This window comes from Chelonia mydas, chromosome 14 (genome assembly GCF_015237465.2).
Source record: "Chelonia mydas isolate rCheMyd1 chromosome 14, rCheMyd1.pri.v2, whole genome shotgun sequence".
In the NCBI taxonomy this organism is placed as follows: domain Eukaryota; kingdom Metazoa; phylum Chordata; order Testudines; family Cheloniidae; genus Chelonia; species Chelonia mydas.
In genome coordinates, this window is record NC_051254.2 from 28126929 (window position 1) to 28197700 (window position 70772).

The following is a 70772-nucleotide window of genomic DNA, read 5'->3' on the forward strand; positions in this document are numbered from 1 at the left end:
CCAGCACCATCATTTCCACCCCGCAGCTGCTCATGTCTGAGTGGTGGATTCACCCTCCAGACCCCCAGGATGGAGGCTTGCTGTCCTCTCTAGTGAATTCCAGTGCCAACCTCGCTCCTTGTAGAGTGAGCTCCTGCCACTTCCCCATCAGTGCCCCTGACAACTGTTCAACCTCCAACCCACCTGGGGACACTGCTCAAGTTCGTAGAACCCTCTCTTCCACCCCTACCTCCATCCCCACCCAGGTAGGGAAGGGAGGGGGCTCTAGAAGGGTGGCGGGGGGGCGGGAGGGATTCTGGCAGCAGTGAAGTGGGATGGGGAGAGCTTGAGACCTTTCCCCAAGATACCCCAGTGACAAAAGCTGAAGCCACAGGATGGCAGCCCTGGGGAACGGGACAGGTCAGCAGCCCCTGCCGACTGAATCCTCCCAATCTCTCGAGAGCGGGTCCAGCCCTACCAGCAGCAAGACCAGCTTCCCACACCCATGTGCCTCAGCCCTTCCTGCTCAGTCGCCAGCACCAGTCAGTCCTTGGCCTCCCAGGCTGCCAGGGAAGGGAGCAACTCTCGATGGTGGCTCAGGTGACATGGACACTAGGCCATGGGGAAATGGGTGCAGCTCTGTGGGGCAGGAAAGGTTCCCAGAGGGCACTTAGGGGACTCTCCTGTCCTTCCCAGGAGTGATAGCAGAGCACCACATCCTAAGAAGAGAAGTCCATGAAGTCCAGAAGTCCCCACTAGGCTCCTTGCTACCAGGCCAGCGAATGGCGAGAGGATGAGGAGGCCCTGGGCCCCACCTCAAGCTCCTGAGTCGATTGCAGCTGCTTACCGTGTCCCCCATCAGTTGCTGGGCTTCCCCTAGGAGGGAGTAGACGAACACCAGCCCAGCCTGGCTGGCACGCAGCAGGGGGTCGTGGATGGCCAGCACTGCTGTCTGCACGAAGGATCTTCTCTGCTCGACAGAGAAGAATTTTCCAAAGACCTAAAACCAAGAGGACATGAGGCTCGAGCAGATTGCCCAGAGCCAGCCTCCAAGTCCTGGCAGTACAATGGCGTCTCGTGCTCCAAAGAGTGGGGAAGAGAGCTGCTGTGGCCAAGGCAGTTCATTCCCCAGGAGGCTTTCAGGGTCCCAGGGCTCAGGGAAGCCCCTTTATTAAAAGGTCGTAGATGCTGAGGGACCAAAGCCTCCAGTGGCTCTTTCGGGAAGGCAATGGCAGGGGCCAGGATGGGCTGGAAATGGATCTCTAATGTGTGTGAGCAGGCCCACTCTGCTGTGCAGGGCACAGAGACCACAGGGGACCCTGTGTTGCTTCCAGCAGAGAGATCTCCTGCACCTCAGCGGCTAGAGGAGTGTGCGTGTGTTGTTACGGGGGGAGGGGGTTTGGAGCTGACAGACCAAAGGTCTCTTCCCCCAGCTAAGTGATTTCTCTAGTTGCTGGCTATGGCCTCTGCAGCTCCTTGGTTTCTTCACAGGGAATCCAACCTGCAGCCTGACAAGAACAAGGAGACTCATGGCCCAGTCCCAGTGTGGGACCTTTAGCACCAGCGTGTCCCACTGGTTGCTGGATGAGGAACTCTGAGCTGGAAATAAGGAGTGGGCTCTTTTCCTGTCTCCAGGAGGCATCCACTGCAGGGAACCCACCCAGCCCCACTCCCTGAGCTGTGTCATGCCCTGGCACAGTGCCCTTACCTCCCCCACTCAGGCTGTATTCTTGTAGGCCAACAGCCTGCTGTCCTGGTGCCAGTCATAGCACCAGAGATCTTCCGCCTCATGTATGGTCAGGCCTGGAAGAGAGAGAGAGACTTTTCTCCTCATTCTGGTTGCAGTTTCTGTGTCCTTCCAATCCCATTGGTGGCTGCACAGTGGAGTGGAGAAGAACAGAGGCAGAGAGAGACTTGTCCTCCAGCTGGGGTCAGTTTGAGAGAAATGGTCTGGGGTCCCATTTTCCACCTGTGGTCACTCTCAGTCCCCTATTGGGTTCCGTGTCCCAGCTGGGTTCCTTACCGCTCTGTTGGAGCAGCAGTTGGTAGAGCCGGTAAGTCCCCTCCCTGGCCTGCCGGCTGATGTCCTTGTCTGGCTCGCTGACAAATAGAGCCAGTTGGGCCACATGGTGACCCATCCAAGGGAACTCGGCTGAGATCTAATGGAAGGGAGAGGAGAGGGGACTCCATCAGCATTTTCCTGTCAGCTCCCTGTCCCCCCTGGGCCAGAGGGCTCCTTCCCCTTAGCCCCTCTGCAGGAGATGCTGGGGGAGAGGAGCTTGAGATCGACCCTTCATTTGCTCTGCTGCCAAGGGAGCCCGGAGCTGCTTTGGGATGCCAAGCAGGGGCTGGAGCTTGGTCCCCTTAACGGCCCAGGGACAACACTGAACCAGGACAAGAAGAACTTGACTCCAGCCTAGCTCAGTCCTGCTCTGACTCTGCCTCCCCATGAAGAACCCTCCTAAGCCACAGCCCCGGCAGCAGCAGATCCTGCAGCCCACTGGAGCCAGCCCGCCTCCGCCTGGAGCCAGCAAGCTGGGCTCGGAGCTCACTTACGTCAAACTCAGGGAGGGTGACTGTGTATCTCAGCAGGGCTGTGCTGCTCCTGATAGCCCTGGCTCGCTCCTGCGACACCCTGGACACGACCCACAAGTTGACATGCTGTGGGGAAAGGAGGCAGGTCAGACTCAGTGGCCAGGTGCACCTGCTTTGCAAATGAGCCCCACGCCCCCAGCCCCAGGGGCCTGAGACATTCTGCGCAGGGGGAATAGCTGAGTCATTGATGGCAGAGCTTTAGAAGGGGATTCTTTCCCCCAGGACGCAGCTTGTACCCTGCAGGTCACAACTTCTCAGCGTCTCTCTAGATTGGGACAATGTTCGGGGTCGGGACTGGTCCCATCCTCCCAGAACAGTTCACCAGAAAGGAGACTGAACCCTCGGCCCTTCCCTGCTACAAAAATCCTTGTGGGGATGTAGGGAGTGACTGAGAGCACGGTCCGCCCAGGAATTTCAGAGCAGATCAGAGGGAAGGGCTTATTCCCTGGGCTTCTCCTGTTTCTCTAGGAAGGAGCGTGTGCCTCTTCTCTGAGAACCGTCTCCCAAATCTCATGGGGTGTGTGTGTTGGAGGGGTGGGGGAAGGGTGGGTTTTCAGACTCTCACTCCCCAAGACAGCCAGGAGCCCTGTGCTTAGTGCTCAGCAGAACCAGGCAGAGCTCTGGCTTGGAGTCCCAGCTCCTTCCTCTGTCCCTCAAGAAGGAAGGACCTGACACTGCATTGTACTGACCTCCCCAACCAAGGACGGCCCACTGGGGACCCAGCTGGGAGGACAGAGTAGAAAATGGATCTTCCAGTCTCTCCTTACCAGTCCCCCAAAGAGTTACGGTCAAATGGGGCTCACCTCCAAGATGAAGTGGAGCCTGTCTGTGTCTGGGGACTCTGCCAGCAGGTTCCCCAGCATGGCATCCAGGACCTCTGGGATGACTTTGTGCAGAGCCTGCAAAGCATGGGTCAGAGTTAGGGAACCTGGGCCTACACCTGCCACAGGATGGGAAGAGGGGTCTCTGGGAAGCACTGGGGAGACTCCCAAACACATCTCCTGGCCTCTCTCCTTCACATCCCACTGCAGGCAATTCACAAGAATTGATGACCCCTGGACCTTTGATCCATGAGCTTAGCAGGTCTCTGCAGAGGGTCTTGTAGGCAGAAGAGTAGGAAACAGCCAAGTTGCTATGGATGGAAGCTGGGCTTCTGGGCAATACACAGCTTATGAAAGAAAGAAAGAAATCTCCTAGGGAGGGGTAATCTCTTCCCTGCTGGAGGGAAGGATCCAACCCTGCAGCTTGTTCCATCTCCGCTACCCCACCCCTAAATCTGGAGCTCCAGCGAATCAAGGGAGCAAGGACCAAGGACCACTCTGGAAGAGGAGGAGGATGGAGGAGGAGGAGGTACCTGGATGCCGGTGGTGTCCTTCTCCGTGCCCAGGGTGAAGACGGAGTGAAGGGCAGCTCGCAAGAGGTGGGTCTCTAGGGCTGGCTCCAGGGCAGGTTTCATGGTGCTGGCAAGAGAGAGGAGCCAGTATTAGACTGTGCAGTATGGGGGTGGGACTGTCGCCAACACGGACACCAAGCCACAGGGATAGAGGCACAGGCTGGCGAGAATGGAAACTGAGGCACTTAGCTAGGGAATGACAAGGCCAAGGCGTCCCAGACAGACAGTGGCAGGACAGGAATAGCTCCTGTTCCCTGGAGCCTGCTGCCCTTCCTGTATCTGAGCCCGGGAGTGAGCCCCTCCCCAAGGCCCCTGTCATGTTATGGGAGTGAAAAGAAGAGCCCCGCCAGGAGAGAGTGACCCTTCCCACCCCACCATCTCTGCCAGAGGCGCCACTCTTCGGAGGTGACCTGGGAGGGATAGTGATGGTGACTCCCAGCCTTGGGCCTGAGCAGCACTGGGATGAGGGTAGCCGGTGCGGTGGGGGGGTGGGGCTGCCTCTGTACCAGAGGTTACCCACTGCAGCCAGGGAGTGGGCGAGGATGGCGCTGGGTGACGAGTCATCGGGAAGCTCCTCGATGAGCTCCTGTGAGACGCGAAGGAGACAAAGGAGCATGTGAGATTCAGGCCCGACTGACACCTCCCAGGGAGGAGATGACACAGCCAGTGCCCCACATGGCCAGCAGGATCCCCCACCACGTCCCGCTCCTCCCATTCCTTCCTGCCCATCAGACTTGTCCCCCTTCCCGGATTCCTGCAAAGCTCACTCCCAGTCCCCTTCTCTCCTCCTCCCTCTCAAAACTGCCCCCATTCAGCCCCATCCCGATGACCGAGCTGGGACCATGTGATTCCTTGGCCCCCACTCTCAGCTGCCCTCCAGCCCCACAATTCCCCCCCTGCTCACTACTGACCAATCTCACTATTTCTCCCTTCTCTTCTCCCAAGTCTTCAGCCCCAGGAATCCTTGTCCTCTGCTGCCCCTCCAACACCACCCAGCCCCCACCCATGAGCCCGGCCATACCCCTGCCAATCCCATGTCTCTCTCCTCCCTCCAGCTGCCATATGGCATGTCTCACTCACCACAATCCTCTTCACGACAGCCGCCTTGCAGCAGCATGGCTCCAGCGTGTCCTCCCCTCTCTCCCGTGCAGCCAGACATGCGGGGTAGATGGCCTGAAGGAACAGGAGCTGCTGCCCCTCATCCTGTACCCACCGGGAGAGGGGTATAGTGAGAGAGAACCTGTTAGCTAGGGACCTTTCTGCCCCACCCAAACCAGCTCCAGGGCTCAGGCCTCAATGGGGGATTGTGGGGACCCGTCTATTATCCAAATTCCCCACCACTCCTACACAAGCAGGATCAGGAAGTGGGACAGTGCCTGTGGGGGGAGACGACCTCGGCTGTTGTGGGACAAACACCCCCATCTTGGGGGTCCCACATCATGGATGTAAAAGGGCCCCATTAGGGGTGGTGGATCATGAGGGACAAGACCCTTGGCAGGGGGTGGGGATGCTGGGAAGGGACAGGGCAATCTTGCTTCCAGCCCAGGTGGGGAACATTTGTACCTTATCTCTGCACTGGAGCTGCTCTCGGATGACCTTGAGAGCAGCTTCATCTTTGGCCATGTGCACCCCTTCCTCCTGCTCCGAATCCAGGAGGGTCCCTGCACCAGGGAGGGAAGGACAGGGGCGTGGTTGGCAGAGCAGGATTCAAGATCCCCCTTCCCACCTCAGGCACGCAGGGCGGATCGGGCCCCAAACCTCCCTCTCAGGGATGCCTTCAGCCCCCAACAGCTTCAGAAGCCCAGAGCAGAGCCCCCCCTCCCCTGCCCAGGACTCCAGGGGAGGTGCCTGTTCCCCCCGCCCGGAGCAGCAAGGACCAACGTGGCAGCAGCTCTTCACGCCCCCACCCCCAGGTCCCCGTGCGGAAGGGGCAGCTGTGTGACGGCTGCTGCTCTCAGTGGGGTTCGCGTGGCTCAGGCCAGACACCTGGGCTGGGGACCCCCCCCCCCCATATCACTGGGAGAGCGTCTGGGCCCAGGGTGTTCACATCCCCGTCCTCACCCCTCCCGGAGCCCAGCCTGGCTCCTCACCTGGGACAAAGCAGTGGCCTCCATCGGCCTGGCTGCTGCCAGAGGCCCAGGTGCTCCCGCTGTCCCCTGCTGAGCTGCCGGTGCTGGGACAGGGACCTTCCCCCCCCGGCCGGCGGGGGCTGGAAGGTCCTCAGTGAGCGGGCAGGGTGATGCCTCCTGATGGGAATGAGGGCTGGGCTCCTGGGGCTGCTGCTGCCCACAGAACAAGCCCCAGAGCCACCCTGCCCGGCGCCCGTCCTGGGCTGGGTCCTGTCTGCAAAACCGCAGCCTGGGCCAGCTCCATTGGGGCCTGGTCGGGGCCTCTCCCAGCTCGGCGCCTGCGCCGGGAGCCGGGTTCCTTTTCCAGAAGGCCGGGCACTTGCGCCGTCCGGCCTGGACGGGAGCTGCTTCCCCGCCAGCAGGGACGCAGGGGTTGCTCTGCCCCTTGGGAAGATGGCAGCTGCTTCCCTCAGGCTCTGGGGCCACCTGCAGAGCCTTCCTCCGGACCATCCGCAGGAGCCTGGCCATCCTGGAACCGAGCGGGGAGCAGGGGCGAGTCTGGGCTCAAGGCAGCCTTTCACTCATGGGCCTTTTCCGTCCCTCCTCCTCCCTGCTCCAACCACAGCAGCCCCCTCTGCCCCTACAGGAGTGCAGGGAGTGCCATCTACACACACGGGCAGGAGTTCATTGCATGATCTGCTCCCAACGTTCCCCCTCGTAATCCCTGCTGCTGCAATAGCCAGGAAGTCTCATTCTTTTCAAGCAATGGGGTAAGTCCCAAAGACCATCGGTTACTCTGGACAAGCAGCCCCCTCCTGTCGTCCCAGGCCACTCTCCCACCCAGGCTAGAGAAGGAAGAGAACCCAGGAGTCCGGACTTCTCCTGGGAAACCATTCCCCACGTCAAAGTCACAAAGACCCTAGGCACAGGAAGACCAGGGCCCTCCTCGTTCCCCATTGATTTCCAGGCTCAGCACCTCACAGGGTCTGGCCCAGCTCAGAGACTCTCAGCCTGGGGAACAGTGTCCCACAAGGGAAGGGCTGGGAGCCCCATTGCTGGAACCTTTCCAAACACACTAGAGATGGATTTGGAGAAGACCCTGCCTGGCCTAAGAGGGAGGGGCTCTTGGGGGCTGTTTGCAAATGAAATCCCCCTTTGGAGATAGTCTCTCCCTGTTTCTGCCTCTCCCCAGACAGACAGGGGAAGCCACCGAGGAACCCGAATGCCACTCACTTGCTCTCAGTGATGGGATGACGGATAGCGGATGTTCAGGGTCAGCAGACGTCCCTCGCCCTCCTCCTCACTCTCCAAGCCCAAGGCAGGCTGGAGAGGGTGGTGACCTCAGGAGTTACCCTGCCCAGCCAGCAGGCAGGGTGATGACACAAGGGCAATCGACTGGCTGTGAAAACAAGAGTCTGTCTTATTGCCAAGGGACGGAGAAACTCAGCCAGCAGCAGGGGGGTGCAGAACACTGCCCTAGGGCGGAGGTGACAGCGCCTCCAGGATCCTGACATCCCAGCACTTTACAGACCTTCCTGGAGCCTCCCAAAACCACTGGGCTGTAGCGATGGGACCCCAACCCTACTGACGGCAAACGGGCCTCAGCTACCAGCTCAGGGTCACACTGAGTGTCAGAGCCATGGATGGACCCCTTCACTAACCACTGCCGCGCACTCCCTCCCACAGCTGGCAATTGCAACCAGGCCCTAATGTCTGGTCCCCCTGCCTTTGAGAGGGAGTCTCACTCCTGCTTCCATTGCTGCCTCTTGATCTGTGGGACTTTGGGCAAGTTGCTCCCCCTCTCTATGGCTCTCTGGGACTCACATCCCTGAATGGCCTTTAAAAAAGACAATGGTTAAAGTTTGGCCCCAAATAGTTCTTGTTTCTCAAGACTAGCCATTTTAGCAAAGTTTAGAATTCTTGACATTCAACACCTGGAAAAATCCCTTTCTCCTTCGCAGACGGCCTTAACATCCCTTATCTCACCCAGGCTCACTGCTGCCTGGAGTTAGAGAATTGACCCTGTTCCCATTGGACCTACCCAAGGTGTCACACAGCAAAGCGGTGACGGAGCCAGAAAGAGAAGACAACAGTCCTGACTCCTGTTCGAACTAACAGACAACAACCCCCCCAGAGGCAGGGATAAAGCCCAGGAAATAAGGTATGAACATTTTCATGGAAACCGTTTTCTGTCAGAAAATCCATTCAGACTAAACCACTTTGTTTCTTGAAATCATAAGAAGTAGGAGGAAAATTCTTTGCAAAAATATTTGTTTGCAAAACAAGAGCATCTCCTGTTTGTCACAGTGCATTCAACTGTCTCATCGTACACAAAGGGGAGACACCATGATCTAGAAAATTAGATGAGATGCTTCAGTCTGAGCTAAGTAGTTGCTGCTCTTCACAATTTCAAAAGAATAAAATACAAATCCAATCGAATATTAGGTCATAATCTGCTATGGCTCAATGTGATAGGACACCCCCTAGTCTGCACTGCTCCGAGTGACACTCTTCAGTGGATCACCAGCATCCATCCATGGCGAGGTAGGTGGGAGAGGATTGTTATTCGTTCTTGACAGAAGGAGAAACGAAGGCTGAGAAAGGAGCAGGGACTTGTCTTAGCTGATGCAGCCAGTCAGTAGCAGAGTTGCTCTCAAATGAGCTACAGACCAACAATTGTTCCTAGTAATTATTCAGCAAGTATTTCAGAAGAATTGGAATGTTCGAGAGGATCATGAACTGCTCTGAGACAATGAATGGAGAGCAGCATCCACATTGGTCAAACATCTAACTGGTTGTGACTTATTTGCTTGGTCATAAAAGAGAACAACAAAGACCAGAGTTTCCTCCCTGTCAATAGCCCCCTCCTCAGCCAATCAAGGTTGAGACTTTGAGGGGTGGGAGGCTAAGGGTTCTCATCAAATAGCCCAAAGAATGGCCCTGGTCACCACCGAGGGGATCACTCTCAGAGCACTATTCCAGTCTCACCTCTTTGTGAGGGCCTCCCACAACCCCCCCACCCGGCCCGCGGTCCACACACAGAGCTTCTGGTGGTGGGAGGAGAGCAGAGGAAAAGGAAAAAGGAAGCAAGAAGAGAAAGGTAGGAGGGACAGAGGAAAAGGGAAAACAAAAAGGAGAAACCCCAATGTCCCCAGTAATTCTAAGGGACAAAGTCCTAGGTCGGAAATAAAATACTGCCCCCACAATCTAATGTTTTCCTTTCCTAAAAATCAGCCGGCACCTCATGGATCAGACTGAACAGGCCTCTCCGAGGCCCTTACCTTCTATACAGGGATGTCTGTTTTCGAGCAAAACCACTAAAAGAAAAGGAGAAAACTCTGAAGAGGGTCCTCCTTGCGCTCACGAATGTGAAAGTGAATGCTCTCTCAGTCCTCCAGGAGAGACCTCGAGAAGGAGACGTGCTGAAGCAAAGCCACAGGGATCTCTGAGGTAGCCCCTGTCCTGCACCCCTGTCCTGCCTGGCTGATGTCAAGATGTCTCTGTGAGATCATCGCCTCCCCACCACCTTTGTCCAATAGGCTGAGGTCCTGCCAAAGGTCCTTGTGATGTCACTGCCACACCCACCCCTCCCTTGCAGTGCTGATGTCCTGCCCCTGTCCAGCCACATTGGATGTTTCAGCTGCTTCCCCTGGATCACCCCACTCAATGACTCTTCCTTGTGGGGTGACACCGACTGCACAGTAGAACACAGAGGTTCTTCCCCAGGCCGCAATTAGGTTTTCACAAGTTAGTTGACTTTATGGCCAGAAGGAACCGTTAGAGCATTTAATCTCATCCCCTGCGTATCCTAAGGCCTCCTGTATGTCAGAAGAGCTGGGCTTTTCTTTTACGCAAACTTTTTCCAGAAAGGCATCTAGTCTTTATTCGAAGAGATCAAGAGATGGAGAAGCCATCATTTCTCTTGGTACTTTGTGCCAATGACGAACCACCCCCTTAGAAATCTGGGTCTTATTGTCATTATACTTTTTCTGATTTCTGCTTCCATCCATGGGGTCTTGTCATGCCTTTCTCTGCGACATAAAAGAGCCCTTTTATACTCAACATTTTCTCTCCAGGAAGTCAAGCAACTCACCTCTCATTCTTCTTTTGTATTTACTAAACAGATTGAGGTTTTTCAATGTCTCATTATAGGGCATCATCCCCATCACTCAGTTATGAATCTTTTCTCTACGCTCTCCAATTGTTTTAACATAATATTCAAAATGTGGACACAAGAACTGGATTCAACATTCCAACATCAGTCTCACCAATGCTCTTTCACTTCCCTTTCCATCCTCACTACTCTATCCAGCCAAGAATGGCTTTAACCTTTTTTAACACAGTTTCACATTGACAGCTCATGTTGAGCAGCTCGTCCACTATGGCCCCAAAATCCTTTTCAGGGTCACTGCTTTCCAGCGGATTGTCCCCAATTCTGTAGGGTGCCGCCTGACTCCTTTGTTACTGGAAGTATGGGGTTGCATTTGGCTTTATTAAAACCTAATTATTTAGTAAGTATTTGAGAAGAACTAGCCCATTAGAGAGAGAATTGTGAATTACTCAAAGACAATGAATGGAGAAAAGCGGCAAGAGCAATCAAATACATGTTTGGTTACAGCCTATTTCCTTGGTCTTAAAAGAGGGTAACAAGGAACTGAGCCTCCTCCCTCACAATAGCCCCAAGCTCCCCCAATCAGCATTGAGACTCTGAGAAACAGAAAGCTGAGAGTTCTCACCAGATGTCCCGGGTCACCACTGGAGGGAGTCACTCGTAGAGCACCATTCCAGCCACATGTCTTTGGGACGGCCTCCCGCAATGAGAGTTGGAGTGCAACCCCCCCCCCCGCCCCCCCTCCGTCACCAACTCCAGACGCACAGACAGGTCCTGGTGCTGAAAGGAAAGCAGGGGAAAAGGACAAAGATGCAAGAGAAGACGAGAAAGGAGGGAGAGACAGGAAAAGGGAAAACAAAAAGGAAAAACCCCAATGTCCCCAGTAATTTTAAGGGACAAAGTCCTAGGTCGGAAATAAAATACTGCCCCCACAATCTAATGTTTTCCTTTCCTAAAAATCAGCCGGCACCTGATGGATCAGACTGAGCAGGTTCCAAACCTCTCCGAGGCTCTTACCTTCTATACAGGGACGTCTGTTTTCGAGCAAAACCACTACAAGAAAAGGAGAAAACTCCGAAGAGGGTTCTCCTTGTGCTCACGAATGTGAAAGTGAATGCTCTCTCAGTCCTCCAGGAGAGACCTTGAGAAGGAGACTTGCTGAAGCAAAGCCACAGGGATCTCCGAGGTGGCCCCTGTCCTGCACCCCTGTCCTGCCTGGCTGATGTCAAGATCTCTCTGTGAGATCATCGCCTCCCCACCACCTTTGTCCAATAGGCTGAGGTCCTGCCAAAGGCCCTTGTCATGTCACTGCCACACCCACCCCTCCCCTGCAGTGCTGATGTCCTGCCCCTGTCCAGCCACATTGGATGTTTGAGCTGCTTTCCCTGGATCACCCCACGCAATGAGCTTTCATTGTGGGCTCAAACCGACTACACAGTAAAACATCAGAGGCTTCTCCCCATGCTACCCTCAGTTTTTCATAAATGAGCAGACTTTATGGACAGAAGAGACAATTAGAGCATATCATCCGACCCCCTGCATATCACATGCTTTCTGTAGAGCATAGGAGCTAGTTTTTGACTACACACGTTCCAGAAAGCCATCTAGTCTTCATTAGAAGACATCAAGAAGTGGGGAATTCCCACCACTTCCCTTTCTAGTTTGTTCCTTTGGTGATTCATCCTCACTGTTGAATATGTGTGCCCTCTTTCGAATACGAATTGGTCTCTTTTGAGTTTCCAGCCACTGGGTCTTGTTATGCTTTTCTCTGCTAGATTAATGAGCCCTTTAATACCAGATATTTTCTCTCCATGAAGTCACTTCAACCCTTCAATGACATCACCTCCCGATCTTTTTTATCATCTAAACAGGCTGAGCTCTTTCAATAGCTCATTCACAGGCATTTTTCTCCAGCCCTCAAAACGTTTCGTTGCTTTTTGCTGCCCCATCTCCAATATTTCAAAATCTTTTTTCAAAGATGGACGCCAAAACTGGATGCAGGATTCCATGATCAGTCTTCCTCATGGTGTGTCACCTCCCTCTGCGCCTCACTGCTCTTTTCATACATCTAATGATGGCTTTAGCCCTGTTCACCACAGCATCACCCTGGGTGCTCATGTTGAATGGCTTGCCCAGCATGGCCCCGAAATCCTCTTCACAGTCAGTGCTTTCCTGGATACACTTCCCCACTCTGTAGGTGTGGCCTGCATGCTTTGTTGCTAGCTATAGGACCCTTCCTTTGGTTATTTTCAAACTTGTTTTCTTTGAATGGGTCCAGCTTCTCAAGGGATCCGATTTCTCTGTGTCACTGCCCTGTCCTCATCATTAGTTACCACTCTGCTACTATTTTATCAGCCACCAATGTTAGCAGCAGTGATTTTTTATTTGGGTTGCAGTTCATTGATATTTATTTTCAAGAATTAGTCCTTGAGAGCCTCTTCATATCCCTAGTGCCTGGAACCTGCTCCACACAGCACAGTGAGAAAAGGCCGCCCGGCCCAGCTGTGCCATAGGGGCTAAGCACAGAACAACCTTAGGAGCTTGTGTCATCCATAGCTTCTGAACAACATGTGGGGGTCATCAGCTTACAAATACATTCTAGACCGGTAGCGTAGACAGGCCCCAAATGTATCTAAGTGTCCCGCCTTGAAAAAGAAGAGAGAAAAAAACAGAACCTTGATTAGCTTTATTTTGTAGTCGTGGAAACTGAGGCACAGAGAAGCAAAGAGATTCGCTCATGGTCAAAAAGCCAGGAATAGAAAATGGCAGATCTGCTGATAGTCAGTCCTGGGCCCTAGCCGTGTTTGTCCTGGCCTCTCTGCTTCAGCTCCAGCAACAACCCGAGTCGAGGTTTTCTTCGTCTCCATGTCCTTTAACTTCACGTCACTGCAGAAGAAAGATTGTTTCTGACCAGCTGGCTCTAATGCATGGAGATGTCTTTCCAGAAGACGTGCTCTGGCTCAGTCCCATGTCGTAGGTTTTCTGGAGGAAGTGCTCGGTGCCGTTCTAGGGCCTGTGTTACGCAGAAGATGGACAGAATGGTCCTTTCTGACCTTAATTCTTTTCTTTCGCTAGGAGGGTAACGCTGGACATTTTCTCTCATTCACTTTCCTTTGGAATAATTTCAATCCAGTCCAAAGGATTTCCTCTTCCATTGTATCTTCAGCACCTTTCCTAGCAAACAGTTACTGTTCGAGCACAGGTTTCTAGTTTCAGGCTGTCCCAGGGGGAGATGGCCATGAAAGGGGTAGTAGCTCAACTGAACCTATCCCCAGGTGAAGGGAATAAGTGCAGGGGCAGAAGGAGAGGCCCCGAGATAGGACAGATTCTTCTGCTGGGCTAAGAGTATAGTTGGATGTACTTCACTTCACTTCATCGGATGCATTCAATGGAAAATACAGTGAGGAGATTTATATACACACAGAACATGAAAAAATGGGTGTTATCGTACACACTCACTTCAGATGAGCTATTACCAGCGGGGTGGGGGGGGGGGGAGAAAACCTTTTGTAGTGATAATCAAGGTGGGCCATTTCCAGCAGTTAACAAGAACATCTGAGGAACAGTGGGAGGTCGGGGAATAAACATGGGGAAATAGTTTTACTTTGTGTAATGACTCATCCATTCCCAGTCTTTATTCAAGCCTAAATTAATTGTATCCAGTTTGCAAATTAACTCCAAATCAGCAGTCTCTCGTTGGAGTCTGTTTTTGAAGTCTTTTTGTTGTAATATAGCAACTTTTAGGTCAGAGATCGAGTGACCAGAGAGATTGAAGTGTTCTCCGACTGGTTTATGAACGTTATGATTCTCGACATCTGATTTGTGTCCATTTATTGTTTTACGTAGAGACTGTCCGGTTTGGCCAATGTACATGGCAGGGGGCATTGCTGGCACATGATGGCATAGATCACATTGGTAGATGTGCAGGTGAAGGAGCCTCTGACAGTGGCTGATGTGATTAGGCCCTATGATGGTGTCCCCTGAATAGATATGTGGGCACAGTTGGCAACGGGCTTTGTTGCAAGGATAGGTTCCTGGGTTAGTGGTTCTGTTGTGTGGTGTGTGGTTGCTGGTGAGTATTTGCTTCAGGTTAGGGGGCTGTCTGTAGTCAAGGACTGGTCTGTCTCCCAAGATTTGTGAGACTGAAATGGCCCACCTTGATTATCACTACAAAAGGTTTTCTTTCCCCCTTTCCACTCTCCTGCTGGTAATAGCTCATCTGAAGTGAGTGTGTATGATAACACCCATTTTTTCACGTTCTGTGTGTATATAAATCTCCTCACTGTATTTTCCACTGAATGCATCCGATGAAGTGAGCTGTAGCTCACGAAAGCTTATGCTCAACTAAATTGGTTAGTCTCTAAGGTGCCACAAGTCCTCCTTTTCTTTTTGCTTAGATGAATGGGTCTGGAGTTGCCTGGATCACTTTTTTCCCTCTTGCTTTACTATCATCAGACACTAGATGGGGAGGAAGAGCCTCACCAGCTCTATAAAACCAGCTGGGGGAAGGCTGGGAACAACAGATATCAGAATAAGCTAGACCCGGGCTTCTCAAACTTTTGTTTTTGCTGGCCCCACTTTGAAAGTATTTCAGGCTATGACAACCCCAAACCCCCAAACAGTCATAGCAAGTTACTGTACGGACTCATAGAAACATACGCATGGTATTGCCACCCTTACTTCCGGGCTGCTACGGGCGGGGCACTGCCCTCAGAGCTGGGCAGCTGGAGAGGGGCAGCTGTTGTAGCCCTCTTCCCCTCCTGCCCCCCTCTCCTGAGAATATTTTTGTGATCTCTTGACCCCCTCCTCCCCCCACCATAGCCTTGCAACCCCCTTTTGAGTCAGGACTCCCAGTTGGACAAATGCCAAGCTAGACAATCTCAAACCATGAACTAGTTCCCAGGCGTCTCTGGGCCGATTCTCAGAGGAGGCAGCTCCCAGAATCAGGCCCTCGATGGCTCTCCCAGTGCAGCAGGCCCTGGGTGCAGCGATCGGTTTGAAACAGGAACCCCTGCAAGATGCTCTCTACCTTCAGTTCCTGACCCCTCCAGGGGCCGAGTGCATCTCCCCCATCCTCAGGCAGAGCTCAGAGCAGAGTCAGCAGCAGCAGCCCCTCCCCGGCGAGAGCTCCGAGCGAAGGCAGGGGCCTGGCAGAGAGAGCAGAGGGGCACAGGCAGGTCAGCGGAGGGGTGGAAGGTGGATCCCACCCCAGGAGATTTAACAGAGAGAGGAAAGCGGGGCTGTGAGAGCGCAGAACAGAGACACCCCCCAGCAAATCCCCCCACCCCAGACACCGAGATCCCGGCCTGGGAGAGGGGTTCGCTCCCCAACACTTACTCATGACAGCTGCAGCAAGGGGTCCCTGTGGGGCGGGAGGAGCTTCCACCCCGCTCTGGCTGGCTGGATCTGGAAAGAGAGAGAGAGAACAGGGAGAGGAGAGTGAGGTGAGGAGTTGGTGCCCAGGGGTCCCCCTGCCCCGCTCCTAGCTCTGGACCCCCATTGCAGGGGTATCTGTGGGTGTGTTCAGGGAAGGGCCAGGGGCTCTGCTCCACCAGGGCTGAGAGTGTCAGAGCAAAGTAACTGTAACACTGCTGAGTATTTTCAATGTTGCCTCGCCCTGAATGTCACTGATCCCCCAGTTTAGAATGCGTCTCCCCGGCCGCTTCTCTTGCTAATTTGAACCTCAGGGAACACATCAAAGCTCTCTCCTGTCCCCCACAGCTGCTGGGTTTGGGCCACTGCCAGGGCCCTCTACACCGGGGTTAACATCTGGATCCTGGCCAAGCTGGTTCTAGCCCATGTGGCCAACCCCCAGTGACCAAAAATCACAAGTCAGAGCCCCCCAAAACCATCAGATTGGCTTAAACAAGATGAGATTTTGAAAACAACTGTGGGTTCTGTTCTTGATCTCCTGGTGGTGGAGCCTTTAGGGGTCACCTTTTCAAGCTTTTCTCCCCATCCAGGAGGGCTAGAACAAGAAAAACTTCTGACAAAAATGGCCAACCCCGCCAAAATCTTCTACCAGAATCAGAAAAAATTAGTCCAGAATGATTGAAAACAGAACAATTTTTGGTTTTTGAATTTTCCAAGAAGACAGTGAATTTTTTTTATTAAAGCCGACACTTTCCACAAAAGGTTGCCTTGAATCAGACACCCAATTTTTCCGGAAAAAAAAAAATTAATTGAACGATTTCAGTGGTTCTCAAACTTTTGTCCTGGTGACCCTTTCCACACAGCAAGCCTCTGAGTGCAACCCCCTGTTATAAATTATTAAACCACTTTAATATATTTAACACTGTTATAATGGCTGGGGATGAAGCAGGGTTTGGGGGTGGAGGCTGACAGCTCATGACCCCCACATAATAACCTCACGACCCCCAGTTTGAGGACCCCTGGACTACACTGAGCATGCACAGAAAGAGAGCCAGAGGGTTGAAAGGCCGCTGGGATGGACAAGACTTGTGGGGCTCTGAGAGACTGTCCCCCCCCCCGCCACCCCGCAGCAGTATGAACTCAGCTCCAACCAGGGGCAGGAATCTGAAATCAGTTAAACAGCAGAGACTTCATGCAGGCAGAGGTCCGGCTTGCCGGGCACGGACAGCGCTTTCCCTTCCAGAACGTGGGCATCAGCAAAACTCAAGCATCAGAAACCTGGGAATTAGAGGCGAGGGACAGAGAGCCCCCCCGCCCCCCAGCCTGGAGAGGGGGAAGGGACGGGGGACCCCCCCCCAGCCCAGAGAGGGGGAAGGGGAGGGGAGAGGGGGGACAGAGGCCCCCCCCAGCTCGAAGAGGGGGAGGGGGCCCCTTAGGGGGAGCGGTCGCCAAACGACAATGCCCAGCCCATGAGTCGGGGTTCCGGCGGGGGGGGCTCTGGAGGGGGGGGGTTCCAGCCCCTGTCCCCCAGTGTCCCGGAGCTCCCCCAGCAAGCCCGGCGTGGGTTGCACGTTTCTCACCGGCTCAAGACCCTGAGGGGAAAAGGACCCTGCCAGATTTACTTGGGGGTGGGTCTTTTGCTCATGGGTTGTGTTATGAATCCCGTGGGTGTTGTTTCCCCAGCATAATGCCGCATTGTTTCCCTCCTTTATTAAAAGGCTTTTGCTACACTCAGACTCTGTGCTTGCGAGAGGGGAAGTATTGCCTCTTGGAGGCACCCAGGGGTGGTTTGTAATTGTCCCAGGTCTCTGGGTGGGGGCTCGAGCTGGTTTTGTATTGCGTTATTGAAACCCCTCGATACTCAACCTGGCCCTTGTTGCTGCTAACTCTGACGTGCAGAAGGGTTACAGTTACATAGGAATTAGATGCAGTGCTCCTGTCAGCTAATTTCCAACTTATCTGCAAAAAAAACCCTAGATTTTTCAGATGCCTAAGTAGTACCTGTTAAAGTTGCCCCCCCATCTGAAATGGCACCCCAGCACCCCCCCCCCAGCATGTACTGAGAGTTGGTCAGTCCCTGTCCCAACACATAACACCCCCCCCCCATGTATCTCTACTTTTCTCCAGCTCCCTCCATCCTACCCCCATTTTCCCTGCACCCCTGGGTCTCTCCCTGCCCCCTATGGGGCTGTCTCTCCGAGGCCCCATTCCGGAGAGAAGCGTGTGGCAGAGTTGAGAATGAATGGCAAGTGATAGTTACATTCCACAATTTTCCAGAGAAACTTTGTTCCCTTGCATTTGTGGCTGGCTGCTTCTTGGCTCTGTTCCCAGCACTGACGTGCTCCCTGGGCTGCTTTTCTGGCCCCCCTGGCTGGCATGACCCTGTTCCCCAGCTCAGCTTGGACCCTTGCTTTCTCCTTAGCTCGGCCCCTCTCTGACCCAGGCAATTCTGGCTCACACAGAGGATGGGACGCCCCTGGTCTCCTGACTCCCTGATTAACCTGCCCACCCTGTCAATCAGGCTGACCTGGTGCATTGGCCTCTCCCCATTGTTCCTGGGGACTGGCAGTCTCAGGGTCCTGATTTCCCATTGACCCTTCCCCTTCCTTTTGGTACTGGCAGCTAGCTAACCCAAACACCCCCACTGAGTTTTAATAAGTGGACAACAGTCGCCTTACATCAGGGAGACTTGTACCCCCAAAGGGAGCAATGTACCCCCAACTTGGTGTGGACTGCACTCTCAGCAAATTTGCGGATGATACTAAACTGGGAGGAGTGGTAGATACGCTGGAGGGCAGGGATAGGATACAGAGGGACCTAGACAAATTGGAGGATTGGGCCAAAAGAAACCTGATGCGGTTCAATAAGGATAAGTGCAGGGTCCTGCACTTAGGACGGAAGAACCCAATGCACAGCTACAGACTAGGGACCGAATGGCTAGGCAGCAGTTCTGCGGAAAAGGACCTAGGGGTTACAGTGGACGAGAAGCTGGATATGAGTCAGCAGTGTGCCCTTGTTGCCAAGAAGGCCAATGGCATTTTGGGATGTATAAGTAGGGGCATAGCGAGCAGATCGAGGGACGTGATCATTCCTCTCTATTCGACATTGGTGAGGCCTCATCTGGAGTACTGTGTCCAGTTTTGGGCCCCACACTACAAGAAGGACATGGATAAATTGGAGAGAGTCCAGCGAAGGGCAACAAAAATGATTAGGGGTCTGGAACACATGACTTATGAGGAGAGGCTGAGGGAACTGGGATTGTTTAGTCTGCAGAAGAGAAGAATGAGGGGGGATTTGATAGCTGCTTTCAACTACCTGAGAGGTGGTTCCAGAGAGAATGGTTCTAGACTATTCTCAGTGGTAGAAGAGGACAGGACAAGGAGTAATGGTCTCAAGTTGCAGTGGGGGAGGTTTAGGTTGGATATTAGGAAAAACTTTTTCACTAAGAGGGTGGTGAAACACTGGAATGCGTTACCTAGGGAGGTGGTAGAATCTCCTTCCTTGGAAGTTTTTAAGGTCAGGCTTGACAAAGCCTTGGCTGGGATGATTTGATTGGGGATTGGTCCTGCTTTGAGCAGGGGGTTGGACTAGATGACCTCCTGAGGTCCCTTCCAACCCTGATATTCTATGATTCTATGAACTTCCTTAAACTGATGTGGCTCTCAGCCACTGTTGTAAAAGCAGGAGGGTTTATTAGCTGTCTGGAACACAGCGTAGAGAGTCCTTGGTTAGAACACAGAGTTCCGGCATGGTCCATCCGCGTCAACCGAGAGCCCTTTGACCCCTTTGTTGTCCCAGTTCAGGAGAGCGTCCCCGATTCCAGCAGCCCCACACTGAACAACCCCCAACGTGGCTCCTCTTCAGCCCTTTGTTTTTGTTCCTGGGCAAACCTTGTCCCCTGGCCTTCCTCCTCAGCCCTTTGTTCTCCACCTGGTCCCATCCCACTGGCTTCCTGCAGAGGGTGGGCCATCCATGGTCGTTAGTTGCTGGGTGCCAAATGTCTGGGCAATTGGAGTGGCCATTGTCTTCTGGGGGTCTCCATGGGCATGGGGCCCCAGGGCCCAGGCATCTAGGCGTCGGCCACGTCTGTATCTCTGGGTCTCTACAAAGGATAAACAACCTTTTCCCACCACCTACTTAATCATGCAGCACATAGGGGAAACTGAGGCACATAGTATTCATACAAAATAGTACAGAAAATTCCCACTCTGTCACAGTTCCAACCCTCCCCCAGTCTGTGCCCGGGGCAGAGAGGCCCTTCTTTGCCCCTTCTCCCCCCGTCCCACTAGTCTCTGCCCCTGCTCCCACGGCGCTCCAGCCCCAGCGCAGCAAGCTCTATGCTTCTCGTGGAGGTGGATTACCAGAAGCGCTCCAGCCATGGAGTCCGGGCGCTCTACGTGCCTTGCCAGTGTGGACCCCTAAGGAGTTAGGGTGCCTAGGGCTGATTTAATGCACTCTAACGTGCAAGTGTAGACAAGGCCTAAGGCTTTTTCATGCCATGTGCTGTGAAGCTTGTGTTTGGGACAAAGGAAGTACAAGACACATGACAAAAAGAATATTAAAAACAGCTGCATCATCTCAATTTTGTCTTCAATAATCCTGCTTCCTACCTCTGGAGCAACTTCTTTACAAACTGAAGCATTGAACAAAGGACTGAATGACCCATCCAACCTTTGGACGTGTTCCAGAGGGACTCTCAAGCCAGCAAACTCAATTCTGCTAAGAACCTGCTATATGGACTTTGAAGTCTTGTGTGTGTATCTGATTGGAGATTGCTTTACCATTTAACAAGTCTCTCCTTGTGCTTGCCTTTTCTTTTATAATAAACCTTTAGTTTTAGACACTAAAGGATTGTCTGGCAGTGTGGTCTTATGGGGAAGATCCAAATTAATATTGACTTGTTAATGTGACTGGTGGGGATCAGAAGAACATTTTGTATACGTGAGCAGAGTTTCAAATAACTTCACACTTCACTGGACCTAGGTGCTGATTGGGAGATAGAGAACTGGAATGCAACAAAGGGGGCTGTGTGATTTCTTTTTTTTTCAGCTTCTTGCTAACCAGTATGGGGGATCAGGAGCACAGTTTGTGACTGGTTGGTGAGTCTAACTTCAGTGTTAACCACCAGTTATGGAAGAATCTGCTCTCCTTTTGCAACCTGCCCTGACCGTGGCATTTTCACCGTGGGCTGCCCCAGGCGCCTTGGGTCACAAAGTTAAAATGTTCCTGTGACAAAGTGGGAATATTCTTAATGTTTTCTCTGAATACTGTGTGGGTACTTCAGTTTCCCCTATGCAGTTCTTAAGTATCTAGATGGTGGGGAAAAGGTGTATGATTGTTGCAGAGCCCTAGAGGGCAGGTGTGTGCAGGGGTCTGCACAGAAGATGGCTGACACCCTGTCTCCTGGCAACTGATGGCCTGGGACCCTCCTCTGCAAAGGTGCCAACTGAAGGTGTTGGAGAACAAACAGATCAGGTGTCCTCCTGGCCTGGGAAACAGACAAAGGCTGGAGGAGGAGCCATGGGGGCGGGGTGGGAGGGGAGAGGCTGGGGGAGACTGCTGGAGAGAGTTTCAGTTTAGAGCTGGCTGGGGAAATGGAGGGAGGGCCAGTTGGGGCTCTGGCCCCCCTGCCCCCATGGGGAAATGGAGGGAGGGCCAGATGGGGCTCTGGCCTCCCTGCCCCCCAAAGAGAGACCTGACTGAGGGGTCCTCGTCTCTGTAACTACAAGCTCTGTTTTAGACCATGTTCCTGTTGTCTAATAAACCTCCTGTTTTACTGGCTGGCTGAGAGTCACGTCTGACTGTGGAATTGGGGTGCAGGACCCTCTGGCTTCCCCAGGAGCCCTGCCTGTGTGGACTTGCTGTGGGAAGTGCACGGAGGGGCAGAGGATGCTGAATGCTCCGCGGTCAGACCCAGGAAGGTGGAAGCTGTGTGAGCCGCTTGCCCTGGAGACAGTCTGCTCATAGAGAGAAGGCTCCCCCAGAGTCCTGACTGGCTTCGTAGGGAGCAGTTCCAGAGCATCGCCTGGTGACTCCGTGACAGTTCCCTTTGGTTTTTCAGTTTGAAACAACTTTGTCTCAAAGTGCATTTTCCATTATCAATTCTAATATACAATGAAAAAGTCAAAATCAAAATAGAACTCTACAATTTTATTGAAATGAAACATTTCAATTCACCCCAAATTATTCATTTTTGTTTACCATTGCAGGATGGGTTTTTTTCATTCTGATTCAGTACAAAAAATAAAAATGGAATTTCTCACAAAAAGGACATTCTCGTTCCTGACCCGCTCCAGTGCAAAGCACCAATTCCTTCTCCATGTTACTAGACACATCCAGCACACGAGCCACATAGCAACTGTGACGATGTGAAGCAGCAGGGAGGGGGGAGTGTTGACCTGGGAATGTGCCCTGGGGACGGGAGACCTGAGAGCCTGTCACCTGAGCCAGGAGGGGGAGGGGGAGGTAACACCTCTGCCCAGGAATGTGGACAGAGGCTGGAGCAGGGAACCTGCTGGGTGGGTTTAGTTTCAGGTTGGGGCTGGGTGGAGGAACACAGGGAACCCCAGGGCTGGGGTCTAAGCTCCCTGCTCCCCCAGAAGGACTTGACTGAGGGGTCCTGGGTGTACCCACAAGCTCGGTTTTGGACTGTGTTCCTGTTGTCCAATAAACCTTCTGTTTTACTGGCTGGCTGAGAGTCTCAGTGAATCCCAGGAAGAGGGGTGCAGGGCCTGGACTCCCCCACACTCCGTGACAACTGGTGGCAGCGGTGGGATCTACTGCACCCCGTGAACGGCGCTTCCTGCAGTAAGTGACTGGGGAACAGTAAAACGAAGGGGGATTGACGGGGACCAGGTGTGCTGAAGATTCAGAGAGAGACGGTTTCAGGGGGCGGTTAACCCCTGGGAGTGTGTGACCAGAGAGAAGAACTTTTGCAGTAACAGGGTCCCCCGGGGGATTGCAGCGAGCGGTCCCAGGGGCGGAGGAGTCTGCAGCTCGACCCTGGCAAAGAGGTGGTGACCTCAAGAAGGACTGGCACACTAGGGGCTTTTCCTGGAAACCGTGGAAAGCTGCCCGGCCTGCGAGTGGCCAGCAGGGAGATGTACGCTAAACGCCTTAAGAGCGACCTGGTGGAGCTGTGCAGGCAGAGGGGGCTGCGCATCGGGAGGTCCACCAAGGAACAGCTGATTGCCCAGCTGGAGGAGAGGGATCGCTTGGATGACCCGATCCCTGTCCCTGAGGGAAGCCGCCCGGCGGACGCAGCGTGGGCCCTGGGGCCTGACCAGGCTGGGAGGGGTCAGACTGCTGCCCAGGACACCCCGAGACCCTCCCTACCTATGCCTGGGGGAGGGGTTGGGGGAAGCCCAGCGAATACTGAGGGCACCCTGACCCCAGCAGCCAGCAGGGGATCCTCCCGGCGGAGCTCCCCATCCCTGGAGCGGATGCGGCTGGAATGGGAGAGGGAGAGGAAAATGAGGGAGCTGGAGGATCATGAAAAACAACGTCAACATGAGGAGAAACAACGTCAACATGAGCAGGAGGAGAAGGAGAGGGAGCGTCAGGAGAAGGAGAAACAACGTCAACATGAGCAGGAGGAGAAGGAGAAACAACGTCAACATGAGCAGGAGGAGAAGGAGAGGGAGCGTCAGGAGAAGGAGAGGGAGCGTCAGGAGAAGGAGAGGGAGCGTCAGGAGAAGGAGAAACAAAGACAGCATGAACTGGAGCTGGCCAGGCTGAGGAGCAGTGGGGCCCCGGCTGCGGTGAGTGAGGGGGGACCCAAGACTGCAAGGGGCTTTGATAAGTGCCTCCTGGCCCAGCGGAAGGAGGGGGAGGACATAGATAGCTTCCTGACGGCCTTTGAGAATGCCTGCGAGATGCACAGGGTTGACCCTGCAGACAGGCTCCAGTTCCTCACCCCCTTACTGGACCCCAAAGCCGTAGAGGTCTACAGCCGGATGACAGGGGCAGAGGCAGGGGACTACGAACTGTTCAAACAGGCCCTGCTCCGTGAGTTTGGGCTGACCCCCGAGATGTACCGGAGAAGGTTCCGGAGTCAGCGTAAAACGCCTGAGGCCACCTACCTACAACTGGTCAACAGGATGCAGGGATATGCCCGCAAGTGGACAGCGGGGGCCCAAACTAAAGAGGACCTGCTTGACCTAATCATACTGGAGCAACTGTATGAACAGTGCCCTTCCGACCTGAGGCTGTGGCTGGTGGACAAAAAGCTCGCGAACCCACAGCACGCAGGGCAGCTGGCCGACGAGTTTGTGAACAGTCGGTCAGGGGGTAGCCGGGAGGAGTCCCAAAAGAACAGGCCCCCCCCGATGCAGAGAGAGAGTCACCATGGGGCCTCCCAGCGGGGAAATAGGGAGAACCCCCTCCAAAGGGGAGCGCCTGGTGTCGGGCCCCTCCGACCCGCTCGAGGGGACCAACGTGACCTGAGCTGCTATCACTGTGGCCAGAGAGGCCACGTACGGGCCCAGTGCCCCGGGCTCAGGGACAGACTGAGCAGACCCAACCTACCCAGGGTTAACTGGGTAGGGACTCAGCTGGACGAGGGGCAGACGACCCAGGAAAGGGGGGCTACCAGTTTACCACCTGCTCAGGAGGGAAGAGTACCCCCGGCCAGCCCTGCCAGAGGGCTAGAGGCTCTGGACTCAGGGTGCTCGGTTTACAGGGTGGGTGCGGGGCTGTCCCTCCGGAGAGAGTGCCTTGTTCCCCTGGAGGTGGATGGGAGGAAGGTCAATGGATACTGGGATACGGGGGCGGAGGTGACGCTGGCCCGGCCCGAGGTGGTGGCCCCAGATCGGGTGGTGCCCAACACCTACCTGACCCTGACGGGGGTGGGTGGGACCCCATTTAAGGTGCCCGTGGCAAGAGTACACCTGAAATGGGGGGCCAAGGAGGGCCCCAAGGATGTGGGGGTACACCACCATTTGCCCACTGAAGTTTTGATGGGGGGAGACCTAGAGGACTGGCCAAGCGACCCCCAGACCGCTCTGGTTGTGACCCGTAGCCAGAGCCGGCGAGGGGCACTGCGACCTGACCCTGGGGAGGGTACCACACCGGAGGCTCAAGACCTTACTCGGGTGGGGAGGGGGCGCCAAGGGGCACGGCTCAGAGAGGCTGAGGCCTTAGACCTGACCACTGAGGGGGAACTGGGCCCCATCCCTTCCCCAACCACTGAGTTCCAGGCCGAGTTGAGGAAAGATCCCTCCTTGCGGAAGCTCAGGGACCTGGCCGACCTCAGGGTGGTGCAGACCATGAGGAGAGGCTGCCAGGAGAGGTTCCTGTGGGAGAAGGGGTTCCTGTACCGAGAATGGGCTCCCCCAGGGGAAGGGGAGTCCTGTGGGATCAGGAGGCAGCTGGTGGTCCCCCAGAAGTATCGCCGCAAGCTCCTGTACCTGGCCCATGACATCCCCCTCGCAGGGCACCAGGGAATCCGGCGCACCCGGCAGAGGTTGCTACAGAACTTTTACTGGCCCGGGGTCTTTACCACCGTCCGGCAGTATTGCCGATCCTGTGACCCCTGTCAGAGGGTGGGGAAGGCCCGGGACAAGGGGAAAGCGGCCTTGAGACCTTTGCCCATCATAGAGGAGCCTTTCCAGAAGGTGGCCATGGACATCGTGGGGCCTCTCAGCAAGACGACCCGGTCGGGGAAGAAATACATTCTGGTGGTGGTAGATTTCGCCACCCGCTACCCCGAGGCAGTGCCCTTAGCTTCCATTGAAGCAGACACCGTGGCAGATGCGCTCCTGACCATTTTCAGCCGAGTGGGGTTCCCCAGGGAAGTCTTGACAGACCAAGGCTCCAACTTCATGTCGGCCCTGCTCCGGTGCTTGTGGGAGAAATGTGGGGTCCGGCACGACTGGGCCTCAGCGTATCACCCCCAGTCCAATGGGCTGGTGGAGAGGTTTAACGGGACGCTAAAGATGATGCTGAAAACCTTTATGAACCAGCACCCGCAGGATTGGGACAAGTACTTACCTCACCTGCTGTTCGCGTACAGGGAGGTGCCCCAGGAGTCTACCGGATTTTCGCCTTTCGAACTGTTATATGGAAGGAGGGTAAGGGGCCCCCTGGACCTGATGAGAGACGAGTGGGAGGGGAAGGCCACTCCCGATGGAGAGTCAGTGGTGGAGTATGTCCTGATCTTCCGAGAGAGACTGGCTGAACTCATGGGCCTGGCCAGGGAGAATCTGGCCAGAGCCCAGAGGAAGCAGAAGGTCTGGTATGACCGCACGGCGCGGGCCCGTGCCTACGCCACCGGGGATCTGGTGATGGTTCTCATCCCCGTGAGAAAGAACAAACTACAGGCCGCCTGGGAGGGCCCTTTCAAGGTCGTCAAGCAGCTCAATGAGGTAAACTATGTGGTGGAGCTGTCTAACCGGGCGCACCACCGCCGGGTGTACCATGTGAATATGATGAAGCCATATTATGCCAGGGGGAATGTGGTGTTAGCTGTGTGTGGACATTGGGAGGAGCAGGGAGATGACCCTTTAGTAGATCTATTCCCTGGGACCAGAGCTGGTTCCCCCCTGGAAACAATTCCCCTCTCGGATCAGCTCACCCCTGCCCAGCAAGCTGAGGTCAGGGGGGTGCTGCATCCGTACCGACAGCTGTTTTCCAACCAGCCGGGACGCACTAATCTGACTGTCCACCGGGTGCAGACAGGGTCGCACCCGCCGATAAGATGCTCCCCCTTCCGAGTCACAGGGAAAACTGCTCAGGACCTGGAAAGAGAGGTCCGGGACATGCTGGCTTTGGGGGTGATCCAGCCATCGGCCAGCCCTTGGGCCTCGCCGGTGGTGCTGGTCCCCAAAAAGGACGGGTCAGTCCGGTTCTGTGTGGACTATCGGAAGCTCAATGCCATCACTGTATCGGATGCCTACCCCATGCCCAGGCCGGACGAGCTCCTAGACAAGCTGGGAGGAGCTCGGTACCTTACCACCATGGACCTTACAAAGGGCTACTGGCAAGTGCCGCTGGATGCAGATGCCCGGCTGAAATCGGCCTTTATCACCCCTCTGGGGCTCTATGAGTTCCTGACCCTGCCTTTCGGCCTCAAGGGAGCGCCGGCCACCTTCCAGCGCCTGGTGGACCAGCTCCTGAGGGGGATGGAGAGTTTTGCCGTGGCGTATATTGACGACATCTGTGTCTTTAGCCAGACCTGGGAGGACCACGTATCCCAGGTTAGACAAGTGCTGGACCGACTCCAGGGGGCTGGGCTGACTGTCAAAGCGGAGAAGTGCAAGGTGGGGATGGCTGAAGTATCTTACCTGGGCCATCGGGTGGGGAGCGGCCGCCTAAAGCCGGAACCGGCCAAGGTGGAGGTGATCAGAGACTGGCCCGCTCCCCACACCAAAAAGCAGGTCCAAGCCTTTATTGGGATGGCAGGATACTACCGAAGATTTGTGCCCCACTTTAGCGCCATAGCGACCCCCATCACGGAGCTATGCAAGAAGGGGAAGCCAGACAAGGTGGTCTGGACCGAGCAGTGCCAGGAGGCTTTCCGGGCGCTGAAGGAGGCTCTGGTCAGTGGCCCAGTTCTAGCAAACCCAGACTTTGACAAGCCCTTTGTGGTGTTCACCGACGCCTCCGACACGGGACTGGGGGCGGTGTTAATGCAGGAGGATGAAAAGGGGGAGAGACACCCCATCGTGTACCTGAGCAAGAAGTTGCTACCCCGGGAGCAACACTACGCGGCCATTGAGAAGGAGTGCCTGGCCATGGTGTGGGCCCTCAAGAAACTAGAGCCCTATCTCTTCGGGCGACACTTCACCGTCTACACCGACCACTCTCCCCTGACCTGGCTGCACCAGATGAAAGGAGCCAATGCCAAGCTCCTGAGGTGGAGCCTGCTCCTGCAGGATTACGACATGGACGTCGTCCACGTGAAGGGAAGTGCCAACCTGATAGCGGATGCGCTGTCCCGGAGAGGGGGCCCCGAACTTCCCCAGGTCACTGGTCAGAGTGACCCCGCTCAGTTCAGTCTCGAAGGGGGGAGAGATGTGACGATGTGAAGCAGCAGGGAGGGGGGAGTGTTGACCTGGGAATGTGCCCTGGGGACGGGAGACCTGAGAGCCTGTCACCTGAGCCAGGAGGGGGAGGGGGAGGTAACACCTCTGCCCAGGAATGTGGACAGAGGCTGGAGCAGGGAACCTGCTGGGTGGGTTTAGTTTCAGGTTGGGGCTGGGTGGAGGAACACAGGGAACCCCAGGGCTGGGGTCTAAGCTCCCTGCTCCCCCAGAAGGACTTGACTGAGGGGTCCTGGGTGTACCCACAAGCTCGGTTTTGGACTGTGTTCCTGTTGTCCAATAAACCTTCTGTTTTACTGGCTGGCTGAGAGTCTCAGTGAATCCCAGGAAGAGGGGTGCAGGGCCTGGACTCCCCCACACTCCGTGACAACTAAAGCACCAATTCCTTCTCCATGTTACTAGACACATCCAGCACACGAGCCACATAGCAACATCTAAAGACCTGTGACTGAAGTTCCGAGCCCACATCTCTAGCTACTCCTTTGCACCTCCTTCAGTGAGACAGCCATGGAATCCTTTCCAGTAACTACACTGCGTGCAGATCTGGTCACCCCTTAGCAAAAAATATTTATTTGAATTGGAAAACATACAGAAAAAAGCAACAAAAATTGGGCAAAAAAAGTGATTAGGGGTATGGAATGGCTTCCATATGCGGAGCGATTAATAAGACTGGGACTTTTCAGCTTGGAAAAGAGACAGCTAAGGGGGGATATGATAAAGGTCTGTAAAATCATGACTGGCATGGAGAAAGTAAATAAGGAAGTGTTATTTATTCCTTCTGGTAACACAAGAACTCGGAGTCACCCAATGAAAGCAGGTTTAAAACAATCAAAAGGAAGTATTTCTTCACACAACGCACAGTCAATCTGTGGAACTCTTTGCCAGAGGATGCTGTAAAGGTCAAGGCTATAATAGGGTTCAGAAAAGAACTAGATAAGTATGGGGAGAATAGATCCATCAATGGCAATTAGCCAGGATGGGCTCGGATGGTGTCCCTAGCCTCTGTTTGCCAGAAGCTAAGCATAGTTCTTAATGAATTGATTTGGTTCCCCTGTGAAATAAATGGAAAGATTCCTAGTCACTTCAAAGGGTTTTGGATCAATCCCTAAGTGACTTGGTCAGTCACCCAGAGTGAAATTTACTTCACTCCAGCAGCTGGGCTCTCTGTAGATAAAGCACGGGGATTAGGAAGGTGAAACACACTCCCATAGGACCGCAGCATTAGAAGGCTGAATGCAGCCCATTTGCACTTGTTGGCAGTGCTGGGTTCCCGCATCCATGGTGCACTGAGGCCGCTTCCCCCCAGGTTTGGGGTTAAGTCAGGAGGGGGTTGCACTGGCTCTCCAGGGTGTGGGTGGGTTTCACCCAGGGGGGCAGAGCAGGAACCAGCACCCAGGGGATCCTTCGTCCTGTGCTCAGGTCGATACAGCACAATTCCTCCTGAACAGAGCACAGACTCAGCTTACAAGCCCAAGGGACGGGGAGATGGAGAACTCGTTAGGTACTGTACTGCCTGAAAGTGCTAGAAACTCCACAGTAGTTACAGGCTCCCTAGAAGATCAAGTCAGTCCAGAAGTTACCATGTTAGTGAAGGTGTCAGAGTAGCAGCCGTGTTAGTCTGTATCTGCAAAAAGAAAAGGAGTACCTGTGGCACCTTAGAGACGAACAAATTTATTTGAGCATAAGCTTTCGTGAGCTACAGCTCAGCTGTAGCTCACGATGAGCTGTAGCTCACGAAAGCTTATGCTCAAATAAATTTGTTCGTCTCTAAGGTGCCACAAGTACTCCTTTTCTTGTTAGTGCAGTCTTTCACTTTTATCCTGAGCTGTAAATTGTCTCAACTGAGTGTCCGGGTCCATCTGTGCTCAGGATTTTACAGTGAGTGAATGCCCCCTTTGTACTGCAGCTAGTGCGGTGAGTGTGAAAGAGCAAAGATTGAAATCAGAGTTAGCCAGCGTTATCCTATGACAATCCTGGTAGGAAATACCAGCCTTTGTTATAGAAACACTAATGTTTGGATGTTTTTACCATATGTTCTGGTTACGAATGAACAGCTGCACTAGGGGACAGATGGATGTGGGGTGGCAGGAACACAGAATACAACAATTATTTCGATGTAGTTTGGGGAGAAGGTGGAGTCCCTCACACCTGCCCCTCAGGTCCCCTCCGCTCCTCCCTGATTGAATTGGCCTCGTTAGCACTGACCCCCCCCCCCCACTTGGTAAGGAAACTCCCATCCTTTCATGTGCTGTCTATTTATACCTGCCTACTGTATTTTTGAATCCATGCATCTGATGAAGTGGGTCATAACCCAACGGAAGCTTATGCCCAAATAAATTTGTTAGTCACTAAGGTGCCACAAGGACTCCTTGGTTTTTTTGCTGATACAGACTAACATGGATACCACTCTGAAATCTGCTCCTCCTGCAGCTCCAGGGGTTCTTCACACCTCCCCCTCCCATCTCTGGGGCTGCAAGAAGGGAGGGAGCGGGGCTTGCAGAGGTCATAGAGCTCAAAGGTTGGGTAGACAGGAGTCTTCCCGGGTCATAGAGATAAGCCAGAAGGCTGGGTAGATGGGAGTGCTCCAGGTCAGAGGGGCTAGGAGGACTGTGGCTAGAGAACCCTATTTTTCCACTCCCAGTGGGCTGTTCTCCCCGTGTCTCAGTGACACCGTCTGACCCAGGATCCCCAGAGTCCTCCTGGATCAGGGAGGACAGTGGCGAACAGGCTGCACAATGCCTGGGGGGGACAATGAGATCAGCTTCTCTACCTCGCTCAATGAATGCTCTCTGTGGATTGACAGTGCACAGGCTGAGACCCAAAGCCATCTCCAGGGTCACAGAGACGGCGCTGTCTGAGAGTAGAGAGGCTGATCTCAGGGTTCGCAGTGGTATCTTCACCCCCTCCCCCAGTACCAGGTTTACCATGGCTCCCAGCCCACGCTCCAAAGGGGCCCCGGCCCGACCCGCTCTTCTCCGCCTCCGCCCACCCCTGGGGCTTCTGCTGCAGGCCACGCGCCGCTGGCAGCCAAGCTCCCCCCTTGGGGGAGGAGCCGGAGATGAGGTGTGGGCGGGGCCATGGCAAAGGGGGTGGAATCAGGGAGTACCCCCTCCAGCCCCCTGCTGTGAGCCGCTCAGGGCAGGGGGCTGGGAGCACCCCCATGACCCCAGCCCACACCCCCAGCCCCCTGCCCTGACTCCTGCACCCCCCCACATCCCCACCCCCACCCTGAGCACCAAACAGGAGCTCCTGCACCCTCCCCCGACATTCCCATCTGCACCCCTCACACCAAACAAGAGCTGCCCCAGGTAAGCGCTCCACACCCCAACCTCCTGCCCCAATCTGAGCCCCCTCCCTCACCCTAACTCCTGGCCAGACCCTGCATCCCAACCCCAGCCCGCTCCTGCACCCTAACCCCCTCCCAGACCCTGCACCCCAGCCCTGACTCCTGCACCCCCCCCACATACCCAGCCCTCCCACACCCCATGCCCTGACTCCTGCACACACATCCCCATCCCCACACCTCGCACCAAACAGGAGCTCCTGCACTCCCCCGCTCCCCGACATTCCCACCTGCACCCCTCACACCTAATGGGAGCTGCCCCAGGTAAGCGCTCCACACCCCAAGCCTGAGCCACCTCCCTCATTCTAGTTCCTGGCCGGACCCTGCACCCCAATCCCCAGCCTGCTCCTGCACCCTAACTCCATCCCAGATCCTGCACCCTGCGCTCTGATCCCCCTTCTGCACCCTAAGTCCTGGCCAGACCCCACACCCCAATGTTTTTTTACATTTTTTTTTATAAAGGGCTCTTATCCAAAGCGCTTTACACTAGTTAGCTAACGGTACAAACAATATTTGGAAAGATCATAAGTGGTCCGCCGAGGCCCGCAGCGATTTTCAAGTGGTCTGTGGAAAAATAAGTTAGCCTACAAAAACAATCAAGGTACCCCACTTTATTTTCATTGACTTGCTATTACTTTTAGTAGGAGGATGAAGAAAGAAAGAATGTAAAACGGGGGCAGAGGGGAGATAAGAGAGAATGTTCTTTTTCTTGGCGGGGTCCCAAGGAGGAGCCCCCAAAATGAAGCTGAGCACAAGGCCGGGGGGCCCCACTAACTCTAAATCCACCACTGGCTGTCACGCCACCTGGGCTGGGGATACTGTGTCAGCTGATCCCCACAGTCTTCAACCTACCTGGGCACTACAGCAGACATGGCCCTGCCCACTAGCGCCTCTCCACTCCCTAGCCCACCCACCACTTGCTTCCCCACTCCCACCCCCGGTTGACTGAGTGTCCGGTTAGCAGGGCTGGCTGGAAACTAGGAGTCCGGTTATAGGAGTAACCACATTAGCCACCTGATCTCTTAGTTCTCTAACACCTTCAGTTGGCACCTTGCAGGGGAGGGGCCCAGGCCATCAGTTGCCAGGAGACAGGGTGTCAGCCATTCTCTGTGCAGACAGCATCACACCTGCCTAGGGCTCTGCAACAATCACACACCCTTATCCCACCACCTAGATACTTAAGAAATGCATAGGGGAAACTGAGGCACCCACACAGTATTCAGAGAAAACATTAAGAACTTTCCCACTTTGTCACACTGGAGGAGGGGCAGCTCAGTGCAGAGAGAGACAAAGAGAATGGGCTAGAATCAGGGAGAAGGTAGGTACCCGGTCTATGTGGGCAGGGGCGGTGGGGTGGGATCCTGTTTACCTCCTCCCCAGCCCTGCTGTGCTTGCAGTTTACTCCCAGCCCCTCCCTTGCTCCAGGGACCAACCCTAGCTCCCACCCCGCTGTGCTTTTGCCTCCGGCCCCTGCCTTGCTCCAGTCAGCAGGGACCAATCCTCCCCCCATGACCCACTGTGCTCATCTTGCCCCTGGCCCCTGCCTCGCTCCAGCTGGGGACCAATCCTCCCCGCCCCACCCCATGCCCCGCTCTCAGGGTGGATAAAAATCAATGATTGATTTTTTTATTTAAATCGGATTTTTTTGATAAAATGCTTTTTGAGGGAAAAAAAACCTATCTAAAGATAGTTTTAATTAAGATATCTTTGAGCCATAATGTATCTCATCATGGAATAGGGATTATAAATTCTAATTCTATCGTATGAGTACATTATTCATGTAATGTTTAAGAAAAGTTTTGTAAATGAGTTCTAATAGTTCAAGGATTAGGGACCCAAACGTATGGGGTTCCACAAGCTTCTGTATAGATTATTTAGGTTAATCTTTCTATCTACCCAATGGGACTCAGTGCTCAGTCTAGAAGATACCATCAGAGATGCTTAGTTTTGCAGTTCTCAAAGTGTGGATTTGTGTCTCCAGAGGTAACATGCTTGTTAACAGCAAAAATGTTTTAAAATAAATAAATAGTATATAGAGGTGAGAAATAACAGACCTCAACTCTATTGTCCCTCTGCAAATTTGTGTACACAGAGTCAATCCCTTACCACTCTCTAAAAGTGAAAAGTTTAAAAAAGTTCAATGAATAGACGATTGTTGGGGGCGGAATAGATCTGGACCAGGACAAGAAGGCTGGAGATAAATGTGAGAAGTGAGGGATATATGCTTTTTTGTTAAAATATTATATGTTTTCTGTTGAAGAAAAAAATTCAGAATACTTAATGTTGTTCTTTTAGTTAAATAAAATAATTTAAATGTCTGTCTGGTGATGTCCTCCTCCTAATACAGCCTTGCAAGAAAATCCTCCAAATATTAATGATTAACCTGTTGAATGGGAGATAGTTCACCTCCCAGGGACTTCACAAATATCTGCTTCAATTACCTTTGGAAAATGAAATAACCGGACAATCATTCATTGTCTGAGATAGCTGTAAAACTCACCTGAAAAGTTTTCAAAATAAATCGCTGTTTACAAATGTATAGTGCGTGCCTTCTGAAAATGAAACCTGCATCTATCTCTGAGTTGTGAAGAATATGTATTAAGGTTGTAACAACCAACAAGAATGTACTTTTATGTAGAAACCATGATTAAATTGAGTCTTCCTGAGTAGTGATTTAAATCAAATCCACCCTGCACGCTGTGCTCTTGCCCCTGGCCCCTTCATTCCCCAGGGGGCCCCACAAATAGGTTTGGTGCCGGCACAAAAAGTCAAGCCGGCCCTGCCCACCCCATCTCAGGAACACAGTCTAAGCCGGGTGTCTGGGTCCCAGACCTGTAGCCAGGGTCGGATTCTCTCCCTATTGAATGAGGCCGGGGGAAAGTGAAGATTGGGGCCCCATCACCAGCATCGATAAATATCACCTGCCCTCGGTCACAGTCCAGACAAACCCGGATCCTGCTGGGGACCCGGCTCAGGAGCAGGGGGGTCACAGGGGAGGTGAGAGCCCGGAACTGACCCCACCACCGCCTCACAGCCCAGATCCCCTCCTCAGGGCTACAGCTGATCCCTCCCTTCCTCCTCACAGATTCTCTGGCCACCCCCACAGCCCAGAATCGCCCATCCCCCACCTCCACCTCCCAGCAATGTCTCCCTGAGGTGAATCCCTCACAGCCCAGCACACAGGGATCAGAGTCAAATCTTCCAGGGTTTTTGGGCAGATGCTGGCATGTGTCTCCCCATCTCACACTTTTCCCATCCTCAGACAGGATGAGGATGGGATGAGCCGTGTCCGGATCCAGAGTCACATTCACTGGGGAGAGAGAATCAGAGTGTTAGGGGCAGAGCTCAGCCCTGGGGGAGGCTGGAGCCATTTCTCACACTCCCCAGCAGCCCCGTTCTGGTTGGGACAGGCCTGGATCCCAGGGAGCTGCCTCTGTCCTGTGCACCTGAGACTGAGCAGAGATGTCACTGCAGTTCTTCAGCTTGTTTAATAGGAGCCACTTTATTGGTTTCTCATTTCCTTGCAGGGGTCCCCTGCTGGGGCTGCTCCACTCCCAGCATCAGAGACACAGCCAGGAAGGTGTCAAGAAGGTTTTAGCGAGAAAGGAGCAGAGGAGGCAGGTACCAGGCCAGCTATAAACCCCACAGCAGAGGGAAACTATAAACCCCTAATGCAGCCTCCACTCCCAGGCCAGGGAACAGAGAGGAAGGTGCAGCACTGGGGAAGAGCCACTTAACACCAGTGAGTAGGAGGTGGCATTGGGTGGGGGAGCCCCATCCCCAGCCCAGAGAGAAGGGAGGAGCTGACAGCCTCGGAGGGAGAGCGTCTCCCCAATCCAGGAAGCAGTGAGCAGCTCCAATGGGAGAGCCCTGCCCTGCACAGAGGAAAGGCAGGATGTTGGAGAAGAGCGATGGGGAGACCTCTTGCACCAGGGTAGAGCAGAGGGATGTGTCAGCCCTCAGGGCAAAGAGCTCTGTTCAGGTGCTGCTCCGTGCCACTGTTTCTATTCATCTGTTTGGGCATGAACGCAGCATCAAAGTCAGTGTCACGAGTGTTTGTGTGACTTCAGCATGGGATCTCCTCCCTGTTTAATGTGTTTATTTATGGGGCTGTGTGTGTCGTGGGCAGTGTCGGTTTGACTGGTAACTTTAGCTACAATCCCATGAAGATGTTTTCACTGGAATTTTCTCATAATTTAAAGACAATCTCCACCTGCAAACTCACCCTGTCTGTGTGCTCCGAGGGGTTCCCCTCTTGGTGTCTCCAGTGCAGACAGCAGAGTGTCTGGTGGTGGAAAGGAGAAAAGAGACGAGATTTCAGGCTTTCATATTTATAACAGCATCTCCACTCTGAACTCCTAGACAGTTTTCATCATGACAGAGAAACAGACAGAGAGGCCCAGAGACACACTCACATATTTAATATAAACTAATCTGAAACCTTCTCTTTCCTCTCTCATTCAGGTATCTCTCAGCAATGGAACCAACATCCTTGCAGCCTCTCAACCATCCCAAGACACATAATCCATAAAACAGATTTACTTTCTCCTCATCAACCCCTCCCACCCTTCAGATTCCAGCTGGTTTGCTTGCTGCCTTTTGTCGTAACCTAGACCCAGATCATGCAAAGACTTTGGCATAAAAGTAACTTTATCCACTTTGGTCCCTTTGACACTAACAGGATGTTGAGAGTTTGCAAAATCCTGGTTCTAATTGTGAGCTGTTGGGTCTGTTTACTCAGCATTTATACTGACTGACTTGGCTTTGGCCTGATTAGCAGTTTGCTTGACATAAGGGAATTGTTGCCTTAAGTGAACTTCTTATCAAGTGATGTGTTCCTAAGTTACTATGTGGGACAAAGAGGAATTTGGACCACACAATATGCTTAAGGAGAACATACACCCAAAATGTACTGCCCGGAGCGGTAAGCAAAGTCCAAAAATCCCTATGTGGAGGAAAGGGTCAAAGTGAGCTATGCATAATTAGCGGTAACAAACCAATGAGAAAAGAGAATAACATGAATATATCTTGGAGCGCAAAGCCCTGCCAATAAAAAAGCTCATGAGAATTGTGTGAGTTATATAAGATATGAATATTAAATAAGACTCAGAGGTGATTGGAAAAGAACTAATAAATATGTAATTTGGATGTGTATAATATGTCAGACATTGTAAGGGATAGTCAGAGCTTCATAGGAGAAATCCCCTGTGACCCGCCTATGCCCCAGGAGAAGGGAACTGGACAACACTTCTTTCTATATGCGATGGCAAGTAGCAAATATCCCAAGGGCTGGTGATGGGGCAGTAGATTGGGAGGGCTCTGAGTTATAGAGAATTCTTTGCCGGGTGTGTCTGGCTGTTGGGTCTTGCCAAAATGCTCAGTGTCCAACTGACCACCATATTTGGGGTCGGGAAGGAATTTTCCCTGATGTCAGATTGGCAGAGAGCATGGGGGTTTTTCGCCTTCCTCTGCAGTGTGGGGCATGGATCGTTAGCAGATATTAAACTAGAATAAATGGTGCATTCTCTGTATCTTGAAGTTGTTAAACCATGATTTGAGGACTTCAGTAACTCAGCCAAAGGTTAGGGGTCAAGTGTAGGAGTGGGTGGGCGAAGTTCTGAGGACTGCAATGAGCAGGAGGTCAGATTAGATGATCATGATGGTCCCTTCTGGCCTTAAAGTCTATGAGTAATTTCTTACTTTAACAGTAATTATCATTGCAAGGCAGGCTTTTCGTAGAAATAAAGGTATGAATTAATCAACCTGAGTGTCTTGCACCCAAAGCGTGTGGCATTCTCACCCAACAATTAAATAGATCCATCATCTAATTATGAACCAATTGGCCAGAGCCATTCTCCTCCCCCAGTCTCAGAGGCTCATCCCAATTTCCCCTCCTAGATCCCGTCTCGGTACCTTTGAACTACCTCAAAGTCTCCATTACAGCAATAGTTTTCTGGGAGAAACCACTGAGTCTCACTTCCAGTTCAGTAGAAATCTCCACTGCCTGCTGGAACTTCCCCTTCTCACATCTAGACAGAAACATTGTCACATGGTTTTATTTCATGTAGTGACTCATAAGTTCTGACTATTGAGTTGCTGCTCTAATGGGCCTGGAGTTACAATTCATCTACATCTCCCAGCCTTGGAGCAGGTGCAACACAGCGCATGGCCATGAAACATTCCCACTTAAGGTCCCATTAATATTCTTCAGCTCTCGCCTGGAGAGACCAGCTCTGGAGATAAGAAGGGAATTGAGTCTCTATGGCCAATTCACTCCTTGGCCTCCATGCTCTGAGGGACAGGAGGTTCCCATGAGCTGTAGAAATCTGTCCACTAGGAACTACACTGAGACACCAGCTCCCCCTTTCCCAGCTCATTCCATACAGATATCAGGAGGGAAAGTCTCGTGACCACTACTGCCCTGGGCTGAATGGTGACCAGTGCCCCAGCAGTGACAGGCCCATATTCCATCCCCACAATCCTGAGGCAGCCAGTCCCCCAGGGATGTGACATCGCTAAGAAATACTTGAGGTCAGACTTTCCCACTGAATGGAGAACTCCCGAGTCTTCTATAAAAGGGTGAGAACCTGAGGATGAAGTTGGTCAGAGAGATTTGTATTCAAAATATGACCTTTCCTCACACATTTGGCTGCAGAGCCCTGTGGAGATGTGGCTCAGAGCTTGGAGCTGGTTATTCTCAGTATTGTGAAGTGTGAGGGGGAGTGAGGGAGAGCCACGTACCTGCTCAAGATGCTTCTGACATCCTAGAGGAGAGAGAGAAAAGAATCTCAGTCCCATCTGACACACACAGGGGATCCTAGGGAAGGTATTTAGCAAGTACAGGGAAAAGAGCCCCTGCCCTGACCCAGAGCCATGAATTAGCTGAGCTAATCGGGCTTTTCCATCTCTAATATCTCTGTGTCTGTAACTCTGTAAAGAACAATAGTCATTCACACATCAGGAATGCACACACCAAGTTACACCGAGATCTCTGACTGCTGGACCCCATCGCTTATGATTCAGGAGCCCTCCCTCCTCTGTGTGGGGATCTGGGATGTTTCTCATTCAGTCTCACCTGCAGGTATTCACTCGCTGGCTTCTGACCCTTCCCTTCCATCTCACTGATCAGATCACTGAGATGGGAAATCTGCTTGGAAAGCTTACTGACATTTTCATTCTGTATCTTCACAATCTCCTCATCCAGCCTGTCCAGCTGGGCCAGCAGGAGTCGTTCTTGTTCCTCCAGGAACCACCGCAGTTTCTGAAATTCAGACACAATCTTCTGCCTCTTTGTTTCTGTCTGTTTCTAGAATAAATAAGGAAAGGGCTGGTCAGGAACATGGATGAAGCCTGAGGGCCTTTCATACAGTCTTACAAGAGAGAGTTTCTTTACAATCACTAAGACATCGGTGTAGGGATCAGGACATGAGCCATCAGGCCTATTGCTCAGAGCTGCAGTTGGAAGTCAGGAACTACAGCCAAAGTCAGACCTGAGTCAAAGTCAGGATCTCACCAAGGGCTGAGGATGGAGTCAAGACCAGGAGTCATGCCAAAGTCTGAGCCAGAATCAGTGTCTGGAGTCACACGGGGGATCGGGGCTGGAGTCGGAGTCAGGCACCCTCGCGAAGGGTCAAGCTGGAGTCAGATAGCAGTACTGCAGGTCAGACCTGAGTCAGGAACAATGCCAGGGCCAAGCCAGAGTCAGGGGCCAGTCCAGCAGCAGATCAGGAGTTCACTCAGTTGTTTGGACAACTTTCCATGACTCCTGCTGGCGTAATTCATGCATCCAAACATCTGCTCCAATCAGGAGCTTCGTAGGCAGATCTTCTGGTGGGCCAGAGTTCCACTAGCCCCTCCCCTGCTGGCTCTGGAGAGCGGTCGGGTTGTGGTGACCATCTGGGACCTGTGGACTGGGGTTCAAAATCGGGGGTTCAAAATCTTTCACATCGTGGCACTGGACTCTACATTCTCATCACACGGGAGAGGATTTTCTTACAGCTTCCCATTTGGCCCCAATGTCTCTTAAAGGGATGTCTCCATATCTGATGTGGTTTGGACACTGTGTCCGATGGCCTCAGAGGGTACATCTACACAGCAGCCAGCCTCCAAGCCCAGGGCAACACTCAGGCTCTTGCAGCTCACGCTACCGCACCAACAACAGCTGTGTAGACATTGGGCCTCCGGCTGGAGTGCAGCGTGGGAGAAGTTTTGTAAACGTCACAAGGAACAGTACTTACCTCATTAATTAAAACACATCTTAGACGCTGCAGAAGATGCTATTGTCTTTCTCCGGGGAGAGAACATTTGTGGTACACACACACACACAAACACACACACACTTAGAGTATCCCATGATCATGGAGAAACACACACAAGACCACAATCACCAAGGCCACAGAGAAATCGACCAACAAACAACCCTCCCATCTCCGTGTCCCGGCAGGTGAAGAATAACTGGCACCTACCAGATACTCCTGGCCTCTCTTCTCTCCAGCCTCTTTAAATCCCAGCAGCTTTTCTCTCTCTTCCCTCAGAGTCTGCAAATGGGCCTGGATTTTGTCCTGACAAACAGAAATGATTTGGTGAGTTCATTTTGAGGCTGACTATCCGTTTGTAGGGGCCGTTTTTCCACCTAAAACGCAAGATATGTCAGTCTTCCTAGCTAGACTAGGTGGGGGAGGTAACATCTTCTATTGGCCCCACTCCTGTTGGTGAGAGAGGCAAGCCTTCAAGCTTACACAGAGCTCAGCTCTGGGGAACATACTCTTTCCTAGACCTGAGCTCTGTGCAAGCTCGAAGGCTTGTCATTCACCCACAGAAGCTGGCCATGAGCGGATATTACTTCACCTACCTTGTCTTTCTAATATCCCGGGACCAACATGGTTACAACAACACTGTGTACAACAGTGGGTTCTTCTAGATGTAGAACATCAGCAACACCAAGGAAATGAAACTTTATTTGTGGAAAGTGGGAGTGTTTTATATTCAGAGTTGAGTTATTATGTCCACCTTTGCCATCGATTTAAACCGGCAGGAAACTGGTGTCACATGGTGGTAAATCTATAAAGCTGTTTTTGAGCAGATTTAAGAAACAGTGATATCAATCCCAGAAGCCTTCGGGGCAGCCATATAAGCTGGGATGCTCAAAGGAACCCAACTCCATTGGCTTTCAGCCCTGAAGCCTGGGGATTGGACTGGTTGGACAGCACTGATCTAAGGCCTAGGGCAAACCCCATTAGATGTGTTGATTTGTGTTAGGAACAGCTGGGGTTTGCTCTAGTGCTGTCCTAGCCCCTTTCCCTGGCAATGGCCTCTGGGTAGCTACCCCACCGTCCCCAGCAAAGGTCCCGGAAGCGGTGGATTCTGAGAGATTTGCATAAGCTGCAGCATGGGACTAACAGAACCACTCTGGCTAGTCCTTGCCCACATACACAACAGAACAGGTCAGACTGACACCGGTCAGCTCCAGCCTGGGGTTAGTTTTGCTGCAACCCAGTGTAATCCCAATGGTACCTGGCATGGACCTGAGCTGTTTGGAGCCCTTTTGTGTGTGGACTGAAAGTGCTCGGGGTCCACACGGTGTTTAGCCCAGTGATCTGCTTTAGTGCAGGCTGGCAGCATCTGAGTTTAACCCCTCATGGAGCAACATGGAAGTTCAGAATCCCAGTGAGAAACCTCCTCTCGCTGCTGGGCCTGGGGCCTTTATCAAGGAGTCTTTCCCTGCTAATGGGCGCACTTCATCACTGCTCAGTGCTGCTGAGGGGGGCACTGTAGCCTAGTGGTTAGGACGCTGGACTGGGCCTTGGAAAAGCGGGATTTATACCCAGCTCTGCCACTGACCCACTGAGTGATCTTGGACAAGGCACTTCCCCTCACTCTGCCTCGGTTTCCCCTCCCACCCTTTGTCTCTCTTGTCCAGTTAGACTGTAAATGGCTCGGGGCAGGGATTGTCCCGCACTGGGGTTTGTGCAGGGACTCCCACAATCGAGGTCAGCGCTCATCTGGGGTCTGTAGGGGCTGATGGGATGCAAATAACAATAATAAACTCTGTGATAAATCAGTAATAACAGCCACAGCTTGTAACTCCCGCTTCTCCAGCCTGAATGCAGCACTGTCACATAGACCGACTGGCAGCTCTTGTGAGTCAAACCTCACTGATCATTTAACAGCTTCCAGGCTACAGAAAGTTCCCTTAGTTCACTGGCGGGAGCCGGGTTTGAAAAGATTCAGCTGCTTAAAGAAAACTTTCCCACATCAGACAAATTTAAAATCCTCCTCTGTTGCCTTTCTCGTCAGGCTGGAGTCTCATTAATTTGTACAGCCTCTTTCATGCAGTGAAGGCTACACACAGCTGAATAACACAGTTACACCTGTTTCGGGCAACTTGTGATGCCAGTAATCTGTAATTAAAAGCTTAAGTTATTACCCATTAGACTGGACAGCAACTCGGTACCTTGTACTCCTGGGCAGCTTCCTGTATGGGGACCGCCGTGTGAGCGCGGTGAGCCCGGGACTCTCTGCAGATCACACAGATGGGGGTTTGATCCTCTTCACAGAACAGTTTCAGAGCCTCCTGGTGTTCCCCACACACCCCGTCCCCTCTTGCTCCTTTCGCTGCCTGTAAACTCAGCCGTTTGGCGATTTCTGCGACATTTGCCAGCTGCCTGTTGGGCCTGAGGTTTCTCTGTTGCACAGTTTCTCTGCACTGAGGGCAGGAGGCGGCTGTATCGGATCCCACCCAGCACTGGGCGATGCAGGCTCGGCAGAAATTGTGCCCACACTCCAGAGTGACAGGTTCTCTGAAATACTCCAGACAGACGGGACATGTCGCTTCCTCCTGGAGACTTTCCACGGGGTTCTCTGCAGCCATGGCTCCCTCTGGGCAGTGTAACAGGGTAACTTATGTTTCAATTTCCTGAGTTCACACTATGCCTCACCTGCAGCAACAACTGGGTGTTTCCCTTCCTGGAACTGACTCCTGCTGTTGGCTAAGCAGGAATGAGCCCATTGTGAATTTCAGCCCTGGAGGCTTTAGTGAAAAATGTGCCACTAGGGCTTTGGTCCTGCAATCAGTCCTTTAGCTTGTGTGGGACTTGACAGGGGCATCCGTGATGCTGAGCCTGCAGAAGCAGGGGAAAAGATCTTACTCTTTATCAAAAAAGATAAAGGAGAATGTTTGTTTTCATGTTTAGGTTCTTAGACCTTAGCTGGAGAACTCAGGCCAGAAAACATAAACTGTTCCTTTTGTTTTTGAGTGACGAGGTTTCACTCTGGTCATATTCTTGACCTTTTCTACTCTGCCACGTGACCAAGAAGCTTCCCATTTTATTCAAACGGGAGCTGAGATTCTCATGGTATCACAGGATTCTAGGAGCTGGGGATTTAGGAATCGCACCGGGTACTGAAAGACTCGAGTTGAAATCATGAGAATTTGTGACAACCCCAGGGTGATTTGATGTGGAAAAGAAATGGCTCTATTTCTGACTATTGAAGGTCCTTCTCTGCCTCCCATCCCGGTACCATATGTTTAGCCTCACAAGACTGCTGTGAGGTGGGGAAGTGCTGCGACCCCATTTCAAAGAGAGGAACACCCGGCCCAGAGCAGAGAAGTGACTGCCTGAAGCCGTGCAGGAAAACTGTTACAGAGCAGGGAATTGAACCTGGGTCTTCCAAGTGAAGAGTTAAACCACCGGACCAGACCTTCTGTCTGCATTAGGAGCCTGGGAAAGGAGGTGTCATTGTGTATGGAAACCCCCTTTTGGGGCAGGGTGTGGTTGTGATGCTACCACTGTTACAATCTACCCAACTATCCCTAGGCTGAGAGCTGCATGACCAGTGGCCGGGGGAGGTGACTGCCGGGATGGGGGGCCCTGAGCCCTCCCTGCTCCCCCGGGTCCTGGCCCAGGGCCCAGTCAGCAGTGAGTGCGGTCACCCCCCAGTCAGCAGGGGTCCCACCGCAACATGCTGACCTTCCTCGGGTGGGAGATACCACTCGCACCACCTCCCTGGGCCACTTCCTACCGTGTCCCCTGAAGCCGGCGTCCGTATGTCATCGGGGTCTCTGAGCTCTTCAGTGAGGATAGCTCCCTAGTCTTCCGAGTCCACTCCTGGGCAGGATCCTCAGCCACATGTCCTCCCTCCTCGGTGGTCAGCCTTGGATGAGCTGGGCTGCTCCCTTTTATACTGAGGCAGCACTTGGCACATGCCCAGCATGGTCTGAGGGGTGAGACTTCCACCATCCATAGTGTTGGGTTAACTCTTTCTTGGCTAGTGTGGGGTATGCACACCCCGTCACAGGAGGATAAAGACAAAGATACACCCAGGGAAAATACATCAACAAAGTTTGTCTAATAAACCTCTCACTGACCCTCCCACAATCACTGGGCCAGCCCTGTGCAGAGTCAGGGGATCACAGTGGACAGGAATCGAGTACATGGTGAGATTGAAAATAGATGATTTTCTCAGGCCTGCTCTACAATGCTCAGGCTGCCTCTGAATGCAGTCACAGTCTGTGTTCAGGGCCCAGCTGACCACAGCCCTTCCCCTCTCCTGGTCTGTTTGTGTTCCCAAGAGAAACTTCTCCACCTGTGACCGCTGCTTCTAATCAGATCCCTTGGGAGGAAGAGATGAGAAACAGAGAAACAAACATCTCTCCCTCGCCCACAATCTCTGCCAGTCCCTGCTCCTCATCTGGTGGGGAAATACAGTAAAAAAGAGTCTGTTTGGATTCTAAGCTGGTGACATTGCTTCCTCCCCAGCAGCTCCCACAGCTGGTTGGCTCAAGTTTAATAACCGAAACCCCACCTATGTGGACAGTGGCTGAAAGTCCATGTGTGGCTGTTCAGGGCCCTGTGGGGAATGTGCCGGGATCTCGGCCTGGTCCCTAGCAGGGCAGGTCTCCCTGTCACACATAAACGTAACCAGCAACTTCTGCGCTGATTGGCCCCTTTGTCAGCAGTGTCAGGGGAGAAGCCAAGGGCTCAATGGAGTGAGGAGCTCCTCTCAGCCCCAGGCAGGGGTGGCAGGGTTGTATAATTTTTGGTGAGGCCCAGAACGGGTCCAGTTTCCTTCCCCGCCCCCACCCGCCTAAGGCTCTGGGAGGGAGTTTGGGTACTCGGTGTGGGCACGGGGCTGGGATAAAGAGTTGGGGTGTGGGAGGGGGCGTGGGGCTGGGCCATGGATGAGGAGTTTGGGGTGCAGCAGGCAGGCTGTCCCGGGGCTGGGGGCCAGAGAGGACTCCCCACAGCCCTCTTCCCACCAGCAGCAGCGAGCTCTGGGGAGCGGTCCCCCTCCTCTCCCTTCCTGGCACGACACTCACCCAAGGCCCCCAGACTGCTGCTCAGGAGGTCCAGCCAGGATAAGCCTCCCACTCAGAGTCAACTTGGAATCACCTGCCGGGCGGGTGGAGCTGCCATGAACCTTCTCCCTCCGCAGGTGTAGCAGCCATCTCAGCCTGGCCCTGGCGCTGCTCCCTTGTAGCCAGCAGCAGCAGCCGGCCGGCCAGGGAGCGCAGCCTGGAGCTGCAGGGGGCAAGCACCCGCTGCCCGGGGCAGGCAGTGACGCTCGGGGGAAGTGCGCAGGGATGGCAGGCAGGGCCGGGGGAGAGACCTGGCCCCGAATGAGGGTGAAGCCGCCCCGCCCCGGCTTTGAATTTGCTGGAGCCCGGGCACCACGGGCCCCAATAATTCGCCCCCCCTGCCCCAAGGCCAGGCTGGGGCCTTTTGGCTGAGGGCAGCATATGTGAGGGCAGCTGGCATTGGGTCTCCTGCGTTGCCCAGGTAAACAGAGAACTGCAGACCCCAAGGGGCTCAGGCCACTTGTCCACTGCAGCTGCAGGGGAGGGCGGGGTGGGTCTGGGAGCCTGGAAGAAGCCACCTGAGAAGAGGAAATTCAAGTGTGGTGGAGAAGCCGTGATAGCTACTGAAGCTTCTGGGGATGTAGCCAGTTCCCTGGAAACGATGTGGCAGGAACTGAACAACGTGGCTCACGGAGATCGTGTAGCAACTGAGGTGAGTAAAGCAGAGCCACATCTGTGACTACCCCAGCCCAGCTGTTCTCTGGCTGCTGTTGGCTGAAGGATTTTCTTTAAGGGGAAGGAAATCACTGCTGCTCTGTTGCTGCTGAATGTATTTCTTCAGCGGTGTAGTGAGCCATCAAACACGTTCACCTTGCTGCTGAGTCAGGTACCTGGGTCTTTCTCTCCGTATTTCAAAGCAGAGCAGAGTTATAATAGTAATAAAAAAAATCACAAATGGCAGGATACAATCTATAACTCCTCTGACTGTAGGATGCAGAGTGCCCAGCTGGTTAGAGAAGTGCCACAGCAGCGTGGTGTAATTTTGTAAATGTGTTGCGTAGAGCTGCCCTGAGATAGGCAGTTGGGGGTGGCCCCTTTGCACCTTTCTGAGTAAATGGTGGCTCTGTTGATGGCTGTCAGATCTTATGTCACTCCACAAATGTAGGCTAAAGATTAATACAAAGTCTAGGTGAAATGTTACTCTTTATTTAGCTTCTTTAATCAGGTGGATTTTTACATGTCCACAAAACTGGAGCCCAGCTGTGGGACTTGTCACTAAAATTTCACCGCAACATTAATCAATATATTGAAATAGCTACATAGAACCACAACTCTGTATGGAGCTTTTCAGGATTGATGCTGCAGTGATTGATCCACCGGGGGACCCACCAAATCAACCCCCGGTCACTCTACCAGAATGAGATGAGTCAGGGGAATCGACCGGAGAGGTTCTCCTGTCAACCCAGTGCAGTGTGGACCCCACGGCAAGTAGATCGAAGCTACTTCAACTTAACAACTTGCGTAGCTTAGGTTGACTTTTCCGTGTGATGTAAACCTGCCCTCAGAGACAAGATCTTGTCTCCATCCCCCGTTGATACACAGATTGCTGGATTCTGCTGCTCGCCCACAATGCGTGGGCATTCTGACACCTCCTTCAGATCCTTGCTTGAAACACTCCTCTGCCAGGATGCCTACAAAAAACCTTTGCAGTGGTGAGGCAGCTGGTGTGCTGAGAGCACAGCTGATCATGCTGCCCAGGGCTGTCTCATTGTGTACCTTGGTTCCCGCCATGTCTGTGTGATGGGCTGTACCTCTGTGTTCTCCCCTTTTGCAGGATTATGATAAAGGTTGTACAAAGTCTGCCTTGTGAGATATCATTTGAAATGAAGGTCTGGTCTACACCACAGAGTTAGGTCAACACAAGGCAGCTTAGAGTGCTGCATTGACACAACCAATTTGGGGCGGGATGTGTGTGTGTGGGGGGGAATCCCATGTCTGCCCTCAAAAGTCACAGGTGGGAAATTAAAGGGATATAGACAAGAAGCATGTTTTATATGTTTCATTGACCTTAAGTAAATGCAAGCTTACAAGGAGCAGAGAGGGAACTTTCATAACCAGACCACACGGCAAAAACATCCACAAATTTGAAGTGTTGTTCTGAAACGGACTAAAGTGGAGACACTGTCCATGAATTAAGGGGTGGAATTACAGTCTCACTTTCAGAAACATTTTATACATCTCTATCTCCATCTCCCTCTCACTTTCCCTTTCCTGTTCACTTTTCTTTCATTTCATCCAGTTTTCCACAGCGTTTTCTCTAGCACCCGTTCTCCATCGGTTTAGTTCTCTGAGGGTATGTCTACACTACCCGCCGGATCGGTGGGCAGCGATCAATCCAGCAAGGGTCGATTTATCGCATTTAGTGTAGAAGCGATAAATCGACCCCCAGCGCTCTCCCGTCGACTCCTGTACTCCAATCCCGCGAGAGTCGCAGGCGGAGTCGACGGGGGAGCGGCAGCAATCAACTCACCACCGTGAAGATGCCGCAGTAAGTGGATCTAAGTACGTCGACTTCAGCTACGTTATTCTCGTAGCTGAAATTGTGTATCTTAGATCGATCCCCCCTCAAGTGTAGGCCAGGCCTGAGTCTCCCTAACTCTTGTCTAATCCGTGTCACAGATCATTCCAACGCAGGTGCCCAGTTCTCTCTGCTGAATGTATCCCCTCCCCTCTCGGTGCCTCATGAGATTTTCCCTTCTCAGGATTGTTTCACCTTCACTCTTCTCATTTCAGTCTCCCCACTCTTTCCCTGGACTTCTCTCCTTACTCCCATTTTACTTTATCTTCACCTTTTCCCACTTCATTTCTTCTCTCCCTTCTGGTGAAACCTGCCCAGTGCCTGACTCTCCCCTCCACACAGACACCTCTTCTTCATCCAGCTGACATCTCCCCACCCCCAACTCCCCAGTCCCTGGGTCTCCGTCCCCCAGGCTCCCTGCTGGTGCAGAGCCTCCAGCTTCTCCCCAAACACTAATTAATTAATTAATTCTGTGTCCCTGCCACCCCACATCTGCCTGTCCCCAGCCTAGCTGTTAATTCTGCCCCCCAACCCCCATAGCACTTCTGTCTCCAGCTCAATGCTCCTATTTTGCTCTGTTTAGTTATTTGGATGCTGTAGAGTCAGATGAGTAAATTCACAGAATAAAGTTTATTTCTAGCTTCTGGTCTTGGACTTTGTCACAAGGGTACTAGATCTGTACGGCTCTGCCCTGAAAGGCTAGACAGACCCACCAGCAAATGCCTTGAGGGGGCTTGAAGAAAAGCAGCTGGGTAACTAAGCGAAAGCTCTAAAGGCAAAGCTTGAGGAATGAGTAAATAAAATCAAAGCATCAAGCGATGCTTTCCCCTGGCCACACTATTCTCCTTCCTAAAGAAATCTGTTAGCAACCTCCAGCTGCCAGGGAAGAGAGAGAAGTGTGCCCGAAGGTAGCCAGCTCACATCATCAACTGCAGTAATATTATGGGCTGGCACCTGGCCGCACCATGGTGCTGCAGCAGCGTTTCTTTCCCAAACCAAATTATCCCTTTTTCTTTAAGTTCACATTCACAGTCTGAATGGCTAGAAATCTGTTACACCCGCAGAGGGTAGGGTCAGGGACACAAATCTGGAGTCATTTGGTCAAGGGGTGTGTGACATACAGCCCCTCTCAACACGAGCTGTTTCTAAAACGCTGTGAACTAGGTGTGGAATACCAGCAAAATCCTGTCCCTGGCCGGTTGAGGGTTTGAGGACTTCGATAGCTCAGTCACAGGTTAGAGGTTTATCGCAGGAGTGAGTGGGTGAGATTCTGTGGCCTGCGTTGTGCAGGAGATCAGACTAGATGATCATAATGGTCCCTTCTGACCCTAAAGTCTATGAGACTCGTCCAACACACCCTGGAGACTGCCCTGGGCTGAGAGGCAGAAAAACACAAATTAATCTAACAAATTTATTTGAGCATAAGCTTTCGTGAGCTACAGCTCACTACTGTAGCTCACGAAAGCTTATGCGCAAATAAATTTGTTAGTCTCTAAGGTGCCACAAGTACTCCTTTTCTTTTGCGAATACAGACTAACACGGCTGCTACTCTGAAACCACAAATTAAATCTGTTCTGTTGCGGCTGACCCCTGTTAATATGTCTGTGTATTTCTCAATCACTGAACCCCATGGCCTTTTGAAACGAACCTACCCGACCAGTTAGCTACACCTGCTAGAATTTTAGGCTTGGTGCATGGCCGAGCCGCACAACACTGATATAAGGGTGAGTTGATTCAAGCTTGGAGCATGGCATAGACTCCCAGCCCTGAGACTGGCTTGACCGCTGAGAGCAGGTGAGTTCAGTGCATGGAACAAGCACAGCCCTGAGACTGGTGGCAGGGGAGGTAGCTGAGAATAGGTCGGCTCCGTGTGTGTCACAGGCACACAGCACTGCGAGCAGGCAGGGAAAGCTGACTGCAGGCCAGCTGAGCGTGCACACAGCTGGGGCATGACACGGAGGTAGCACTGACTGGGGCTGAGGAGATGCAAACATGTCTAGTATACAGCAGTGTGGGGACTGGGATGGGAGTTAGCACACTGCACATGGCACACACACAGCGCTGGCAAAAGGAGAATCAGGTGAGATTGGGGCGTCTGATGAGAATGGGCAGGCTCAGTGCATGACACAGATTGTTCCTTGGTTTCCCCATCTAAACTACGTGGGCTCTTCTAGGGTAGAGCCAACCTACCTTTGGCTTGCTTGGAGGTCAATAAATAAGTTTGTCCTGTACAGGGCTCTGGCAGGAGTTCCACAACTGCCCCCCGCGAGGGGCAGACGCTGTGACGTGCATCAGAAAGGAGGACACTGAAGGGTTGTGCTTGGCGAGATGAATTTTGGCTGATCTTCATAGGGCCTTGATTCCATGGTGGCGAGGAAGGGAAATGAAGTCGTGTTGGAACATTGTATCCTGCTGCAAAGCCGGCCTCGTAACCAGCCACATCCCCAGCAGAGTTCCAGTCTCTGTGCTTTTCCCACCACGGTTAAGTTCCCTGTTCTGGACCCAGGTGGCCACTTCTCCCTCAGTCTGTGCCCAGATCACCCTCCTGCAGCCAGGATAGACAAGGGCCTTGGAGACTCTGTGTAACCCTTTACTACGGTGACCAGATGTCCTGATTTTATAAGGACAGTCCCGATATTTGGGGCTTTTTCTTATATAGGCACCTATTACCCTCCACCCCCTGTCCTGATTTTTCACTTGCTATCTGGTCACCCTACCCTTTACCCTGAACAGGACAGGGGACCCCAGTGCCAGCTCCCCTCACATGCTGTCCTGGGCCACTGGCCCTCTGCCCTGACCTGGGATGAATTTCTCTAAAGGGGAGAGAGAAGCTCCATCTGCACGCTCCATTGAACTCCTGGCCTCTCTGCTGAGCCTCACGTGGAGGGGGACGACCAGTGCAGACTTTGCTGGTTACCTCGGTGTGTGACGGAGATGCCTACGCCCCAGGAACCAGGGTGAGATCCCAGCACATTCCACACAGGCCCCAGAACAGTCGCCCAATGGAACTTCAGCCACTGGCCCCATGGACAGGATGTGGGTTATTAAACTGAAACAGACCAGCCGGAGAGAAGCATCTTTACTTGACCCAAACCCCCAGGGCTATGATGCTCACTTTGTTCGCAAATGCCCCGGAGCTACGACAGGCGTACCAGGAGGCCAGGGAGGCAAGCAGTCGCTCTGACACTGTGCCACGGACGTGCCGCTTTTACGAGGAGCTGCACGCTATCCTCTGCAGCACGCCTCCCTCCCACCCCATGGAGACATCAGAGGAGTCTGAGTCGTGGGCCGAGGAAGAGGCAGATGAGAATGGGAGACAGGCGAGCGGGGATCCATTGTTGGATTCAGGGTTTAAATTCAGCTGGAGCTGTCTGGAGCGGAGCTCTAGTCAAAATTTTCAACCGCCCTGGAGGTTTTATAGCATGTTGGAGGGGGCCATGGGAGGCTCCAGGAAATAATCAACAGGAATTTAAACGCTGATCAGATTAAACTCTGTGGCCTAATCTACAATGGAACGAGACAAAGAAAGAAATAACGCTGCCTTCATTCTGGGGTTTACATACCCTACCCCTGAGGTTTAAAGACACTTTCCCCGATCACAAAGGTACGTTCTTTATTTGTGTCCAAATTTAAAAGAGAAATGTTACACTCCTAGCAAATGGCGACAGGAATGCCCCTGTCTGTCATAATGCGCTGCCCCTGGACCAGAGCATGAGGAAAGGTAGAGAGGTAGGACAACAACTGGGCTAGGTGAACCCGTCATCACAATTTGCTACTCCTGGGCCAGGAGATGGGGAAAGGTGGAGCATGGGGAAAAGGGGACAGGTAGCACATTGTGCAAGCAGCAGTTTGTAATGTTACACTGGCCAGGAGTGGGGCAGCAGGCAGCCCTCATGACAAGGGGGATGGTGGATATGAGGGGGAGTTGCCTAAGTGGGTTAATTCAGCCCTACAAATAACCAGAGGAACCTAGGATTACCCAGGAAGTGTGCGGCAGATCCAGGTCTCCTGGGCTAGCACGCTACCCCCCGGACCCACCCTTTCACTCTACAGGGATACTTGAGACAAGTAGCCATACACAGGGATTCAAAGATATAACAGATTTAAATCCCCTAGCATCAGGGCATGAGCCAGTGACTAACTGAGGTGGTCGGAGGTGTGAGGAGTACAGATTTATTAAGGGGGGACTAGTCGGCTTTGGCTTGACCACCCCAGGCCCCCCAACACTGATGGAAATAAATGATCAACGCATAGGTCATCTTTCCCTCGAAAGCCAGCAGGTTCCAGGTCTGGTGCCCGTCCCTGGAGGACTGGGGCAGTTCTAGAGACCAGCCTTCGGTGGGGCTTGGAGTCTCCTCCAGCCCCCTGACGTCTGGGGTAACAAACAGCCGAACTGCCCACGGTACGTATTTAACCAGCTCAATAACCGAAACACAGAAAAATGAAAGAACGTTAATAACCTGGCTGAGTACAGTAACTGGTGATTTAAACCACTCCAAATAAATTAACAGCACAGTTAATTTAAGTGCTACATAACACTCCAGGAAGGTGGCGGAACTGTGTAGCCAGCAATACCGCCGTAATAGGGCATCCTTAACCTTAAATACTAAGTGATGTGTTTTGGTTCCAGCCCAAGAACTGATAGAGGGAGGGTCAGATTGCACCCTGATTGAAGTGAATATCGCCATTAGAGCCGTCGGTTCCATGAAGGCAGCCTGCCCAAATGATGGCTGATTACCTAATCTCCCACGTCACACAGTAAGTTCCAATAAGGCTGGTGGTCGTAGGACTGTTCAGTGCAAACATAGGTGAAAACAACAGGATTTCTCAAGGTTCAATGTACAGACCCTAACCTCTGAAATCCCAGCACGCGTGATAGCGAGGTTGTTTGACATAGGTACTTGAGCAACGACTTGATAGGCGCTACGCTCGTGAGCTCACATGCACAGGCGCCAATGCTGTCATTTCCAGCAGGGGGCTCGCCCTTGCCCCATTCTGCCTCCTCCCCTGAGCACTCGCCACCCTCGCTCTGCCCTCTCCCTCCCTGCGCACTGTGGAACAGCTGATCGTGGCAGGCGCTGGGAGGGAGGGGGAGGAGCTGATCCAGCCCCAGAGGGAGCACCCACAGAGTTAGCACCTAGCTCACATGTAGAGCAGTGGTTATCAAACCGTGGGTTGTGACCCAGAACTGAGTCACGAAATGGAAAGGACTGGGTCACGGTGGCTCTGGTCAGCACTGCCAACCAGGCTGTTAAAAGTCCCGTCGGCGGTGCTGCCCGGCGAAGGCAGGCTCGTCCCTCCCTGTTCTGAGACCGCCCTGCGCCCTGGAAGAGACCAGCAGCAGGTCTGGCTTCTCCGTTGGGGGGGGGGGGGCGCCAGGGGGCTCCATGCACCGCCCTGCCCTGAGCACCAGCTCCGCACTCCCATTGGCTGGTTCCCGGCCAATGGGAGCTGGGGAGGGCAATGCCTGTGGGCAAGAACCGCGCGGAGCCGCTTGCGTACCTCTGCCTTGGAGCTGAACCTGCTGCGGGCTGCTTCTGGGGCGCAGCGCGGTCCGAGGTGCCAGGACAGGCAGGAAGCCTGCCTCCCCACTCCGACTGTACCGCTGACCGGGAGCCACCGGAGGTAAGCCTGAGGCATGCCCCAACCTCATGCCCCAATCCTCTGCCCCAGCCCTAAGCCCCCCCAAATCTGGAGCCCCCTCCTGCACCCCAAACCCTTCATCCCTGGCCCCATCCCAGAGCCTGAACCCCCAGCCCAGAGCCCTGACCCCCCTGCACCCCAACCCGCTGCCCCAGCCCAGAGCCCCCTCCCACATCCTGAACCCCGCATTCCCGGCCCCAACCCACAGCCCTCACCCCCGCACCTCAACCCTCCCCCAGCCCTGAGCCCCTCCTACATCCCAAACCGCTCATTCCTAGCTCTGTCGGGTCATGGGTATCAACAATTTTCTTCAACTAGGTCGCCAGAAAAAAAGTTTGAAAACCACCGACCTAGAGTAGCATGTGCAGTCCTGGTCACACCATTTGAAAAAGTGACAGGTTTCAGAGTAACAGCCGTGTTAGTCTGTATTCGCAAAAAGAAAAGGAGTACTTGTGGCATCTTAGAAACTAACCAATTTATTTGAGCATGAGCTTTCGTGAGCTACAGCTCACTTCATCGGATGCATACTGTGGAAGCTGCAGAAGACATTATATACACACAGACCATGAAACAATACCTCCTCCCACCCCATTCTCCTGCTGGTAATAGCTTATCTAAAGTGATCATCAAGTTGGGCCATTTCCAGCACAAATCCAGGTTTTCTCACCCTCCGCACCCCCACACACAGACTCACTCTCCTGCTGGTAATAGCTTATCCAAAGTGACCACTCTCCCTACAATGTGCATGATAATCAAGGTGGGCCATTTCCAGCACAAATCCAGGTTTTCTCACCACCCCTCCCCCCCGCAAACACACACAGAAACCCATTTCCAGCATAAATCCAAGTTAAACCAGAACGTCCGGGGGGGGGGGGGGGCAGGAAAAAACAAGGGGAAATAGGCTACCTTGCATAATGACTTAGCCACTCCCCGTCTCTATTTAAGCCTAAATTAATAGTATCCAATTTGCAAGTGAATTCCAATTCAGCAGTTTCTCGCTGGAGTCTGGATTTGAAGTTTTTTTGTTGTAAGATAGCGACCTTCATGTCTGTGATTGCGTGACCAGAGAGATTGAAGTGCTCTCCGACTGGTTTATGAATGTTATAATTCTTGTCATCTGATTTGTGTCCATTTATTCTTTTACGTAGAGACTGTCCAGTTTGACCAATGTACATGGCAGAGGGGCATTGCTGGCACATGATGACATATCACATTGGTGGATGTGCAGGTGAACGAGCCTCTGATAGTGTGGCTGATGTTATTAGGCCCTGTGATGGTGTCCCCTGAATAGATATGTGGGCACAGTTGGCAACGGGCTTTGTTGCAAGGATAGGTTCCTGGGTTAGTGGTGGTGAGAAAACCTGGATTTGTGCTGGAAATGGCCCACCTTGATTATCATGCACATTGTAGGGAGAGTGGTCACTTTGGATGGGCTATTACCAGCAGGAGAGCGAGTCTGTGTGGGGGTGCGGAGGGTGAGAAAACCTGGATTTGTGCTGGAAATGGCCCAACTTGATGATCACTTTAGATAAGCTATTACCAGCAGGAGAGTGGGGTGGGAGGAGGTATTGTTTCATGGTCTCTGTGTGTATATAATGTCTTCTGCAGCTTCCACAGTATGCATCTGATGAAGTGAGTTGTAGCTCACGAAAGCTCATGCTCAAATAAATTGGTTAGTCTCTAAGGTGCCACAAGTACTCCTTTTCTTTTAGTCTGAATACAGGAAAACAATAGCATGGGGCCACGGGACTGCCTCTGAAGACAGAGTGATAAGACCACCGGCTAGATACACAAATGAATTGCTCTAGATTATTCGGGATTCAGATTAGATTGAGTGATGCTTAATTAAACTGATGCAGTTAAATAAAAAAGTTGAAATGCAGCTAAATTGTAACCCGTGTGTAGTTGATTTTGAAGGCAATATAGCGCTAGTAGGAACTCAGGAACCAAAGTTTCCCCATAGTGCTGGTTGCGGTGCAGGATTAGGTAGTGACGGAAGTACATCCAAGCTGTTGCTCCAGGCGCTGGGCCGGTGCAGGCAACGGGCCGCCCTACTCTGCAGAGGTAAGGCATCTCCTCACCATTCACATCCTCACTGGGGCCAGGAAGGCTCACCGTGAACATTTGTGTCTATGTATCTCAGGAAAGCTCCTTCCTGCTTAGATAGAAAAGCTTCCTTTGCTTTCCTTCCTTTTCTGAATGCTGCCCCAGAGGGGCATTTTCTTCTTTCACTCATGACTGCTGTTCTGTGCCAGCTATAGTGGCTCTCAACACTCAATTGAAGGGGACAAATAAGCAGGCTGGTAGGAGTGCCTGAGTGAGGGAAGATATCAGCATCTTAAGGGCCTAACTGGCTCCTCCTACTACTTCAGTTGACTGCCTGTTCTCCTCAAGTGGGTTCAGGGAAGCAGCAGGAAACAGGAAGCTTCCTGAGAAGCTGGTGTTAATCAGTCCAGGCTCCTGGGGATGCTAGAGACATACATAAGAGGCTCCTCCTCCTCTCTCTCCCTGCAGCCCCTGCTGCTTCTGTTATCCTTCTCACCTTTTCTCCTGCCTGCCTGTTATGTCTCTTGTGCCCTCCTTACCCCAGCACAGCACTCCACCATCTCTGTGCAGCTAGAGCAGAGAGAATACAGATGCACCAGCAGCAGACACAATTTTCTACACTCTGGGTCCTTGTGGTGCTCCCCCCCCATAGTCTGGCACCTGAGGTGGCCATCTCAGTTCGCCTCATGGTAAGGCCAGCCCTGCCTGAGATAGAATTTTGCATCTTGTTTGCCCATTTGATTTTAGATACTCTTATCTAGATATTCTTATATATTATACTAATATGTTTGACCAAAGGAGAAGACACTTGTGTGTGTTGCTTCCGCCTGGCCAGATGGGTTTGTCAGTATAATGGAAAGAGATAAGAGATAAAACTAAAGTTTTACAGGGTATGGTGGGAGTGTAATATATGAGCATACCCTGGCAGGCTGCCTGCCTCCTCTCAAGCTTCTCGGCTCCTTGGAGCTCAGATCAAGTGTAGTACCTGCTCTTATCAGTTTAATTTTTTATTTGATGGATGTCTACAACACGTGCTCTGAAGATGGATTCTGCTGCTGCCATTTTTGAAAAGATTGATGCTGCTGTGAAGATGTATTCCGCTGCTGCTACTTTGAGCACACTATCTACCTGTTGTACCCCCTCGCTGTGGACATGCTCATCTGCCCCATCTGCTCTGAAGCTTCCACCTCCTTGGTGGCGTCACCAGGTACCTGAAGAGATGCCACAGCAAGCGGGTAGCCTTCAGCTGTACCCTCTGCAGCCTGCCCTTTGAGACGCAGAAGCAATGCAAGACGCACCAAGTCACCTGCAGGAAACACCTCAAGGGAACACAGTCTCCTGCCCCAGCTCCCAGCCCTCCTGTTGCCTGCTGACCCGCTACTCCTGAGCCTCAAAGAAAGCCAACCTCATAAGCTGCCATCAAGAAGCCCCATCCCCAGGACCACAGAACGGGATGCTGTGATTGAGAAAGTACCTGCTGCCTCGGGGAACATCACCCAGGTCCTCACCAGCAGGAGGCCTGTCTCACCTTCGCATATTTCCAAGCAGATCTCTATGCTAAGACGACTCAGTGCTGCCTCGCCACCTGTCCAGTATGTCTCTGTCCCCAGAAGGATCAGCGCCCCACCACGCATAGCTGCTTGAGATCTTGTCGCTGGAAGAGCCAGTGCCGCCCCTCGGACCACGCTGTGAATTCCAACCACCGGAGGAGCCAGAGCCACGCCTCAGACTGCCCTGAGCTCCAGCAGGCAGAGGAGCCAGCACCCCCCCCAGACCGCCCTGCCAACTCTAGCCATCAGAGGAGCCAGCGCCATGCCTAAGACCCCCCTTTGAACTCCAGCCACTGGAGGAGCCAGCGCCATGCCCCAGATTGCCCTACAAACTCCAGACATCACTGGAGGAACCAGCCCCACCGCCACACCAATTACCAGGTCTTCATTGCCAGATGGACCAGCACGGCCCCAAGTCTATTCTGCAGGACACGGCCTACAAGAGATCTCACGCTCCAGCAGCAACCTCCCAGGCAGCAGCCACTCATAGAAGGACTGGCGATGTTCCAGCAACCCCCAAGCCGGACCACGTCTCTGACCACTAGCAACACCAGCATCCCGCCAGAGATCCTGCCCCAGCACCCAACCGATGGGAATCCTGACCCACAAGAGAGACCGCAGGCCAACCATGCAGCAGGCTCAAAGCCTGCACCGGACGAGGTCGAGGACCCTGAGGACCAGCGGTCGATGGTGAGGGCTGCCACGCTGTGGCAGACCACCTGGACCGAGGAGCTACAAGCAGCGGCTTCCTTTGACAGCTTTGACCTCCTTGTAGACAGGCTCACCTGAGAACTGTCTTTGGAAATTGGTCCCAGGAGGAGTATGAACCAGGAGAACGCCTCGCCTGCCCACAGAATGCCAGCTGTGAACCACAACACCACCACCAGGGGAGCCAGAAGTAGAGACACCAGCTGCCGCTACGATCCAGAAGCAGCTTCCAGGATCCAAAAGCTGTACCGGGCGAACCACTCCAAGGCCATGAGGGAGATCCTAGATGGACCCTCGCCCTACTGCACGATCTCATCTGAGCGTCTCTACAGCTACTTCAATGATGTATTCGACTGCATAGCCCGGAATGATACGCAACGCCCAGAGTACTTCCACCCCCTGCCCCGTGTCAACGAAGCAGGTGTCCTGCGGACTGACTATACGCCCAAGGAAGTGATGGCCAGACTCAAACACAAAATACACAACTCCTGGGAAAGACGGCATCCCCTACAGCCTCCTGAAAAAGCAAGATTCTGGCTGCCTGGTCCTCGCCACGCTCTTCAATCAGTGCAAGCGATTCTACCGGACTCCCAGCACCTGGAAGAAGGCCATGATGGTGCTGGTGTACAAGAAGGGCGAGCCGGATGACCCCAGCAACTGGGGGCCCATCTCCCTCTGCTCCACAATGTACAAGCTGTATGCCAGTTGCCTGGCATCGAGGATCATGGAGTGGTCGGTGGGCAGGGGACCCATCAGCTCCATCCAGAAAGCCTTCATGTCCTGCAAGGGCTACTATGAACACAACTTCATCCTCCAAACTGCCATCCAAACGGCCAGAAGGGCGCGGAGGCAGTGCGCGGTAGAGTGGCTTGACCTGGCTAACGCCTTTGGGTCCATGCCCCACCATCACTTCTTTGCCACACTCCAGGAGTTTGGGATGCCAGAGAACTTCCTTCGTGTGATCCGAGAGCTATACGAGGGATGCAGCACCACCATTTGCTCAGTCGAAGGGGAGATCACCGAGATCCTGATCCGGAGCGGAGTTAAGCACGGCTGTCCCCTCAGCCCCATCATCTTTAACCTCACATGGAGCCGTTGCTGTGAGCGATCTCCAATGGTACAGATGGCTTCAACCTCCACCGTGAGAGGGTGAGCATCCTGGCTTACACGGATGACCCGGTCCTGACCGCAGACAACCCAGAGAGCCTCCACGGTATGCTAGATGCCACCAGTCAAGCTGCTGACTGGATGGAGCTCCACTTCAATGCAAAGAAGTGCGCAACTCTCCACATCGATGACAGCAAAAGGGATTCAGTTCAGGAGATGGGTTTCCAGATCCAGGGTGAGGCTGTCATCCCCCGGTAGATGAGCAGCCATACCAGCACCTCGGCATGCCGATAGGTTTCCCTGTCCGGCAGACACCCGAGGACACCATCCAGGAGATCTTGCAGGATGCCGCCAAGACAGACACCTCCCTGCTGGCACTGTGGCAGAAGATAAACACGCTGAACACCTTTCTGATCCCCTGCATCTCGTTTGTCCTAAGGGAATCTGCCGTGGCAAAGGTACCCCTCAACAAGGCAGACAAGATCTGGCAGCTGGTGAAGAAGTGGCTTTTCCTTCCCCAGAGAGCCAGCAACGAGCTAGTCTACATAGCCCACAGGCATGGAGGTGCCAACGTCCCCCTTATGGGCGACCTGTGCGACGTTCCGATGATCACCCACACCTTCCACCTGCTGACGTGTCCCGACTCCACAGTAAGGAACATTGCAGCAAACGCCCTCCGTGACGTGACAAAGAAGCAGATCAGCAGAACCTCCTCCAACCAAGACATTGCCACCTTCCTGAATGGCTCCCTGGATGGCGAATTTGGACGGGATGGGCACGACATTGCTTCACTGTGGTCCCACTCTTGCAACGCCACGTGTCACCTGGGGAAGCGCATCGGCTGCCGCTCGGAGTGGTGCGAGGAGCGCCAGGAGCTGGGAGTCCTGGTGCCGCAGATGAGGTCTGATGACAACACCATCATCACTCCAAGGGACAGCCATCCACTCACTGTATGTGGAAACCCTGAAGCGTAAACTAGACCAGGGTAAAGCCTTCGAGCTGACCAGCAAGTGGGACACCAGCAACCACTTCCTCACCGGGGGCAGCTTCACCCATTTCACTGACTGGCGGTTCATCCACCATGCCCGGCTCAACTGCATCCCACTCAACGGAGCCATCCGCCACAGGAACCGAGACAAGCGTTGCAGGAAGTGCGGCTATTCCAACAAGACCCTGCCCCATGTCCTGTGCAGCTGCAAGCCCCACTCCAGACCCTAGCAGCTGCACCACAATGCCATCCAGAACTGCCTGGTGAAAGCCATCGCACTGCACCTGGGGGACGTCGCCATGAACTGCGCCATCCCCAGTACCGAAAGCCTGCTGCAACTTGATGTGGTAGTCACCAACGAGGCCCAGAAAAAGATCATCCTCATCGACGTCACGGGCTTTCTGTCTGTGTGACGGGAACCAGGGGAGCCCTGGGAGCTACTGCAGGAAACTGGCCCCAGAGCTGGAGTTTAAATGGCCACAATCGGTTTAAATATCATTTCTGCTGCAGAGTAACAGCCGTGTTAGTCTGTATTCGCAAAAAGAAAAGGAGTACTTGTGGCACCTTAGAGACTAACCAATTTATTTGAGCATGAACTTTCGTGAGCTACAGCTCACTTCATCGGCATCCGATGAAGTGAGCTGTAGCTCACGAAAGCTCATGCTCAAATAAATTGGTTAGTCTCTAAGGTGCCACAAGTACTCCTTTTATTTCTGCTGCAGGGACTGTTTAAAAAGGCCAATGGAGAGACATTCACCTGGTGTAAATCAGGCTGGCTCTACTGATTCCAATTCAACTATGGACAATTTACACCAGCTGAGGATGTGTCCCATTCACTCCAGTCCATAGACTTCCTCTTTAGCTAGCCCCCTACTTTTTCAAAAAGCATCACCACTTGTGTTTGGAGCTTGTTAGGGGCTTTCCCTTCACCCCTCCCCTTGTTCTGGTCACACAGGCAGAAAGCAGAAGACCGGACGTCTGAAGTGCAAGCAATGTGATGTTTATTGGGGTTAGTTTCAAGCAAACATATCCATAGCTCTGATGCCACAGAGCCTTTACCCATGTCCCCATTCCCACCTACTCCTTCTTAGTAGTGCACACCCCTCGTCCCACCCCTTACCATTTATGGTCATATTTGTTTTGGAGGGTCATGAGTCTGGGGGCTTGGTACCACCTCTTTTGTATCCCATGGGAGGGGTAAGGAGTGAAGTTGTGCTCTGCCCAAGGCCAGGCCTTTCTTTCGCTTTTAGTGTGTCTTATGCCTTCCCTCCCCTTCCTCCCCTCCAGCCGCTGCCCCAAACATCCCAACTTGCCCCTCCTAACTGGTTGCTTGACCTTGGCTTGAGATAGGAGCCAGGCAGCCTTCCAGTGTATGCTCATATATTACACTCCCACCAAACCCAGTAACACTTTTAACTCTATTCCTTATCTTCTCTCATTGTGCTGTAAGCCCCATCTGTTTATGGGAAACACAACATGCAGTGTCTTTGTTCACACATATTAGTAAGGATGTACGAGTATCAAGAGTCAAACCCAAAATTCTATCTCAGGCTAACAAACAGGCCTATATACTAAGAGAGCTTGGTTCCCAATATTCACTTTAGGTCACATTTTTAAAGGTTGAAAGTCCCTAGGTGCTTTTGAAAATCTCATTAGTTGCCTCAATACTTTTAAAAACCTGGCCCTAAAGGCACTATACTGTTTTCTGTGAAATTTTTCTCAAAGCCAAAATTCGTCCTGTTATTTTTCTGAACATTTATATATGCAACCCCAAAACAGATTGACAACCCCAAGAATTAAAAAAATCATGGAGCTATGTACCCAAAAGTCATAACACTGAAACAAAATGCATTATGGGTTATTTTTTATTTGCATTTTTGTTTGAGTCTTTAAGGTGAATTAGCTTTGTACTTGTGTTACCTCTCCCAAAGAATCCATATTCCTAAAATGGTTTTACATTCCTACAACATTCAATACCATTTTGGACTTCCAGTAAAGTGGTTCTCCTTCTCTCATTTGTAATTGAAAATGTATTAAAAATCCTTGATTCTGCAAGAAAACCCCCATCCTGCAATCTCTGAACTACACACTTTATGATTCTGTTACATCACCTGTGGCATGCATAGGAGTTGATTTTTCTGCTGCATAGTTTATACTTCTAATAGCATATTTTAGGTTCATAGCCTTTTATGTATGCTACATATTTTGTTCTGATACATTTGAAGGATGTTCTTCATTCTGACAGGTTTCTTGTTCTGTACTGCCCAAATCAAAGATTTTTTTTTACAGTGAATTATTCTTTGCATGGGTCAGGTGGGAGGGCATAGTGCTAACTTCACCTAGTTTGCCTTTTGATTAAACTAATGTGCCTTCTTGCCACTCTGCTTTTACAGTGAGATCATTAATGCATGTTAGTTACCCTGCATTAAAAACACACACGTTTTCTTAGCACTGAGGACACAGTCTATAAGGCTGACTCTGATGTTAAATGAACATTTATTGTTCATGGTCTGATGACTCTGAAATGGATTGTTGGGCTCACACTGTTCCTTTATCATCAGAAAGATTTGCCTCTAAATGTCCACAGCCCCCTTTGGAGCGGGTGTCATGGGAAACCATTCAAACATTTTAAATTAAAGGAATATACAGAGGCTTCCCCCTTCCTTCAATTTTCCTTATGTCCATCTCTACTTATTAAGTGCTTGTCTACATGGTATGACAATAAAAGTGTGAAGTTAATGTACATAAGTTACAGCACCTTTAACCTCTGAGTGGATGCTCTCGTTCAGAAGTGACCTTAGTTTTGACAACAGCAGTAAGAACAACCGTAGAAAATTGCCAGAGTCCTTCCCACAGCCGCTGTTGATCATCATGCCTTTGACCTATCTTGAACATTTTGTACACTCCAGGTGTAAACCACATTGGGTTTTTTTTAAGTGATAGATTTCATGATTCTAAGGAAAGGAAGGAGTCAGAGCAGCAGAATAAAGACAATGGACTTCAAAAATGCAGACAAACTCAGAACTGGTAGGAAAGGTCCCACGAGAAGAAAATCTAAGGGAAAAAGGAGTTCAGGATTGCTGGCAGTTTCTCAAGGAGACAATATTAAAGGAACAACTGTATATGATGCAATGGGAAGAATATCAAAAGGCCAATATCACCCTATGACAGGGTTGGGACTCACCACCGCGGTGCTTCCCGCTGGTGACTCTGGGAATTAGCTCAATCCATGTGGAGCGCCCTCCACCGGTGGTGTCCCATCTGTCTCTCACCCTCCATTGGTGTCTGGACCCGCATTGCTCCGCTCAGCAGCATCCTCTTCAGTACACTGCCCTCCAGCAGTGTCCCTTAGTCCACACTCACCCCCTTCCAGGGGGGCAGGGGGGTGTTTAACAGCAGTCTCCTAGTTTGCCCCTGCTGCAGTGGGCAACCACACCCAAAAGTCTAACCCCTTCCCTCAAGGGTCTGGTGCAGTCCATTATGGCCACTTCCCACAGCCAGGTGCAAGATAAGGGGGGGGACACCCAGGCCCACCCACTACTCTGGGTCCCAACCCAGGGACCCTCTAGAGACAGCCTCCCTGCCCTCCTTCTCTCTCCTTGCCTGTCTGCTCTCCCTGGGTCACTTCCCCTCTGACCCCTTTGCACCCTCTAGGCCCATCTGCACAGGGCCCGCAGCTTGGCAGGTAACAGGCTGGAGCTCTCCTACGCAGTCCAGATGCTGGTCTCCTTGCTCAGGAAACCAACCTTCCCTGCTGAAAGTCTGGGAGAGACTAACTGCTCCCTTCCTGGGCAGCCTTCATATAGGGCTGAGCCCAGCCCTGATTGGCCACCTCTTGCCCAACCCTGATTGGCTCTCTAACAGGCCCTCCCTGATTGGCTGCTGCTTTGCGCAGCCTCTCTGGCCTGTCTTTGCCCACTCTCACAGGGGGGTTGGGCACTAGCCCCACCACACATCCCATCAGGAGCTCTTTATTGCCTTAAAAATCTAAAAGGAATCCTTCAAAAATTGGAAACATGGACAAATTGCTAAGGATTAGTACAAAAGCATTGCACAAGCACATAGGGACAAAATCAGAGAGGCTAAGGCACAAAATGAGTTACACCTAGCAAAGGACAAAAAAGGCAATAGGAAAAGGTTCATTAAATACATTAGGAGCAAGAGAAAGATGAAGGAAAGTGTAGTTCCTCTGCAGGGCTGGCCTTACCATGAGGCGAACTGAGGTGGCTGCCTCAGGTGCCAGACTATGGGGGGGGGGGCGCCACGAGGACCCAGAGTGTAGGAAATTGTGTCTGTTGCTGGTGCATATGTATTCTCTCTGCTCTAGCTGCACAGAGATGGTGGAGTGCTGTGCTGGGGGAAGGAGGGCACAAGAGACATAACAGGCAGGCAGGAGAAAAGGTGAGAAGGAATAACAGAAAGTAACAGGGGCTGCAGGGAGAGAGAGGAGGAGGAGCCTCTTATGTATGTCTCTAGCATCCCCAGGAGCCTGGACTGATTAACACTAGCTTCTCAGGGAGCTTCCTGTTTCCTGCTGCTACCCTGAACCCACTTGAGGAGAACAGGCAGTCAACTGAAGTAGCAGGAGCCAGTTAGGCCCTTAAGACGCTGATATCTTCCCTCACTCAGGCACTCCTACCAGCCTGCTTATTTGTCCCCTTCAATTGAGTGTTGAGAGCCACCATAGCTGGCACAGAACAGCAGTCATGAGTGAAAGAAGAAAACGCCCCTCTGGGGCAGCATTCAGAAAAGGAAAGAAAGCAAAGGAAGCTTTTCTATCTAAGCAGGAAGGAGCTCTCCTGAGATACATAGACACAAATGTTCACGGTGAGCCTTCCTGGCCCCAGTGAGGATGTGAATGGTGAGGAGATGCCTGATCTTCCAGTTAGAGTGCAGGTGACCTGGAAGCTATTGCAGCATCCATATCTACATCTCAAATAGATGTAACCATGCACATTGCTGAAGAAAAGTGTAGATCAAAGAAGAGTGTGGTGGAGGCACAAGAAACAGCTGCTTCTGAGTTTAGTTCCTTAAGTCTAGATGATCCAGGACTGTGGACTCACTTGAGCAGTAGCCTGAGGGACTTCCTTGTACTGCATGGGCCACAGCAAGTGAAAAACTTCATGTTCCCCAAAGACAACGAAAATAGAAGTTTCCATCCAACACATTACTGGCGTGAAATCCCCAATGTGACAAAAGTGGAGAGGCCATGGCTTATGTACTCAAAAACTCAGAATGCTGCATACTGTTTTTGTTGCAAACTCTTCCAGTCTAATGTTCCAGCCACATTGGGTTCTACAGGAACAAAGGACTGAAAAAATCTGGCTAGAAATCTGGCATGCCATGAAAAGGCAGCAAATCACCAGAGAACATTCCATAGGTGGAAAGAGATTGATATGAGACTAAGGTTAAAGGCCACCATAGATGATCAGCATCAAGAGAAGATTGCATCAGAGTCTCTTTACTGGGAAAATGTTCTGAAAAGGCTCATTGCCATTGTGAGAATGCTTGCTACCCAAAACCTAGCACTGCGTGGCACTTCAGATCAGCTGTATGTGCCAAATAATGGAAACTTCCTTAAACTTGTGGAGCTGATGGCTGAGTTTGATGCTGTACTCCAGGAGCATCTAAGAAGAGTCACCACCCAAGAAATGTACACATACCACAACCTTGGAAAAACAATTCAAAATGAGATCATACAGTTACTGGCAACAAAAGTCAAACAGAAGATTGTGGCAGATCTGAAGTCTGCAAGATATTACTCTGTTATTCTGGACTGCACACCTGACATCAGCCGTATGGAACAAATGACTTTAATGGTGCGTTTTGTAACAACAACAGAACCTAGTGAAAGTGTCCCTGCAATGGTGACAGTCAGAGAGCATTTTCTAGAATGTATTGACATTGATGATACTATAGGAGCTGGTGTGACAAATGTGCTTCTTAAAAAGCTGGAAGATATGGGAATTGCGATAGCTGACATGAGAGGTCAGGGCTACTACGATAATGGTGCCAACATGAGAGGAAAGAACAGAGGAGTGCAGACACGGATCTGAGAATTAAACCCTCGAGCTTTTTTTGTCCCATGCAGTTCTCATTCTTTGAACTTAGTGGTCAGTGATGCAGCATCAGCTTCTAGTGAGGCTGCAAATTTTTTAATGTAATTCAAAGCATCTATGTATTTTTCTCGGCATCAACTCATCGATGGCAAATTTTGAAGCAACATCTGGGAACTTCCTCTCTGACACTGAAACCACTGAGTGCCACATGATGGGAAAGTCAAGTGGAGGCGATAAAGCCTATCAAACACCAAACTGGGAAGATAGATGATGCCATAGTTGCTATTATGAAGGATGACGCTATGACAGGAACTGTTCGTGTGAGAACAGTGGCAGAGGGAAATGGAATCACCAGAAATGTACATAAGTTCAAATTTCTGTCTGGCTTAATGTTGTGGCATGACCTACTATTTGAAATAAATACTGTTTGAAATAAATGTTGTAAGCAAGAGACTCCAAGGTGTTGACCTTGATATATCTGGAGCAATGGAACAACTGGACAAAGCAAAGTCATACCTACAGTCTTACTAGACAGATGAGGGATTTCAAAACGTTCTGAAAAGTGCACAGAAGTTGGCAGAGGAACTTCACACTGAAGCTATTTTCCCACCCATTCAAGAATGCAAGAGTCACCAAAGAAGAAGACATTTTGATTAGGAGGCACGGGATAATCCCATAAGAGACCCCAAACAACAATTCAAAGTTGAATTCTTTAACCATGTGCTCGATTGTGCAATACAGTCAGTTGAAGAAAGTTTCATGCAGCTCAAGGAACACAGCAGTATATTTGGGATGTTGTATGATATTCCAAAACTCCTCACTATACCTGAAGAAGACCTACACCAGCAATGCAGGGCACTAGAGACAGTGTTGACACATGATAACATGCACGATATTGATGCTAGTGATTTAGGTGATGAACTGAAAGCCCTTTCAAGATACATTTCAGCAGGATCAACTCCAAAGGCTGTTCTGGAGTATATGTGCACAAATAAGATGACCACCCTTGTCATAAATATAAAGGGAAGGGTAAACACCTTTAAAATCCCTCCTGGCCAGAGGAAAAACACTTTCACCTGTAAAGGGTTAAGAAGCTAGGATAACCTCCCTGGCAGCTGACCAAAATGACCAATAAGGAGACAAGATACTTTCAAAGCTGGTGGGGGGGAGAAACAAAGGCTCTCTCTGTCTGTGTGATGCTTTTGCCGGGAACAGAAAAGGAATGGAGTCTTAGAACTTAGTAAGTAATCTAGCTAGATATGCGTTAGATTCTGTTTTGTTTAAATGGCTGAGAAAATAAGCTGTGCTGAATGGAATGTATATTCCTGTTTTTCTGTCTTTTTGTAACTTAAGGTTTTGCCTAGAGGGATTCTCTATGTTTTGAATCTGGTTACCCTGTACGGTATTTACCATCCTGATTTTACAGAGGTGATTCTTTTATTTTTCTTCAGTTAAAATTCTTCTTTTAAGAACCTGATTGCTTTTTCATTATTCTTAAGATCCAAGGGTTTGGGTCTGTGTTCACCTATGCAAATTGGTGAGGATTTTTATCAAGCCTTCCCAGAAAAAGAGGTGTAGAGTTTGGGGAGGATTTTGGGGGGAAAGACGTTTCCAAGCGGGCTCTTTCCTGGTTATATATCTGTTAGATGCTTGGTGGTGGCAGCAATAGAGTCCAAAAACAAAAGGTAAAATAGTTTGTACCTTGGGGAAGTTTTAACCTAAGCTGGTAAAAATAACCTAAGGGGGTTTTCATGCTGGTCCCCACATCTGCACCCTAGAGTTCACAGTGGGGAAGGAACCTTGACATGGTGGCAGAGCGGTGGGATTAATTTGAAATCATTTTGAGATCAATTTGAGATTTTTTGAACCAGAAGCACAGATTTTATAAGGAAATATTTTTTTTAGTTTGGGCTGCTGGAAAGCAGGTTTTAAGCTGAAAGCAGTTAGAAGGTTTTTTTGTTGTTGTTGTTTTTTGTCTCTGCTTGGGGGCCAGAGCAGGGAAATTCACAAGTTTTCACAGACCTGAAGAAGTTTTTTTTACCTAAGAGCAACTGGAGGGGTTTTCTCTCTATTTGCCTGGAGACAAAGGTGTTAGGCTTTTTTTGTTGTTGTTGTTGGTGTTGTTTTTTAAGCATTTTTCTGTAGGCTGACAATCACTATCAGAGACTATAGATATCATATTACAGCACAGAAAAATTTTACAAGCCAGTTTTTTTGTTTGTTTTATTTCTACCTCTCGGGTGTAAAGTTAGTTAAAAACAGAGAGGCAAAGATGACAGAAACCAAGACACAACACAAATTGGAGTTAATCAGACTGGAGGCAGCGAAAGAGGCAGAAAAAGCTCTAGAAGCTGCCCACAGGAGAGCTATGGAAGCAAGGGACAAAGAACTGGAGGAGAAGGAAAAAGAGAGGAAGCACGCACTGGAGATGGAGAAGGCAAAGGCTCAGCAGAATATACCAACAAACCCTAGCAATCCTTCTCCAGGTACCACTTCCCATCCCAGAAAGTTCCCCACCTACAAGGCAGGTGATGATACCGAGGCCTTCTTAGAAAACTTTGAAAGGGCCTGCCTTGGATACAGCATCTCTACAGACCAATACATGGTAGAGCTGAGGCCGCAGCTCAGTGGACCCTTAGCTGAGGTGGCGGCTGAAATGCCTAAGGAACACATGAACCAGTATGAACTGTTTAAAACCAAGGAAAGAGTCAGAATGGGGCTAACACCCGAGCATTTCCATCAGCAGTTCAGAGCCCTAAGATGGAAACCAGATGTGTCATTTACCTGACATGCCTACCACATTGTGAAACATTGGGATGCCTGGATATCGGGAGCAAGTGTTAAATCTCCAGAAGATCTGCCCTTCCTAATGCAAATGGAGCAGTTCCTAGAGGGTGTTCCTGAGGAAATAGAAAGATACATCCTAGATGGGAAGCCCAAAACTGTAATCGAGGCGGGGGAAATTGGAGCCAAATGGGTGGAGGTGGCAGAGAAGAAAAAAACTGGTCGCAGTTGGAGTGGATACCAGAAGGGACAACCTCAGACCACACCCTACTACCGGGGGCAGCCCAAGGCCCCAACTACCCCCCAAGGAACCCTCCAGACACCTTATCGTCCTGCCACACTGTTCTCCAGCAACCCACCTCGCCCCAGTGACCCGTCAGCTGGACGATGTTTTAAATGTAATGAGCTAGGGCATGTAAAGGCCAGCTGCCCCAAGAACCTCAACAGATTACAGTTCATTGCACCGGAATCACACCAGAGGTCCTCAGGCCCAGATACCTCCCAGATACCCTTGGAGTGGAGGGAAACTGTGAGTGTGGGCGGGAACAAGGTCACCACATGGAGGGACACCGGAGCACAAGTGTAGGCTATCCATGCTTCCTTAGTGGACCCCAATTTAATCGACCTGGAGATCCAAGTGACCATTCAACCCTTCAAGTCAAACTCTTTCAATTTGCCTACAGCCAAGTTGCCTGTCCAGTACAAGGGCCGGTCAGGTACGTGGACTTTTGCAGTCTATGATGATTATCAAATCCCCATGCTGTTGGGGGAAGACTTGGCCAATCAATGTGAAGCTAGCCAAGAGGGTGGGAATGGTCAACTGCAGCCTGGCTAAGCAAGCTGTCACGCCTAGCTCTGTTCCGGAAACTTCTAGCAGGACCCGGTCAGAGGTGATCGGCCCTGACCCCAGGCCAATGTCTGCAACAGCAGTAGTGGATCCAGTCCCAGAGACCCAGACAGAGCCAGTCCCAGAACCGGAACTGGCAGCAGCCGATAACCCTACACAATAGGCTCAGCCAGAGCCTGAACCCCAACATAGTGCACCAGCGGAGACCAGTTCACAGTGCATGGAAACAGCCCCATCCCCAACATCACTTCCAGAGGTACCAAGCCTAGGTCCACAATCCAATGAGGAACTGATGTCTCCAGCATCAAGGGAACAGTTCCAGACCGAACAGGAAGCAGATGAAAGCCTCCAGAGAGCTTGGACAGCGGCCCGGAGCAACCCACCACCTCTCAGCTCTTCTAATCGATCCAGGTTTGTTGTAGAAAGAGGACTTTTATGCAAGGAAACTCTTTCTGGTGGACACCAGGAAGACTGGCATCCTCAGAGACAGTTGGTAGTTCCAACTAACTACCGGGTCAAGCTCTTGAGCTTAGCCCATGATCATCCTAGTGGCCATGCTGGGGTGAACAGGACCAAAGACTGGTTGGTGATGTCATTCCACTGGGAGGGAATGGGCAAGGATGTTTCTACCTATGTCCGGTCTTGTGAGGTATGCCAAAGAGTCTGAAAACTCCAAGACCAGGTCAAAGCTCCTCTCCAGCCACTCCCCATCAGTGAAGTTCCATTCCAGCGAGTAGCTGTGGATATTCTGGGTCCTTTTCCGAAAAAGACACCCAGAGGAAAGCAGTACATACTGACTTTCATGGATTTTGCCACCCAATGGCTGGAAGCAGTAGCTCTAAGCAACACCAGGGCTAAAAGTGTGTGCCAGGCACTAGCAGACATTTTTGCCAGGGTAGGTTGGCCCTCCAACATCCTCCCAGATGCAGGAACTAATTTCCTGGCAGGAACTGTGGAAAGCCTTTGGGAAGCTCATGGGGTGAATCACTTGGTTGCCACCCCTTACCATCATCAAACAAATGGCTTGGTGGAGAAATTTAATGGGACTTTGGGGGCCATGATACATAAATTCGTAAATGAGCACTCCAATGATTGGGACCTGGTGTTGCAGCAGTTGCTCTTTGCCTACAGAGCTGTACCACATCCCAGTTTAGGGTTTTCACCATTTGAACTTGTATATGGCCGCGAGGTTAAGGGGCCATTACAGTTGGTGAAGCAGCAATGGGAGGGATTTACACCTTCTCCAGGAATTAACATTCTGAACTTTGTAACCAACCTACAAAACACCTTCCGAAACTCTCTAGCCCTTGCTAAAGAAAACCTACAGGATGCTCAAAAAGAGCAAAAAGCCTGCTATGATAAACATGCCAGACAGCATTCCTTCGAAGTAGGGGACCAGGTCATGGTCTTAAATGCGCTCCAGGCCCATAAAATGGAAGCATCGTGGGAAGGGCCATTCACGGTCCAGGAGCGCCTGGGAGCTGTTAATTATCTCATAGCATTCCCCACCTCAAACCGAAAGCCTAAGGTATACCATATTAATTCTCTAAAGCCCTTTTATTGCAGAGAATTAAAGGTTTGTCAGTTTGCAGCCCAGGGAGCAGATGATGCTGAGTGGCCTGAAGGTATCTACTACGAAGGGAAAAGTGCTGGTGGCATGGAAGAGGTGAACCTCTCCATGACCCTTGGGCATATGCAGCGACAGCAGATCAAGGAGCTGTGCACTAGCTATGAGCCGACATTCTCAGCCACCCCAGGACTGACTGAATGGGCATACCACTCCATTGACACAGGTAATGCTCATCCAATTAAAGTCCAACCTTACCGGGTGTCTCCTCAAGCTAAAACTGCTATAGACCGGGAGATCCAGGATATGTTACAGATGGGTGTAATCCACCCCTCTGGCAGTGCATGGGCATCTCCAGTGGTTCTAGTTCCCAAACCAGATGGGGAGATACGTTTTTGCGTGGACTACCGTAAGCTAAATGCTGTAACTCGCCCAGACAACTATCCAGTGCCACGCACAGATGAACTATTAGAGAAACTGGGACGGGCCCAGTTCATCTCTACCTTGGACTTAACCAAGGGGTACTGGCAGGTACCGCTAGATGAATCCGCCAAGGAAAGCTCAGCCATACATGTCGGGCTGTATGAATTTAATGTACTCCCTTTCGGGCTGCGGAATGCACCCGCCACCTTCCAAAGACTTGTAGATGGTCTCCTAGCGGGATTAGGAGAATATGCAGTCGCCTACCTTGATG

At 51.9% G+C, this 70772-nt stretch overlaps 1 protein-coding gene, 1 long non-coding RNA gene, 1 other non-coding gene and 1 pseudogene across 3 annotated transcripts in view; 1 reads left to right on the plus strand and 3 right to left on the minus strand.

Moving 5' to 3' along the window:
• Positions 1-958, minus strand: part of LOC122462995 — a 2604-nt gene extending 1646 nt beyond the window's left edge. Inside the window, exon 1 of the long non-coding RNA XR_006285918.1 lies at positions 827-958. This is a non-coding gene — a long non-coding RNA (uncharacterized LOC122462995). The remainder of the gene's footprint in view (positions 1-826) is intronic.
• A 738-nt stretch (positions 959-1696) lies between these two features.
• Positions 1697-4348, minus strand: LOC119567648 (maestro heat-like repeat-containing protein family member 1). The gene is made up of 5 exons (XM_043528494.1): positions 3929-4348; positions 3378-3473; positions 2536-2640; positions 2003-2138; positions 1697-1782 (listed from the first exon to the last, which is right to left on the minus strand). Exons 1-5 carry the CDS (start codon positions 4028-4030, stop codon positions 1697-1699), a joined length of 525 nt encoding a protein of 174 aa, XP_043384429.1. The 5' UTR covers positions 4031-4348.
• Positions 4349-33520: 29172 nt separating this feature from the next.
• LOC114019650 lies at positions 33521-41908 on the minus strand (annotated as a pseudogene).
• Positions 41909-55412: 13504 nt separating this feature from the next.
• Positions 55413-55594, plus strand: LOC114022248. Its single transcript, XR_003566423.1, has one exon. It is a non-coding gene; the product is annotated as a U2 spliceosomal RNA (small nuclear RNA).
• Positions 55595-70772: the final 15178 nt, after the last annotated feature.

Bases quoted from the DNA above. Each gene is read 5' to 3' on its own strand.
- LOC119567648 (XM_043528494.1), bottom strand. From the start codon at position 4,030: ATGAAACCTGCCCTGGAGCCAGCCCTAGAGACCCACCTCTTGCGAGCT. The intron at 3,474-3,928 runs GTACCTCCTCCT...CATGCTTTGCAG, and splicing joins AGGACACCACCGGCATCCAG to GCTCTGCACAAAGTCATCCC. The intron at 2,139-2,535 runs GTAAGTGAGCTC...CCCTTCCATTAG, and splicing joins TCACCCTCCCTGAGTTTGAC to ATCTCAGCCGAGTTCCCTTG.